Here is a 72,089-nt window from a genome sequence, read left to right as displayed (position 1 = left end):
CAGCATGATGATGAGACAGTATTCAGTCCCTCCCCATAGACAGCATGATGATGAGACAGTATTCAGTCTCTCCCCATAGACAGCATGATGATGAGACCGTATTCTGTCCCTCCCCATAGACAGCATGATGATGAGACAGTATTCAGTCCCTCCCCATAGACAGCATGATGATGAGACAGTATTCAGTCTCTCCCCATAGACAGCATGATGATGAGACAGTATTCTTCTGTCTCTCCCCATAGACAGCATGATGATGAGACAGTATTCTTCTGTCTCTCCCCATAGACAGCATGATGATGAGACAGTATTATTCAGTCTCCCCCCATAGACAGCATGATGATGAGACAGTATTCTGTCTCTCCCCATAGACAGCATGATGATGAGACAGTATTCTGTCCCTCCCCATAGACAGCATGATGATGAGACAGTATTCTGTCTCTCCCCATAGACAGCATGATGATGAGACAGTATTCTGTCTCTCCCCATAGACAGCATGATGATGAGACAGTATTCTGTCCCTCCCCATAGACAGCATGATGATGAGACAGTATTCTTCAGTCTCTCCCCATAGACAGCATGATGATGAGACAGTATTCTTCAGTCTCTCCCCATAGACAGCATGATGATGAGACAGTATTCTTCAGTCTCTCCCCATAGACAGCATGATGATGAGACAGTATTCTTCAGTCTCTCCCCATAGACAGCATGATGATGAGACAGTATTCTGTCCCTCCCCATAGACAGCATGATGATGAGACAGTATTCTTCAGTCCCTCCCCATAGACAGCATGATGATGAGACAGTATTCTTCAGTCTCTCCCCATAGACAGCAGGATGATGAGACAGTATTCTGTCTCTCCCCATAGACAGCATGATGATGAGACAGTATTCTGTCCCTCCCCATAGACAGCATGATGATGAGACAGTATTCTTCAGTCTCTCCCCATAGACAGCATGATGATGAGACAGTATTCTGTCTCTCCCCATAGACAGCATGATGATGAGACAGTATTCTGTCCCTCCCCATAGACAGCATGATGATGAGACAGTATTCTTCAGTCTCTCCCCATAGACAGCATGATGATGAGACAGTATTCTGTCCCTCCCCATAGACAGCATGATGATGAGACAGTATTCTGTCTCTCCCCATAGACAGCATGATGATGAGACAGTATTCTGTCCCTCCCCATAGACAGCATGATGATGAGACAGTATTCTTCAGTCTCTCCCCATAGACAGCATGATGATGAGACAGTATTCTGTCCCTCCCCATAGACAGCATGATGATGAGACAGTATTTTGTCCCTCCCCATAGACAGCATGATGATGAGACAGTATTCTGTCCCTCCCCATAGACAGCATGATGATGAGACAGTATTCTGTCTCTCCCCATAGACAGCATGATGATGAGACAGTATTCTTCAGTCTCTCCCCATAGACAGCATGATGATGAGACAGTATTCTTCAGTCTCTCCCCATAGACAGCATGATGATGAGACAGTATTCTTCAGTCTCTCCCCATAGACAGCATGATGATGAGACAGTATTCTTCAGTCTCTCCCCATAGACAGCATGATGATGAGACAGTATTCTTCAGTCTCTCCCCATAGACAGCATGATGATGAGACAGTATTCTTCATCCGTATCATTCATAATCATTTCCCAGGTCCACTCTTTGTCACCTTAGCTGCTGTAACTCCATGGATCCTGCAAAACTCTCTCAGTCTCTCACACACACACACACACACACACACACACACACACACACACACACACACACACACACACACACACACACACACACACACACACACAGTACAATCAATACATGTGTGTCCCATATACTCCCATTAGAACATGAATAGAAGAACCACTGCAAGATTCTGAGCATAATTGTCTTAATGAAGCTTTCACAACACACGTAATAGCACATAACCTAGCCAGCTGTAGTTCTAATAGCACATAACCTAGACAGCTGTAGTTCTAATAGCACATAACCTAGACAGCTGTAGTTCTAATAGCACATAACCTAGACAGCTGTAGTTCTAATAGCACATAACCTAGACAGCTGTAGTTCTAATAGCACATAACCTAGACAGCTGTAGTTCTAATAGCACATAACCTAGACAGCTGTAGTTCTGATAGCACATAACCTAGACAGCTGTAGTTCTAATAGCACATAACCTAGACAGCTGTAGTTCTAATAGCACATAACCTAGACAGCTGTAGTTCTAATAGCACATAACCTAGACAGCTGTAGTTCTAATAGCACATAACCTAGACAGCTGTAGTTCTAATAGCACATAACTTAGACAGCTGTAGTTCTAATAGCACATAACCTAGACAGCTGTAGTTCTAATAGCACATAACCTAGACAGCTGTAGTTCTAATAGCACATAACCTAGACAGCTGTAGTTCTAATAGCACATAACCTAGACAGCTGTAGTTCTTATCTTAATAGCACATAACCTAGACAGCTGTAGTTCTTATCTTAATAGCACATAACCTAGACAGCTGTAGTTCTTATCTTAATAGCACATAACCTAGACAGCTGTAGTTCTTATCTTAATAGCACATAACCTAGACAGCTGTAGTTCTTATCTTAATAGCACATAACCTAGACAGCTGTAGTTCTTATCTTAATAGCACATAACCTAGACAGCTGTAGTTCTTATCTTAATAGCACATAACCTAGACAGCTGTAGTTCTTATCTTAATAGCACATAACCTAGACAGCTGTAGTTCTTATCTTAATAGCACATAACCTAGACAGCTGTAGTTCTTATCTTAATATTACCAGCATTTTCTATCTGGCATTTTGAAGATCTTGGTATGACATGGTAGCAGGAATGGTCTCTGAATCAACACGTGTTGTCTGAATATAATGCACAGCACAAGCATTAACTTGGTTTGCGCACATGCACACAAACAGATCGAGATAACACCATTTGAACCATACAATATACCTTGCATATTTTACTGTACAGGCTCGGGTCGCTAGTGTACAAAATAACAATAAATAGGAACATGATTTATACACAATAAGGAATGTATAGCCTAACGCAGACGACGGGAAAACGAACCAACTGTGAAACGCAACATACTGTAGCCCAACTTACTACATTACTGGTAACTTGAGCATAAAACATAAAACACGAGATAGAATTAGAACAAATAACCCACTATATGTCAACCCAAAACACCAAATTAAACTTACGGTTACGGTATTCACACACCGACTGGACTGAATGAATGCTACGAGACGAAGCTGTCCGTGCCCGTTTGGATTGTAATAAATAAACTAATTCAACAGTATATAGCAGAGACAATCATAGCGACCAAGTTCTCTGGGGTAAATACTGATCAGATGAGTAAGCCTGGGATCGAGGCTACATACTGATCGGTCACTGATTAATGTTATCTTAATAATTTGCAATGTTCATTCGCTAATAACATTATTAGCCTGCCCAAGGCGTGATTTCTTTCTACGTACGCTTTAAGACATAGACCCGCCCTTGGTGACGCCCCGCACGTCTGATTGGCCAGAGCTCAATGTCAGAAACAGTCAGAGATGGCGGCGCCCTGTGACAGATGATGACAGGCGATAGGCGTAGTATTCTAAAGGCACAGATGACGCTCCAGAATTAAAGGCAAACGAATATTGTTTATGCGGTTTGCTTTGATTGAATGAATTGTGATTCGATCTGGGTGTTCTAATAAATAAAGTGTTTGTGGTGATTAGCGTGTGTCCGTATTTACTAATATTGTTTACGCGGTTTGCTTTGATTGAATTGTGTGTGTGAATTGGGTGTTCTAATAAATACAGTGTGTCCATATTCGGTCTAATACTACAAAGGATAAAGCTGAAGGGAATAGTATAACAAAGTCCCTTTTTACAGTACAATAATGTTTCATGTTTATGTTGACATCTCTAGCGTGCTTTCATATGGATACTGTTATTGACTTTGTCATAAAGACTCATAACATAAGTTCACCGTCATGAATCATGTCATGATTATGGTTGTCATGCGGCCACAATGTAGGGTTTCAGACGCACGGGGCGTCACCAAGGGGCGGGGCGGGGCGTCACCAAGGGGCGGGCCGGGGCGGGGCGGGGCGTCACCAAGGGCGGGTCTATGTCTTAAAGCATACGTAGAAAGAAATCACGCCTTCCCAAGACTCCCAAGTTCCCCAGCTGGTGTTCTAACATTTCACTAACGTTCTAAAGATCGACTATGAATGTTTAAATTAAATGATACTATTAAAAACACGGCTCATTCTCTAGTCTGCATCCATACATTGTATTACATTATAGAATATGTAAAACCGCATCACAAAGAAGGAGACATTACCTCTGTTGTGTTAGCTGCTGTTGTTCTGTTTTCATCAGTCAGGGATTTCCGCATTCCTATCGAAGAACGTGATTGGCCAACTGAATAGTATGGCGAGCTTTGATTGGTTTATATACTTTAGCCTGTTTAAGACTTCTTATATCGATGTAACTTCATATCTTAAAATTATATTACAAATGTGCAACTAGTGCGGCTGGAAACATTAGATGACGTGTTTATAAACAATGAATCTATACAATACTAAAAAATTGCACAGTTCCTTGATGGGGAATATAATACTTCTTAAGCAAGCATTTTAAAAGCCTCCGGACTACGGCCTAAGTTGAACGAAAGTTGCACTTAATATTTTAGAAATAGGTCAACAATACAAATTGTTAGTTTTGTGAATTAATTGACTTGCATGGTAGCCCCAGTGCCCCCCCCATGGTAGCCCCAGTGCCCCCCATGGTAGCCCCAGTGCCCCCCATGGTAGCCCCAGTGCCCCCCCCCCATGGTAGCCCCAGTGCCCCCCACATGGTAGCCCCAGGGCCCCCCATGGTAGCCCCAGTGCCCCCCATGGTAGCCCCAGTGCCCCCCCCATGGTAGCCCCAGTGCCCCCCATGGTAGCCCCAGTGCCCCCCATGGTAGCCCCAGTGCCCCCCACAAAATGACCGGGACTACAGAACTCCCAATACATAACATTTTCATCCTCGTCTTCATATAATTGTTCTGATGCTCGTTACCCTAGTCAAAAAATCCTATAGGATCTTCGAAATGTCCAATAGGATCCTACAGGATTTTGAAATCCTATAGGAATCCTATTGGATTTGTACACATATCCAACACAATCCTATAGGATTGTATCAGCACTTTAGAAAATCCAATTGGATTTTCCAAAGTGCCAATAGGACCTTATTGGGTTATATCCAACTTTGGAAAGTCCAACAGGATTTTTCAAAGTTTCAATAGGATTCTATTGAAACTGCAGAAACTCCAGTAGGATTTTCTGAAGTTCCAATTGAACTTGGAGCCATGTCCAAAGTTCCAACAGAACCCTATAGGATTATATTGGAACTTCAGAAACTCCAGTAGGTTTATCTGAAGTTCCATTTGAACCTGTTCTGTTTCAACAGAACCCTATAGGATTATATTCCAACAGCCAAAGCCTTTAAACAAAATCATTCAAGTCAAGTGTCAATTAGGAACTTATAGGAAGCCTATTGGAAATATAAGTGTGTTTGCTTATAAAACAAATCATCCCCATTCAAATGTAGAACAAATACAACGGTGCTCATGGTAGGCATAGATACATGTATTTATTAACCAAGTGAAATAAATATTCATCTCATCTCCAAACTCATTAAATTTTTGTACGATTTGACACAATTAAAACAATTCATCACATTTAAATAAATAAATACAAAAAATAAATAATCACAGGACAATAGATGGTTTGTCAAATTGGACTGATTGATAGTCTCAAGTCTAGGTCTTAGTCTAGCTCTATGCTATTTGGTTGTAATGACACATAGATGTTTTTGTTACATTGGCCAATATAAACAGCCTTGCGTACAATATCACTGGGTTTTACAACGATTTGTGTGGCACTCAGCAGTGCAGTCTTAAGATGTGTGGCACTCAGCAGTGCAGTCTTAAGATGTGTGGCACTCAGCAGTGCAGTCTTAAGATGTGTGGCACTCAGCAGTGCAGTCTTAAGATGTGTGGCACTCAGCAGTGCAGTCTTAAGATGTGTGGCACTCAGCAGTGCAGTCTTAAGATGTGTGGCACTCAGCAGTGCAGTCTTAAGATGTGTGGCACTCAGCAGTGCAGTCTTAAGCTGTGTGGCACTCAGCAGTGCCGTCTTAAGATGCGATACTGATGCATCAGAAGCAAACTGTGTGGCCACTGTGTCGAAAAGCTGAATCTGAACCAAAGGATTGTCGGTGTGATCTTGTGTGACGTTAACAATCGATTTGATCACTCCAATGCGACCATTCTTTAGCTCCACTGTGTAGCTGTTGTGTTTGTCCTTTCACAATAGCTCTCTCATAGATCTCAGCTGTGTCATTGTCATCTTCAGATGCATTACAAAGATGCTTCAGGAGCACAGGTATAAACTTGAGTGTGCTAAACTGCCGTGCAATTTGTGTTGGAACATAATTAGTCCCATGGCATAACCTTGTCAGTTTACTGTTGTCTCCTTCAAAACAAAATGCAGACGTACACCAAAGAGGCCCATGCATCTTGACAGACAAAGACAAATGAGTTAATTGATGGACATTGAAGAACATGTGGCACAAGGCGTACTTTCCTGGGATCTCTTTCCTGGGAAGCTACATCGCTTCTGCTAAGTCACTCTCGGAAATTGTTTCTTTCAAAAAGCAAAAGATAGCTGCTACCAACAGCAACCAATGCTTTAAGAATTTGGTTGGCAAAATGTTATATAAGACAGGAACACTGAATTTTGTACACGCATGCTTGCTATAGAAAAATCAGGAACTTCAAGCAAAATCTCCATACAATACAATAGTACAATAGCAAGCCAATACATTGCTAAAAATAATCAGTGATCTGCAAAGAATGTATTGAAAGGAAGTAGCTCATAATTTAAAGGAAACTTGGGCTGTCAAGGGTTGGAATTGCAACTCTAGATTCCATATAATCTAAAGCTGTTTATGGCTAGTCAAGGACCCTCAAATGAAGATGTATTTATATCTAAAGCTGTTTATGGCTAGTCAAGGACCCTCAAATGAAGATGTATTTATATCTAAAGCTGTTTATGGCTAGTCAAGGACCCTCAAATGAAGATGTATTTGTCCACCTTGGTGCTCATATAGTATAATACATAATCAACATACCTATGCTGATGGACACATCTCTGAGTCCCTTGATGTCTCTTCGGAAAGGTCTTCAGTGTCAGGAAACTGCTGTTTACGCCACCGACTTGTCCTCGGTAGGGGTTCATGGGAACCTGGATCCAAAAATCTATGGACAAAGGAAAATGTGTATATAATACTTAATACACGGAATGTATTGACAGAAAGTAGCTCATAACATGTCTACAGTGGATTTTTTTCCCCAACAATGTATTTATTGATTTTCCACACATACACACACATACAAATATACAAAAAACAATGAACATTACAAGACATTTACTCATATAAAGAAAGCAAAACAACAATAACCAAAAAAAGAAAAACAACAACAGCACTACTCCTCTTCAGCTTCATCCAAATTACTCAAAGAAAACAAAACAATGACAAAAAAAGAAACGACAACAGCACTACTCCTCTTCAGCTTCATCCATTAAATGTGACAAATTATTGTTCTTAAAGGACCACTTCACCACTTTTCAACATCTCTTCATATAATTTGTCCTCACTAATGTTCATGATAAAACACCACCATTTTTTCCTACTCAGTTTGTCTCATAGGAGGGCTTTGGGCAGTTCGGATACCCGTCCACCAGTGACATCATCATTAGGCAGACTTTCTTTTAAACAAGATTTGTTTTAAAATATATTTAGATTTTTATTATCGTGAGAACGATGGCTTCAACTTTTGCATTGCAACTTTTCAGGAAAAGAAAGCCTGCCGTTTCTATTAGCTTGGATTCACCATCGATGATGTCACTGGTGGACGGGTTTCTGAACTGCCCACAGCCTTCCTATGAGACACAGACTGAGTAGGAAAAAAATGGTGGTATTTTATCATGAACATTAGTTAGGACCAATTATAGGAAGATAAGTTGAAAAGTGGTGAAGTGGTCCTTTAATATATCTTATAAAACGGTCCCACACATCCTGAAACATTTCTTGTTTGTCCTTAAGAATGTATGTAATCTTTTCCAAAGGTAAACATAAAGACAATTCCCTGAACCTCTGTGTAATACTTGGTTTGTCTGCAGGCCTCTTCCAGGTCAATGCTATCACTCTCTTAGCTTGTAAAAGACAAATATCTATAAACATTAGTTCATTACGCAAACTGGTGTGATTTACACTCTCATAAGCCAATTGTATTGTAGAAGTTTTAGACGAGTATTCCCAGTCTGGGATTGAGTCTCTCCTGTGACCTGTACATTGAGTCTCTCCTGTGACCTGTACATTGAGTCTCTCCTGTGACCTGTACATTGAGTCTCTCCTGTGACCTGTAGGCCTACATTGAGTCTCTCCTGTGACCTGTACATTGAGTCTACAGTGGATTAACCCAGTCTGGGATTGAGTTTAATGAAACAGATAGAAAGAGATTAAAGCTCAAGGGTAGGTATTGCAACTCTAGGACACACACACACACACACACACACACACACACACACACACACACACACACACACACACACACACACACACACCCTACTGCACTTAGCCTGCCGAGGGCAGGCTATGTGATCGTGCCAAGATATTTTAAAGTGTTGTGCCACTTGGTTAGCCCTGGTCCAGTGCTTACGCCTACTAGTGTAGCTAATCTAGCTATCCGGTCAAACTGCAACTATCACTCAAAACAAAATAATGTTTTCTACAGTTGCGACAGTGTGGCGGTCCTACGTCACATGCATTAACGTTGGTCGCTGGTCGGACATGGTCCAGCTGATTTATTTTTGTCTAATGCGAAACAGTGTGGCTGTCCATGCAAGGAGGAGGAGAGATGATCTACCGAATCTATCTAGCCCACCAAAACAAACATAAAAGTACTTTTGCGTCGCATTATGGATAGCGACAGAAAGACACCATGGATATAATTAAACAATTGTTCCCCTGTGCACAGCACACACTGTCTCCAGGTAAGAACAAAAAACTGATTTGAAGCACTTGAACACAGCAAGTCAACACTTTGTGTTGACTTACTGCAGAGTCCAGTCCTGCAGCGGTGCAGCCCCACAATGGAGAAATGATCTTATCTGTCACTAACCTCTCTACAATGCCATGTTATTCAATATATTAGTTTAGCACAAAATATAGGCTTTTCTAAACCAAGCCCTTATTCAAAAGTTATGTAGGCTGTCATTGTATTTTATGTGAATTAACTCACAGTTTAACCCAATGATCCTCAGCCATTTAAATTTCAAGGACCCCCAAATTAAATTTATATTAATTAGCCTAGGGTGACAGGGTCCTAGGCCATTTCATTATGATTGATTGATTGATTGATTGAAGAATTTATTAACAGTTTGCAGAATTACAGTACATTTCAAGCACAAACTCAATACAAAGGCTGTTAACTGTGAGTGGACGACCCAATTAAGCATTACACTTGTTTCCAATAGGGTCCACCATGTTCAAATCATCAAAACATTTAGAGACGTACAAATAGACACTTCTATAGACAGAACAGGAATTCATCATAAAGGAGGTAAAAAGGGAAAAGAAACATATACAGTGAGGGAAAAAAAGGGGTGGGCGGTCAGTGGGGGGGATTCACGTTCAGCTCCGTTAATTTGTTTGTTTTCCTTGGAGGAGCTGCGTTGGGTCCCCAAGTCGGCTCCGTGGCCGTACCTTGAGTTGGCTGTGTGGCCGTGACCGTCTCTTGTGTTGTCCTTGCGATGGGTCCCCAAGTCGGCTCAGTGGCCATACCTTGAGTTGGCTGTGTGGCCGCGACCGTCTCTTGTGTTGTCCTTGCGTTCGTGTTTGAGGGATTCCGATTTTACAGGGGCCAGTTTCGAATTGCAGCCGTCCGTAGGTGCCCTTTGAGAGCGGTTTTGAAGGAGTCAAGGGATTCGCATGTCTTAATGACAGTTGGTAGGGTGTTCCACATTTTGGTGGCATAGGAGCGAAAATAATTTAGTCCCTTGTTTGTGCCGAATCTGGGTTGTACATGGTTCGTTGCACTCCCTCTGGTGTTGTGGGTGTGGACTTCGTTAACATTAAGGAAGTATCTAGACAGGTACATGGGTATCTTGGTGGTGTATGGAATCTTGTGGACCAGACCCATTGCAAGATGCTGTACTCTGTCGTCCACCCTAAGCCATTCCAGCCTGTCGAAGTGGGCAGGGGTGAGGTGGGTTCGGGGGGCTAGGTCAAGTAGGAGCCTGACCAGTTTGTTTTGGGAAGTCTGGAGCCTGGTTTTAAGGGCCTTTGAGGTGCTGTGGTACCAGGAGGTGCATGCATAGTCAAAGAAACCCTGTACAAGGGCTCCTGTTAGGGTCTTCAAGGTGTTTTTGTTGACCAGTGAGGAGATCCTGTAAAGGAATCTTGTTCTATGGTTGACCTTTTTGATTACGTTGGTGGCCATTTTATCACCGGAAAGATTAGCCTCCAGGATGGAACCTAGGTAGGTAATTTCATCTTTACGTGTGATAACATTGTCACCCACTCTAACCAAGAAGCCATTTGCCTTGCTGAGATTACTATTAGAGCCAAAGAGAATGGATTCAGTTTTTCCCAGGTGTAAAGATAGTTTGTTATCAGCGAGCCAGGTGCAGATTCTACCGAGTTCAGAGCTGAGGGCCTTTTCAACCTGCAGTTTGTTCCTGTCCGAGACTAGCAGTGCCGAGTCATCTGCGAACAGGAACAAGTTGCAGTCACAAGCTGAAGTCATGTCGTTAACATATATTAGGAACAGTAAAGGTCCTAGTATGCTCCCTTGTGGAACGCCACAGCTCACTGGGAGGGGGGGGGGACAGTATTCCATTCACCTCCACCATCTGTTCTCTCCCCTCCAGGAAGGATTGCATCCAGCTCACTGATGTGCTATCGAAACCAATTGCCTTTAGCTTGTTAACCAGTATGGAGTGGTTCACGGTGTCAAAAGCCTTTTGGAGGTCCAGCATGACCATGCCGCAGTATTTGCCAGCATCCACCTCATGTTTGATGTGGTCGCTCAAATAGAGAAGGCATGTGTCAGTGGAGTGGGACGTTCTGAAGCCAGATTGGAACTCGTACATTAATTGTTTAGTGGCAAGATACTTTTCAACCTGTTCATAGACTATTTTTTCCATCACTTTCGAGATGGAGCTAAGAATAGAAATAGGGCGGTAGTTGCCGGGGTCTAATTTACTCCCTTTCTTGTGCAAGGGGGTTACTTTGGCCAGTTTGAAATCTTGGGGGACCTGTCCCTGTTTGATGGAGAGGTTTACTATGTGGGTGATGATTGGAGCTATAGAGATGGCTGAGTCTCTGAGATTTTCATCTCTGGACTGGGTCCCCAAAACATGTTTACAATATTTTACAACAGTAGCTACTTATATTTTGTTATTTAAAGCTGTGATTATTTATTTAAGAAGCACTGTTCTGAACCAATGTTCATCGGAAAATCTTTTTTTAATTGATGGCCTTCATGCCCTGGCACTTGGCCTTGTGCCCTCAAAAAGTTGACCACACTAAAGGCCAAGTGGCCTTGCCCCTAAAAGGATGAAATTCCAGGCCTTAAGTTACAACTTATAAGAATTGTATCTGCCTACTGTGAAAAAATAATTACTCTGTGGAAAATCCCTGATAATAAATATTTCAATCAATCAATGTTTGAGCTCTGTATCACACGGAACTGTTTTTTGACATTAAACAGGTTTAATGTTTGTCTTTAGTTCAATGTTTGTTTTGTAAACGCCAAAGGGAAAATGTATGTCAATGTGCCTCATTACGTCATATTGTCTATTTATTGTTAATGGCGTTTAATGTTTGTGTTTGCACCGTTTGTTTTACATCACCATTACATCGCCTAATCAACATGAGTTAGACTTTAATATATTAGCGCCCCTCACTTCACGCCCAAAAAGTAGTTCCAGGCGAGGAGCGTTTATCGTAACAGTTTGCAGAATTACAGTACATTTCAAGCACAAACTCAATACAAAGGCTGTTAACTGTGAGTAGACGACCCAATTAAGCATTACACTTGTTTACAATAGGGTCCACCATGTTCAATTCATCAAAACATTTAGAGACGTACAAATAGACACTTCTATATAGACAAAGAACAGAACAGGAATTCATCATAAGAGAACAGAAATTCATCATAAACAGGAATTCATCATTCATCATTAACGAAAGTTACGCTAATATTTTAGAAATAGGTCAACAATACAAATGACGTTAAGGTTTTGTGGATTCATTTGCTTAAACAAAATGACCGGAACTACTTAATATTTCACCAAAACCAGAGCAGAACTCCCACCACGGGACTCGGGCAATAAATGAATACAGTTGCAACCACTATATCAATGGCAAGTATTTCATACAGCTTAAGTTAAAAGATTGTGAACTATCCCTTATAAGGAAATGTGTACAACAATACAAATGCCCTGCAGACGTCCTAATGAGCAGCATGATGGCCACAGGACGGGAGCTGAGGTCTCCACGGAGGGCCACAGGACGGGAGCTGAGGTCTCCATGGAGGGCCACAGGACGGGAGCAGAGGTCTCCATGGAGGGCCACAGGACGGGAGCAGAGGTCTCCATGGAGGGCCACAGGACGGGAGCTGAGGTCTCCATGGAGGGCCACAGGACGGGAGCTGAGGTCTCCATGGAGGGCCACAGGACGGGAGCTGAGGTCTCCACGGAGGGCCACAGGACGGGAGCTGAGGTCTCCATGGAGGGCCACAGGACGGGAGCAGAGGTCTCCACGGAGGGCCACAGGACGGGAGCTGAGGTCTCCACGGAGGGCCACAGGACGGGAGCTGAGGTCTCCATGGAGGGCCACAGGACGGGAGCAGAGGTCTCCACGGAGGGCCACAGGACGGGAGCTGAGGTCTCCATGGAGGGCCACAGGACGGGAGCAGAGGTCTCCACGGAGGGCCACAGGACGGGAGCTGAGGTCTCCACGGAGGGCCACAGGACGGGAGCTGAGGTCTCCACGGAGGGCCACAGGACGGGAGCTGAGGTCTCCACGGAGGGCCACAGGACGGGAGCAGAGGTCTCCACGGAGGGCCACAGGACGGGAGCTGAGGTCTCCATGGAGGGCCAACCGTAAAGAACTAGACACACACTTAATAGCCACTTTAATAGCAGAACAAAATGGATCTACAAGCTCACAACACGTCACACAGCTTTTGTTTTGCTACTTTTTGTCACATGTGTGTAATGTATGTGATTAATACTTTAAGCGGCCAGGCTTATTTAATCCATTACATTCATGCGCCCAGTCGATTTATAAACACGGACCCCTTTTAGCCACACCACTCTAGAGTCGATCGACAACAACGGGAGACAAGAATAAATCTATCGAGACTAGCGACTGGACCGCGGAGCGCCGTCTAACACAGGATCTTTTTTCATAAAAAGACGGGATGATTTAGATCGCGAGTTATGAACGTTTTAAGATTTTCGTTTTCATCAGCTAAACAGGGGAGGGAGTTTTTCGATGACGTCTCACTCTTGCGCGTCACAGAGGAGAGCCCAGCAGGCGCGCCTGGGCTATACAGCCATGTGATCTGTTCTCGTATCAATAAACTTCGTCTTTTGGACAATACTTCGTCCTGGGCGTTCAGGGTGTTAAGGAGCTGTTGCCCCCGCGACCCGACTCCGGATAAGCGGTTGAAGATGGATGAATGAATCTTGGCATTGCAGTGAAGGAGTTAACTTTTGCCCCGCTGCCCCTGCCGGCGGGGGCAGCGGCTGTCCACCTCATGAACAGCTCTCAGCGGGTAAATGGAGACCCAATTGGTCTTGTCATGGTCTGTCTCCCTACAGACCATGTTTCCATGTCAGCCACTCCCACATTCCATTCCATCTCTCAGTCCTTGCCACACACCTGCTCACACTCCCTCATTAACCCAACAGTGCCATGCCCCTTTCACACCTGAGGACATTTCTCCAATCATCCTGCTCCCTATAAGACTGGACTCATTCCACCAGTGCCGGCCCTGAGCAATTTGGTGCCCTAGGCAGGATTTTTCGTGATGTCCCCTTGAAAAATGACCATGGCCCCCTTGTGTTCTAAAGCAGGGATACTCAAATAGCTGAACCTGTGGGCCACATTACAAAAATGGCAAGGGGCCAGAGGCCGGTTGATGAAATGACAACATTAATACTTGATAACTTCTCTATTTTATTTGTTTTATTTGTATTTCATAAAGACAAATGCTTGGCCTTCCATTTCCATTCTGTCACGTGACACAATTTGTAATCAAAGTTGCCTAGAATTCTCTACATTTACTCTCTTTTGAATAATTATGGTAATAAGTTCTTTCTGGCTAATTCTGTCTGTATAGGGGAAAATAAATCGAAATGAAAATCGGCTATTTTAATGGCAGTTTTCAAGATGTTTTGGCTCTCTGGAACGGAAGGTCCAATCTGCTCAGTTTAAAGCGTGTTGGATGCGTGACTTTGAGCACATTGATTGGTGGGTCAGTCAAAATTTCATTGCAGGCCGGAAGTGGTTTGAGTATCACTGTTCTAAAGCACTGTTTTGTTTTTTTTGCTTGGTGGATGCCCCCCCCCCTCCCCTCATGATGCCCTAGGCTAACTGCTAGGGCATCAGTTAACTGCCCTAACTGCCTGTTCTTCCTGATGGGAGGGCCGGCCCTGCATTCCGCATTGAAAGCTTTGCTTTTGGACTTGGTTTTGTGTTTTTGAATGGTTTAATACTTTGCTTTTGAAATGTGTTTCCTTTTTTGGACTTCCTGAGTTTTTGCATTTCTGCAGTTACTACTTTTGTTTGTAAGCTTTACTGACTTAATAAATACTTTTTTGAACTTATCTGCTTGTGGCTCTGCACTTGGGTTCTATCCTCTGCCTACCGTGACAGGTCTCCGGTTCCAACTCTGATGTTTTTGATTTCTTTTCTCCTCTGGACCCCCCTGGGGTTTAAGAGGTTAAGTGCAGCAACGATATGTGACGTTATCTCTCTGATATAAAACAATACATATATGTGGTGATATCAGCTCTTCTCCATTCTCTCTGATATAAACCAATAAATATATGTGGTGATATCAGCTCTTCTCCATTCTCTCTGATATAAACCAATACATATATGTGGTGATATCAGCTCTTCTCCATTCTCTCTGATATAAAACAATACATATATGTGGTGATATCAGCTCTTCTCCATTCTCTCTGATGTAAACCAATACAGTTATGTGGTGTTATCAGCTCTTCTCCATTCTCTCTGATATAAAACAATACATATATGTGGTGTTATCAGCTCTTCTCCATTCTATCTGATATAAACCAATACATATATGTGGTGTTATCAGCTCTTCTCCATTCTCTCTGATATAAACCAATAAAGTTATTGGTTTATAGAATATCTAAACGCGTGAATCTTTTTACAATGACGTTATTTTTCAGAAAGGAAGCCATTGAGGGTTAAAATGTGTCTTAATGCTTCCAACTCGAGTAGAATTATTAATGTTTTGTACAATTGTCCATGACAAAGAAAATATATGATGTGGAGACAATAAAGACTATTATTATCATTATTATTGATGGTGGTAACAGTCCATTTGCTCAGTACAATATTTCGGGGGCATATTTAGAATGTGTGCAGGCTTGAAGGCTAGTTTGCAATTAATGAGGATTTAGTTACACAATGAAATAAAATGGCGATAGTATTCCGTGTGGGGCAGACGGCCTGTCACAGCCAGATTTGGGAGAGCAGCAGCTTTGTTGTTGCGAGGAAAGCGGTAAAATTAGACTTTCGTGGTTGTTTTCGTCTCAGATTTAGTCCGACGGAGCGTCACAGTATAACTCTATGGGGACACAAAAGCGACACAAAAGTAGGACCCGGAAGTATCTCTGAATCACATTCAATCCCATTACAGATATAGGTATACCTATATCTGTAATGGGATCACATCAGAATCAGAATATCTTTATTGTCATTTTACAAGACTAAAAAATCGATTTGCAATCCAGCTCAAGTGCATTTAAAATAAAGAAGACATAATACTCTATATACAAATACATATATTAAGACATATGGCATGAGGTAAGGTAATTTTATTTATAAAGCGCTTTTCAAAACAAGGTGTTGTACAATAAAATAATAGAAGAAAACAAGAACAGCACAGTCAATAAAATAATAGAATACAACAAAGAACTGCAGCCTCACTCCCAACCTTCCGCCGTCGTCTGAAAACACAGACTCCATCATGGCCCGTAGCCCCTCCCCTAGCCCCTTAGATAGCACTTTATGTAGACTTAGATAGCGTTTTATACAGACTTATAGCATGTTACGTATAAGGACTAGAATTGCAATGTATGTAGTCATAGCACTTTATAGTATAATTTGTTGCTGTCGAGAGGAAACTCCATTTTTGAGGTTTTTGATTTTTTTCTTCATAAATGGATGCTACTGAACACCCTTTACGTCTGTGTGTTGTTATGATGCTACTGAACACCCTTTACGTCTGTGTGTTGTTATGATGCTACTGAACACCCTTTACGTCTGTGTGTTGTTATGATGCTACTGAACACCCTTTACGTCTGTGTGTTGTTATGATGCTACTGAACACCCTTTACGTCTGTGTGTTGTTATGATGCTACTGAACACCCTTTACGTCTGTGTGTTGTTATGATGCTACTGAACACCCTTTACGTCTGTGTGTTATGATGCTACTGAACCTCCTTTACGTCTGTGTGTTGTTATGATGCTACTGAACACCCTTTACGTCTGTGTGTTATGATGCTACTGAACCTCCTTTACGTCTGTGTGTTGTTATGATGCTACTGAACACCCTTTATGTCTGTGTGTTGTTATGATGCTACTGAACCTCCTTTACGTCTGTGTGTTGTTATGATGCTACTGAACACCCTTACGTCTGTGTGTTGTTATGATGCTACTGAACCTCCTTTACGTCTGTGTGTTGTTATGATGCTACTGAACACCCTTTACGTCTGTGTGTTGTTATGATGCTACTGAACACCCTTTACGTCTGTGTGTTGTTATGATGCTACTGAACCTCCTTTACGTCTGTGTGTTGTTATGATGCTACTGAACACCCTTTACGTCTGTGTGTTGTTATGATGCTACTGAACACCCTTTACGTCTGTGTGTTGTTATGATGCTACTGAACACCCTTTACGTCTGTGTGTTGTTATGATGCTACTGAACACCCTTTACGTCTGTGTGTTGTTATGATGCTACTGAACACCCTTTACGTCTGTGTGTTGTTATGATGCTACTGAACACCCTTTATGTCTGTGTGTTGTTATGATGCTACTGAACACCCTTTACGTCTGTGTGTTGTTATGATGCTACTGAACACCCTTTACGTCTGTGTGTTGTTATGATGCTACTGAACACCCTTTATGTCTGTGTGTTGTTATGAACATATTGAACCAATGGAAAGTATCAAAAAGCACTTCTGAAAGAACCTCTTACCTGTAACTCCATGTGATCCTCAAACTGTCGGTAGAAACACTTAACTCCACTGCTCCATATTACACCGATTACGGCGGAAGCCATGCAAGGTACCAGCCAGCACATCGGGGGCAATTTGGGGTTCAGTGTCTTGCCCAAGGACACTTCGACGTGTAGCCAGGAGGAGCCGGGATTCGAACCGCCGACCCATGGATCATTGGACGACCTGCTCTACCACTTGAGCCACATGTGGCTCAAGAGGTTTGACACATAGTCAAACAGATTGTAATGCTACATGAACTCATGTTGGCTGCATGGACCCCCAGGAACCCCCTCAAGGACCCCTGGGGGTCCTTTAGGTGGAACCCTGCATCCTCCATCCTGTTACCATCGTGTTACCATCAGACGTGAACCACAGTGTGTGTGTTTGTGTGTGTGTGTGTTATTATTGTATAACATTTTGACATTTAAATGTTTTGATGAATTGATTACAAAGGACCCTAATGGAAGCAAACAATTGTACATTTATATACCACCTTTATTCAAAGCTCTTTACATAAATTGTGCGTTATGATTACATTCACACACCGATGGTGAAGGAAACCATGCAAGGAACCAACCTGCACATCTGGAGCAATCAGGGGTTCAGAGTCTTGCTCAAGGACACTTGGACTAACTCTGGGGGAGCCCACAGGGAAATGGATTCTATTTGATCAACTCACTTCCTTGTTTTCCGACAGTGCTCCCTTAAACTCCCTGTCGGTGAATTATCTCCCGACAACGACCACCTAGCCAGATATTATCCCTTACTTATTCCTCTGATAGACCTTGTATTGAACTGTACTGTCCTCAGTGATTGTCTTTAATAAAGTATTCATGCATTAATATTCAGGTGACTATCAGTACTTATAGGTGTCATAGTGTCGCAGCTCCACCTGCTGGATGGAAAAAAGCCAATGCCAAAATGTAGATCTGATCACAAAGGCTGTGCAGGTTACAACACCAGCGCCCCCTAAAGACCACACTCTGCATGTGTCTCATAACACCAGCGCCCCCTAAAGACCACACTCTGCATGTGTCTCATAGCACCAGCGCCCCCTAAAGACCACACTCTGCATGTGTCTCATAACACCAGCGCCCCCTAAAGACCACACTCTGCATGTGTCTTATAACACCAGCGCCCCCTAAAGACCACACTCTGCATGTGTCTCATAACGCCAGCGCCCCCTAAAGACCACACTCTGCATGTGTCTCATAGCACCAGCGCCCCCTAAAGACCACACTCTGCATGTGTCTTATAACACCAGCTCCCCCTAAAGACCACACTCTGCATGTGTCTCATAGCACCAGCGCCCCCTAAAGGCCACACTCTGCATGTGTCTTATAACATCAGCGCCCCCTAAAGGCCACACTCTGCATGTGTATTATAACGCCAGCGCCTCTATTCTAAAGACCCCTTCTTTTAAAACGTCTTTTAAACTATTTTCAGCAATGGGATAATATGTTTTTTGGTGGGTAGATCTCGTTGAGCTGATCATTTTGAAAGTAGCTCTCAAGTCAAAACATTGTGTAGGCTATAGATAGACCACATATAACTAACATAAACATTGTGTATAGATAGACCACATATAACCCACTCGATTTTTGAGTATAAACACAGTTTATTATTGTCAAAGTGAAAGAGCATTTGTTGGGAGAGTTATCAGTCCAGTAGCCTACTGTAGACATTCTACAGAGAGAGTTATCAGTCCAGTAGCCTACTGTAGACATTCTACAGAGAGAGTTATCAGTCCAGTAGCCTACTGTAGACATTCTACAGAGAGAGTTATCAGTCCAGTAGCCTACTGTAGACATTCTACAGAGAGAGTTATCAGTCCAGTAGCCTACTGTAGACATTCTACAAATAAATGTTTTCAGAAATCTCTAAAATGTGACATTTCACAGTGTCTGTAGAATAGATACATTCACTAGCAATGCAAGCCTTCAGTCCTTCTGATGGTGCAGTAGCACCACCTAGTGGATGAGACAGAGATGTGCCACCAGGGGGCATATCAAACATACACACTGCTCCATTATACAGTGTCACTGTCGCTGTTATTACGTCACGTTGAGATCTAAACCCCTATGCACCGTGTGTGTTTACAGCTGTTAAACACACCACAGTAATATAGTATGTAAACTAGCGGGAACATGAACAGAGGTCAGGGGTCAGGGGTCACCAACATGTCCTTACATGGACAAATGTGTCCGTGGCCATTTTTAGATGTTCTGTTTTACACCATTATAATGTTCCTGTTTTACACACCATTATAATGTTCCTGTTTTACACAGCATTATAATGTTCCTGTTTTACACCATTATAATGTTCCTGTTTTACACCATTATAATGTTCCTGTTTTACACACCATTATAATGTTCCTGTTTTACACACCATTATAATGTTCCTGTTTTACACAGCATTATAATGTTCCTGTTTTACACAGCATTATAATGTTCCTGTTTTACACCATTATAATGTTCCTGTTTTACACACCATTATAATGTTCCTGTTTTACACAGCATTATAATGTTCCTGTTTTACACAGCATTATAATGTTCCTGTTTTACACACCATTATAATGTTCCTGTTTTACACCATTATAATGTTCCTGTTTTACACACCATTATAATGTTCTGTTTTACACACCATTATAATGTTCCTGTTTTACACCATTATAATGTTCCTGTTTTACACCATTATAATGTTCCTGTTTTACACACCATTATAATGTTCCTGTTTTACACCATTATAATGTTCCTGTTTTACACACCATTATAATGTTCCTGTTTTACACACCATTATAATGTTCCTGTTTTACACACCATTATAATGTTCTGTTTTACACACCATTATAATGTTCCTGTTTTACACCATTATAATGTTCCTGTTTTACACCATTATAATGTTCCTGTTTTACACACCATTATAATGTTCCTGTTTTACACCATTATAATGTTCCTGTTTTACACCATTATAATGTTCCTGTTTTACACACCATTATAATGTTCCTGTTTTACACCATTATAATGTTCCTGTTTTACACCATTATAATGTTCCTGTTTTACACACCATTATAATGTTCCTGTTTTACACCATTATAATGTTCCTGTTTTACACCATTATAATGTTCCTGTTTTACACACCATTATAATGTTCCTGTTTTACACCATTATAATGTTCCTGTTTTACACACCATTATAATGTTCCTGTTTTACACACCATTATAATGTTCCTGTTTTACACCATTATAATGTTCCTGTTTTACACCATTATAATGTTCCTGTTTTACACACCATTATAATGTTCCTGTTTTACACACCATTATAATGTTCTGTTTTACACACCATTATAATGTTCCTGTTTTACACACCATTATAATGTTCTGTTTTACACAGCATTATAATGTTCCTGTTTTACACCATTATAATGTTCTGTTTTACACACCATTATAATGTTCCTGTTTTACACACCATTATAATGTTCTGTTTTACACAGCATTATAATGTTCTGTTTTACACACCATTATAATGTTCTGTTTTACACACCATTATAATGTTCTGTTTTACACAGCATTATAATGTTCCTGTTTTACACCATTATAATGTTCTGTTTTACACACCATTATAATGTTCCTGTTTTACACACCATTATAATGTTCTGTTTTACACAGCATTATAATGTTCCTGTTTTACACACCATTATAATGTTCCTGTTTTACACACCATTATAATGTTCTGTTTTACACACCATTATAATGTTCCTGTTTTACACACCATTATAATGTTCCTGTTTTACACCATTATAATGTTCCTGTTTTACACACCATTATAATGTTCCTGTTTTACACACCATTATAATGTTCCTGTTTTACACACCATTATAATGTTCCTGTTTTACACCATTATAATGTTCCTGTTTTACACACCATTATAATGTTCCTGTTTTACACACCATTATAATGTTCCTGTTTTACACAGCATTATAATGTTCCTGTTTTACACACCATTATAATGTTCCTGTTTTACACACCATTATAATGTTCCTGTTTTACACACCATTATAATGTTCCTGTTTTACACACCATTATAATGTTCCTGTTTTACACAGCATTATAATGTTCCTGTTTTACACAGCATTATAATGTTCCTGTTTTACACCATTATAATGTTCCTGTTTTACACACCATTATAATGTTCCTGTTTTACACACCATTATAATGTTCCTGTTTTACACACCATTATAATGTTCCTGTTTTACACACCATTATAATGTTCCTGTTTTACACACCATTATAATGTTCCTGTTTTACACAGCATTATAATGTTCCTGTTTTACACAGCATTATAATGTTCCTGTTTTACACACCATTATAATGTTCCTGTTTTACACAGCATTATAATGTTCCTGTTTTACACACCATTATAATGTTCCTGTTTTACACACCATTATAATGTTCCTGTTTTACACAGCATTATAATGTTCCTGTTTTACACACCATTATAATGTTCCTGTTTTACACACCATTATAATGTTCCTGTTTTACACACCATTATAATGTTCCTGTTTTACACACCATTATAATGTTCCTGTTTTACACACCATTATAATGTTCCTGTTTTACACACCATTATAATGTTCCTGTTTTACACACCATTATAATGTTCCTGTTTTACACACCATTATAATGTTCCTGTTTTACACAGCATTATAATGTTCCTGTTTTACACAGCATTATAATGTTCCTGTTTTACACAGCATTATAATGTTCCTGTTTTACACACCATTATAATGTTCCTGTTTTGATCATGAGACCCAATTACTGAATGTCAGTCTCCAGGTTTTCTCCAGAATATGTATAACAATTATTTGTTATGGCACAATGTATGGCATATTAGGAGTCCAACTAGTACTGGTGGTTCTCAAATGTTTTATTTGAAGAGACCCCCTTGTCCAAGTGTTCCAAATGGACCCTTACAGGTCCATTTGGTTCCATTTGAACACTCTCGGAGTTACAGACCTGTTGTGGTCATTCAGGGCTTTCTATTCATGTGTTTTCTGGTGATATTAGGCCTACTGTCCGTTCATTTCGTAGGTCCGTGGCAAAAACATGGACTGTTGACAAAAATGTCCACGACAAGCCAACACGGCGATGAGCGCTGCGTATGAAGCATCAATGCAAGACTTTTACAGATCATTCATCAAAAAACAAAAAAAACAAACAAACAATACAAAAACATGTTTTCTTTTTAATGTTCTTATTATGTTCATGTAATGTGCAATGTAATCACCAACTGTACTGATAAAACCTATAAGTATTGACACTGCTAATACTGCGTTGATAGACTGGCCAGCCATGTGTTCCTCAGAACAGTCTAGGTATAGGGTGCTGACTGAGTTAATTACTGCAGTAATTACAATAATATTATATATTGCATTAGCATTATCATAGACACTATGGTAGTATTCTAGCCGTGCTTAAACCACGATATGTCAGCGGCTAATCAAAACAAACAATTCAGCCATGGTTTTCTCTCAGAGAGCAGCAGACTGGGTGGCTAGGCTAGAGCTAGTTTCTGTTCTCTCAGAGAGCAGCAGACTGGGTGGCTAGGCTAGAGCTAGTTTCTGTTCTCTCAGAGAGCAGCAGACTGGGTGGCTAGGCTAGAGCTAGTTTCTGTTCTCTCAGAGTGCAGCAGACTGGGTGGCTAGGCTAGAGCTGGTTTCTGTTCTCTCAGAGAGCAGCAGACTGGGTGGCTAGGCTAGAGCTGGTTTCTGTTCTCTCAGAGAGCAGCAGACTGGGTGGCTAGGCTAGAGATAGTTTCTGTTCTCCCAGAGAGCAGCAGACTGGGTGGCTAGGCTAGAGCTAGTTTCTGTTCTCCCAGAGCGCAACAGACTGGGTGGCTAGGCTAGAGCTGGTTTCTTGGGACTAGTCGTAGTGGCTACATCTGTCATTAAAACAATAAGATATTTTTCAGCGATAATCTTAGTTTTAAGGGATTTAAGGGACTGCAATATTACACTGGAGGGTGTTCTTTATCGTCATTAATGCACTTCTTCGATACCTTTCGCTACTCCTAGTTCCTACGGCACCGCAGGCGTGCATTAATGACTATAAAGAACACCCTCTAGTTCCTACGGCACCGCAGGCGTGCATTAATGACTATAAAGAACACCCTCTAGTTCCTACGGCACCGCAGGCGTGCATTAATGACTATAAAGAACACCCTCTAGTTCCTACGGCACCGCAGGCGTGCATTAATGACTATAAAGAACACCCTCTAGTTCCTACGGCACCGCAGGCGTGCATTAATGACTATAAAGAACACCCTCTAGTTCCTACGGCACCGCAGGCATGCATTAATGACTATAAAGAACACCCTCTCGTGTCATATTGCTTAATTAACAGCATATTAGTTTACCATGTGATTCTGGTAGCTATATAGGCTACAGTGGTGGAAACTGGAAAGTATAATGTATGATGTAGACTTGTTTCTTTTGTAGCCTACTTTTACTTCTAGGCCCACTCCACCATATGTCCTTCTAGGCCCACTCCACCATATGTCCTTCTAGGCCCACTCCACCATATCTCCTTCTAGGCCCACTCCACCATATGTCCTTCTAGGCCCACTCCACCATATCTCCTTCTAGGCCCACTCCACCATATGTCCTTCTAGGCCCACTCCACCATATCTCCTTCTAGGCCCACTCCACCATATCTCCTTCTAGGCCCACTCCACCATATCTCCTTCTAGGCCCACTCCACCATATCTCCTTCTAGGCCCACTCCACCATATCTCCTTCTAGGCCCACTCCACCATATCTCCTTCTAGGCCCACTCCACCATATCTCCTTCTAGGCCCACTCCACCATAATGTCCTTCTAGGCCCACTCCACCATATCTCCTTCTAGGCCCACTCCACCATATCTCCTTCTAGGCCCACTCCACCATATCTCCTTCTAGGCCCACTCCACCATATGTCCTTCTAGGCCCACTCCACCATATCTCCTTCTAGGCCCACTCCACCATATGTCCTTCTAGGCCCACTCCACCATATGTCCTTCTAGGCCCACTCCACCATATCTCCTTCTAGGCCCACTCCACCATATGTCCTTCTAGGCCCACTCCACCATATCTCCTTCTAGGCCCACTCCACCATATCTCCTTCTAGGCCCACTCCACCATATGTCCTTCTAGGCCCACTCCACCATATCTCCTTCTAGGCCTACTCCACCATATCTCCTTCTAGGCCCACTCCACCATATGTCCTTCTAGGCCCACTCCACCATATCTCCAGGCGAATGTTGTGCTATTATTATTCCAGAAAAATGTGACATTTGATTCCATGTTTAAACTCTGGGGACCACCACATAATACTATACACTGGAAGAATCCTCACGGTTATTCAATGGGACCCCCCCCCCCCCCCCCCCCCCCTCCCTAAACAAAGACAGACAACGTGTGTTCCACCGTGCAACTCTAATACAGTAGCCTGGCCATTGGAAGGTGTTACACCAAATGTGGTGTCTTCAAACCTCCGACAAACTTGATTTGTATTGCACCCACATGGGTGGTCTCATTGACTTCAATGTTAATGTCATATTAGACCACATGGGTGGTCCACATGGGACCACATGGGTGGTCTCATTGACTTCAATGTTAATGTCATATTAGACCACATGGGTGGTCCACATGGGACCACATGGGTGGTCTCATTGACTTCAATGTTAATGTCATATTAGACCACATGGGTGGTCCACATGGGACCACATGGGTGGTCTCATTGACTTCAATGTTAATGTCATATTAGACCACATGGGTGGTCCACATGGGACCACATGGGTGGTGTCATTGACTTCAATGTTAATGTCATATTAGACCACATGGGACCACATGGGTGGTCTCATTGACTTCAATGTTAATGTCATATTAATGTAACATTTTCTCCTTCCACCTTTTCATGAACATGCAAAGGTGGAACCCCCCCAAAGGACAACTGGGGACCCCCGGACCCCAACATTGAGAATCACTGTTCAAAATCCATTCCTAAAAAGTAGATGGCGATCTAACCAGTAGATCATTGCAGGTAAACCTGAATGCCTCTAAAAATATATATATATATAAAATGAAAATATAAAAGATATTTATAAATAAAATGACAAAACTCCTCCTCTTTCTGCAATCTGCCTTCAGAACTTCTACAGTAGGCAAACCCCCACAATGCAATGCTTTGTTTGTGTTGCGAGCAAACGCCAGTAGCATTACAAAGTTATTTAAAAAAAATCACACCCGTGTGAAGTGAGGGGCGCTCTTATCATCGCACATCATCATCATTTTGCTCAGACACGTGCATTCTCCATTCATTGTAAATTTGTGTTGGACGAAAGTAGCCGATTTGCTCGTCCACATATATGACATAAATTCTCATTTCATTGTCAATGGGAATTTTATGTTTGTGCAAGACGAAAATCTACACTACTAGCTGAAGGTATAGGAGGGGCTAGTGCGCCTCAAAAATGTGTGAGGCAAAGAACCCGAAAATCTACCACCTCCATACAGAATGGGAGTAAAACTTAATTTCCCACTACTGTTACCCATTCCAAGTGCGTTTGTCTTATTATGTATATCCAAAGCCCCGCTCAGGTAAAACATTTCTTTTTTTGGTGGGTAGGTCTTGTTGAGCTGGTCATTTTAAGAAAGTAGCCTAGTTCTCAAGTAAAAAAAAGTGTGGACACCGCCCTGAAAAATAAGAAGTATCAACGTAGTCCTTCACACCAGAAGCTTCTTATACTGGCTCTTCAGGCCTTCAGCAGTGGAGGAGGAGTTGTTGTTATTGTGTTTCTTGGCGCTGGACGACTTGAGGCTGGACTTGAAGAAGGTTCTGGAGCTGGTGCTCCTGGACGACTCGTAGGAGTGGACGCCGCTCTTACCGCCACTGGCGGAGTCCGATGACGCGCGGCACCTGGAATGGAAAAATATGAATTCATGCTTAAAACGTAACCTGACATTCCTTTGTGTTAATGTCCATTCAGGGTGAAGTGTTGAATCAGGCAGAAGAACAACAAACAGATTAGGATGTGACCCAGCTTGACTGAGGGACTGCCATTGGATTAGATTAGCCATGTGACCCAGCTTGACTGAGGGACTGCCATTGGATTGTTTTATTAGCCATGTGACCCAGCTTGACTGAGGGACTGCCATTGGATTGTTTTTTTTGTCATTGTCGTTTTTTTCACGTCATTTGAAAGCAGGGAATCATAGCTTCAAATTGACATATTGGTTGTTCAGTTTGACCCACCAGTTTTGGAGATATGGCTTATAGAGTAATGTCTTGCAGAGAAACAGTGAGTTGAGAAAACAGGCTTGAAAGGTTCACTTCTGTGGTCTCTAACATTACACCTAGCTACATGTTTAAGCATACGACTGCCATAAGGCTTAATTTTGGGTATATTTTTGTTCCTTATTTTGTATATTATTTATTCGCCCCTGAAACTACCTTTACATGTTATTTGAGTTACCTGAAACTACCTTTACATGTTATTTGAGTTACCTGAAACTACCTTTACACGTTATTTGAGTTAAACTAAACTGAAACTACCTTTACATGTTATTTGAGTTACCTGAAACTACCTTTACATGTTATTTGAGTTACCTGAAACTACCTTTACATGTTATTTGAGTTAAACTAAACTGAAACTACCTTTACATGTTATTTGAGTTAAACTAAACTGAAACTACCTTTACATGTTATTTGAGTTACCTGAAACTACCTTTACATGTTATTTGAGTTAAACTAAACTGAAACTACCTTTACATGTTATTTGAGTTACCTGAAACTACCTTTACATGTTATTTGAGTTAAACTAAACTGAAACTACCTTTACATGTTATTTGAGTTACCTGAAACTACCTTTACATGTTATTTGAGTTACCTGAAACTACCTTTACATGTTATTTGAGTTAAACTAAACTGAAACTACCTTTACATGTTATTTGAGTTACCTGAAACTACCTTTACATGTTATTTGAGTTACCTGAAACTACCTTTACATGTTATTTGAGTTACCTGAAACTACCTTTACATGTTATTTGAGTTAAACTAAACTGAAACTACCTTTACATGTTATTTGAGTTACCTGAAACTACCTTTACATGTTATTTGAGTTAAACTAAACTGAAACTACCTTTACATGTTATTTGAGTTACCTGAAACTACCTTTACATGTTATTTGAGTTACCTGAAACTACCTTTACATGTTATTTGAGTTGAACTAAACTGAAACTACCTTTACATGTTATTTGAGTTAAACTAAACTGAAACTACCTTTACATGTTATTTGAGTTACCTGAAACTACCTTTACATGTTATTTGAGTTACCTGAAACTACCTTTACATGTTATTTGAGTTACCTGAAACTACCTTTACATGTTATTTGAGTTAAACTAAACTGAAACTACCTTTACATGTTATTTGAGTTACCTGAAACTACCTTTACATGTTATTTGAGTTAAACTAAACTGAAACTACCTTTACATGTTATTTGAGTTACCTGAAACTACCTTTACATGTTATTTGAGTTACCTGAAACTACCTTTACATGTTATTTGAGTTGAACTAAACTGAAACTACCTTTACATGTTATTTGAGTTAAACTAAACTGAAACTACCTTTACATGTTATTTGAGTTACCTGAAACTACCTTTACATGTTATTTGAGTTACCTGAAACTACCTTTACATGTTATTTGAGTTACCTGAAACTACCTTTACATGTTATTTGAGTTACCTGAAACTACCTTTACATGTTATTTGAGTTAAACTAAACTGAAACTACCTTTACATGTTATTTGAGTTACCTGAAACTACCTTTACATGTTATTTGAGTTACCTGAAACTACCTTTACATGTTATTTGAGTTACCTGAAACTACCTTTACATGTTATTTGAGTTACCTGAAACTACCTTTACATGTTATTTGAGTTACCTGAAACTACCTTTACATGTTATTTGAGTTGAACTAAACTGAAACTACCTTTACATGTTATTTGAGTTAAACTAAACTGAAACTACCTTTACATGTTATTTGAGTTACCTGAAACTACCTTTACATGTTATTTGAGTTACCTGAAACTACCTTTACATGTTATTTGAGTTAAACTAAACTGAAACTACCTTTACATGTTATTTGAGTTACCTGAAACTACCTTTACATGTTATTTGAGTTAAACTAAACTGAAACTACCTTTACATGTTATTTGAGTTACCTGAAACTACCTTTACATGTTATTTGAGTTACCTGAAACTACCTTTACATGTTATTTGAGTTACCTGAAACTACCTTTACATGTTATTTGAGTTAAACTAAACTGAAACTACCTTTACATGTTATTTGAGTTACCTGAAACTACCTTTACATGTTATTTGAGTTACCTGAAACTACCTTTACATGTTATTTGAGTTACCTGAAACTACCTTTACATGTTATTTGAGTTACCTGAAACTACCTTTACATGTTATTTGAGTTAAACTAAACTGAAACTACCTTTACATGTTATTTGAGTTACCTGAAACTACCTTTACATGTTATTTGAGTTGAACTAAACTGAAACTACCTTTACATGTTATTTGAGTTAAACTAAACTGAAACTACCTTTACATGTTATTTGAGTTACCTGAAACTACCTTTACATGTTATTTGAGTTAAACTAAACTGAAACTACCTTTACATGTTATTTGAGTTAAACTAAACTGAAACTACCTTTACATGTTATTTGAGTTACCTGAAACTACCTTTACATGTTATTTGAGTTACCTGAAACTACCTTTACATGTTATTTGAGTTAACTGAAACTACCTTTACATGTTATTTGAGTTACCTGAAACTACCTTTACATGTTATTTGAGTTACCTGAAACTACATTTACATGTTATTTGAGTTAAACTAAACTGAAACTACCTTTACATGTTATTTGAGTTACCTGAAACTACCTTTACATGTTATTTGAGTTAAACTAAACTGAAACTACCTTTACATGTTATTTGAGTTACCTGAAACTACCTTTACATGTTATTTGAGTTAAACTAAACTGAAACTACCTTTACATGTTATTTGAGTTACCTGAAACTACCTTTACATGTTATTTGAGTTACCTGAAACTACCTTTACATGTTATTTGAGTTACCTGAAACTACCTTTACATGTTATTTGAGTTACCTGAAACTACCTTTACATGTTATTTGAGTTACCTGAAACTACCTTTACATGTTATTTGAGTTACCTGAAACTACCTTTACATGTTATTTGAGTTACCTGAAACTACCTTTACATGTTATTTGAGTTAAACTAAACTGAAACTACCTTTACATGTTATTTGAGTTAAACTAAACTGAAACTACCTTTACATGTTATTTGAGTTACCTGAAACTACCTTTACATGTTATTTGAGTTAAACTAAACTGAAACTACCTTTACATGTTATTTGAGTTACCTGAAAGTACCTTTACATGTTATTTGAGTTACCTGAAACTACATTTACATGTTATTTGAGTTACCTGAAACTACCTTTACATGTTATTTGAGTTACCGGAAGTAGTAATTGTGTGATTTGTTCCGGAACCTTTAAATAGTGTAGTTTAACCTTTTTTACAAGTAGGTAACATCAACGCTTCCGCTCGTTCATGAGCGTTTGAACGTGCAGTAAGACAGACATGTATGTTCTTGAAGTGTTTCTGAATCATGGTATCCAAGTCAACATTATACGGCTTGAATAGTGGGTTAATTGTATTGCTTCATTCAGTTTGTGTTGCTGTGAGTCTGTCGTGGGCACTTGGATTCATTCAGTTTGTGTTGCTGTGAGTTTGTCGTGGGCACTTGGCTTCATTCAGTTTGTGTTGCATGAGTCTGTCGTGGGCACTTGGCTTCATTCAGTTTGTGTTGCTGTGAGTCTGTCGTGGGCACTTGGATTCATTCAGTTTGTGTTGCATGAGTCTGTCGTGGGCACTTGGCTTCATTCAGTTTGTGTTGCATGAGTCTGTCGTGGGCACTTGGCTTCATTCAGTTTGTGTTGCATGAGTCTGTCGTGGGCACTTGGCTTCATTCAGTTTGTGTTGCATGAGTCTGTCGTGGGCACTTGGCTTCATTCAGTTTGTGTTGCATGAGTCTGTCGTGGGCACTTGGATTCATTCAGTTTGTGTTGCTGTGAGTCTGTCGTGGGCACTTGGCTTCATTCAGTTTGTGTTGCATGAGTCTGTCGTGGGCACTTGGATTCATTCAGTTTGTGTTGCTGTGAGTCTGTCGTGGGCAATTGGATTCATTCAGTTTGTGTTGCATGAGTCTGTCGTGGGCACTTGGCTTCATTCAGTTTGTGTTGCATGAGTCTGTCGTGGGCACTTGGATTCATTCAGTTTGTGTTGCTGTGAGTCTGTCGTGGGCAATTGGATTCATTCAGTTTGTGTTGCATGAGTCTGTCGTGGGCACTTGGCTTCATTCAGTTTGTTTTGCTTGAGTCTGTCGTGGGCACTTGGCTTCATTCAGTTTGTGTTGCTGTGAGTCTGTCGTGGGCACTTGGCTTCATTCAGTTTGTGTTGCTGTGAGTCTGTCGTGGGCACTTGGATTCATTCAGTTTGTGTTGCTGTGAGTCTGTCGTGGGCACTTGGCTTCATTCAGTTTGTGTTGCATGAGTCTGTCGTGGGCACTTGGCTTCATTCAGTTTGTGTTGCTGTGAGTCTGTCGTGGGCACTTGGATTCATTCAGTTTGTGTTGCATGAGTCTGTCGTGGGCACTTGGCTTCATTCAGTTTGTGTTGCATGAGTCTGTCGTGGGCACTTGGCTTCATTCAGTTTGTGTTGCATGAGTCTGTCGTGGGCACTTGGCTTCATTCAGTTTGTGTTGCATGAGTCTGTCGTGGGCACTTGGCTTCATTCAGTTTGTGTTGCATGAGTCTGTCGTGGGCACTTGGATTCATTCAGTTTGTGTTGCTGTGAGTCTGTCGTGGGCAATTGGATTCATTCAGTTTGTGTTGCATGAGTCTGTCGTGGGCACTTGGCTTCATTCAGTTTGTGTTGCATGAGTCTGTCGTGGGCACTTGGCTTCATTCAGTTTGTGTTGCTGTGAGTCTGTCGTGGGCACTTGGATTCATTCAGTTTGTGTTGCTGTGAGTCTGTCGTGGGCACTTGGATTCATTCAGTTTGTGTTGCTGTGAGTCTGTCGTGGGCACTTGGCTTCATTCAGTTTGTGTTGCTGTGAGTCTGTCGTGGGCACTTGGATTCATTCAGTTTGTGTTGCTGTGAGTCTGTCGTGGGCACTTGGATTCATTCCCCCCCTTGAGTCTATATGCAGCAAGCAAGGTGTGTTATTTGTATTCTCTTTTGTTTCACATTCATTTACTTGTATTGTACAATGTTATGACTTGATTTGATGTTAATACGAGTGTTTGTTTGTTTATGCTTTATTTTATGTAGTTGGACGGTTGGTTTTGAGCTTTGACAAGAGCTTGAATAAATCCATTCAGTATCCAGAACTACTGTGTCGTTTTATGACTATGGCGGGAGTGACAAAGCATTTATTTCATATTTACATGTCTTCTGTGGACTCTAACATTACACTATAGCTACACGTTTAAGCATTTATTTCATATTTACATGTCTTCTGTGGACTCTAACATTACACTATAGCTACATGTTTAAGCATTTATTTCATATTTACATGTCTTCTGTGGACTAACATTACACTATAGCTACATGTTTAAGCATTTATTTCATATTTACATGTCTTCTGTGGACTAACATTACACTATAGCTACATGTTTAAGCATTTATTTCATATTTACATGTCTTCTGTGGTCTCTAACATTACACTATAGCTACACGTTTAAGCATTTATTTCATATTTACATGTCTTCTGTGGACTAACATTACACTATAGCTACACGTTTAAGCATTTATTTCATATTTACATGTCTTCTGTGGACTCTAACATTACACTATAGCTACACGTTTAAGCATTTATTTCATATTTACATGTCTTCTGTGAACTCTAACATTACACTATAGCTACACGTTTAAGCATTTATTTCATATTTACATGTCTTCTGTGGACTAACATTACACTATAGCTACATGTTTAAGCATTTATTTCATATTTACATGTCTTCTGTGGACTAACATTACACTATAGCTACATGTTTAAGCATTTATTTCATATTTACATGTCTTCTGTGGACTCTAACATTACACTATAGCTACACGTTTAAGCATTTATTTCATATTTACATGTCTTCTGTGGACTAACATTACACTATAGCTACATGTTTAAGCATTTATTTCATATTTACATGTTTTCTGTGGACTAACATTACACTATAGCTACATGTTTAAGCATTTATTTCATATTTACATGTCTTCTGTGGTCTCTAACATTACACTATAGCTACACGTTTAAGCATTTATTTCATATTTACATGTCTTCTGTGGACTAACATTACACTATAGCTACATGTTTAAGCATTTATTTCATATTTACATGTCTTCTGTGGACTCTAACATTACACTATAGCTACACGTTTAAGCATTTATTTCATATTTACATGTCTTCTGTGGACTAACATTACACCTAGCTACATGTTTAAGCATTTATTTCATATTTACATGTCTTCTGTGGACTCTAACATTACACCTAGCTACACGTTTAAGTATTTATTTCATATTTACATGTCTTCTGTGGACTCTAACATTACACCTAGCTACATGTTTAAGCATTTATTTCATATTTACATGCCGATTTCAGCTCTGAAGATTCTGCCTGTGCTATTAACTCGTTTTGGATTAAACAGTAATAGTCTTGCCTCTGTATCAAAAAGAGTCACATATATAGTTAGGCGATCTATTTGCCATTCTAAAACCATCTGTTACGCACCCCAGCGCGGCTCCCAGCTGCCTCTGGCACTGCGACGAGCCAAAGTAGTAGACCAGCGGGTCCAGGCAGCAGCTGGCGCTGCCCACGCACATGAAGACCAGGTAGAGGGCGTAGGAGCCGTCGGGGGGCGTGGCGTAGCGCCCGCTCAGCTGCAGGTAGTGGACCAGGAGCAGCACGTTGGACGGCGTGAAGCACGCCACGAACAGCACCAGCACCGTCAGAGCCATCACCACCGCGCGGGCCTTACGGCGGGAACGGCCCGTCACGCCCAGAGGGATCCTGGTGTTGGAGAGGACGAGGAGGAGGAGGAGGAGTTAGAGCACCTTTTCATGTTAAAAGGACCTCCATATTGACACTAGTCAGCCCGCGGACCCCCATTTGAAAATATATGCCAGGGACCCCCATAAGAGTTTTACGGCTCTAGCAGTGATTCTCAATACCATTTACATTTTAAGGACCCTGCAGTTTGACATGCATTAGTCTACGCGGACCCCCATTTAATGGCATTTCTATCTCTGGGACCCCCAATGTATATTGTAAAATCAATGTTAATTTAACTCTGACCGTGTACACACATAACATAAGTCATAAGGTTCATAGTTTCATTGGTTCAATATCTATAATAATCCACAGACGCACTAAAAGACTTTCACTTTCTAAAATGTTTCACAAATAGCAGATCTATACGACGTTATGCTTCTAAAAGCCAGACATGTTTTAAATATTGCCCTTAAAAGGAGCCTGTATTCTAATGTCACATGTTTGTCTGGTACTGTTGCCTCAGTCACTTTACAGAACAGTGACACTGATGCATTTATATTTACACTGAAGATTGTTTTCCACTGAATACTTTGAAGAGAATCTGTCTCGTGTTTGGTCTTTTTCTCATTTAAACCTAAATATCACCCTGCCTCCGTAGCTCAGTGGCCTGGCTAGTGCAGGGACATGCAGAGAGTGCTAGAGGGGCAGGGGCTGACATCTCCTAAGAGGAGCACTTTTGGACAAAAATAGCGTTGTACGCTTTGTCCTCACCTGTTTTTCTGTCGTAGAACAGCGGAGCAGCATATGTATTCACTCCTAAAATGTTTATATAAAACTGTATGTATATGGGCTAAATGTAAAAAAGAAAAAAAAAGTAAAGGAATACATCAACGATGTGTCTTTGTGTCATATGAAATTAGTAGGAGATTTCCAACTTTACAAGCAAGCAATGCATTTAAAAACAATGTTGCAAGTTAGATGCGTAAGCCATTTAAACAGTGTTTTGCATGATGAGCGCATACATGCGAGGATTTGGGCTGTCTGTGCTGAAATATTTCCATGGAGAGTATAGTGCAGCGCTGCAGCTGCGGAGAGTCCCAACTTGGGTAGCCTACTGTAGCCGAATCTACAGCAGGCCGATGTCTTTCTGGAGTTACAGTATGTGCAATCTCCTCCTCGTTTAATAAACCCGACGCGTCGCTCGAATGCCAAATGTGCCGTGCCAGCGCAAGTGGGAACGCATCGGAGATAGTATAGCCTAAGCCAGCCTGCAGCCCACCATACCACCACCACTGTCCAGTGCCACATGAGGCTACGGTTTTGGCTGCAATATTCATATAATTGACAGTTGACAGCGAGGCAATTTAAATAGACTGTCGGACGTGCATGGTCAATTGGTCACGGTGTCACGGACGGACCACAGTGATAGAGAGAGACAGACAGGACAGGAGATGCACCTTGCAAAACAGCAGCGCGTGCGCGCCTATTTGTTATATAATTCATGGTTCACAGGTTCAGGTTTTCGTTCACTAATATATCTTGTTGTATATTAAATGAATAAAGACTTTAATAATTTAATATACAACTAACAACACAGTGACAGTTGCTTGCAAATTGCGATATGTGCGTGCGTGCGTGCGTGCGGGGGGTGAGGCGGGCAGCAATGGAAGCGAAGCGAGAGGAGAAACAGACAGGGTAGTCCTACAGCTTTATTTAATTCATGCAGGTTTATTTATTTAAGATACAACAAGTTGCGTGTGCGTGCGTGCGTCTGTGTGTGTGTGTGTGTATGGGAGGGGGCAGCAGAAACTTTTTTTCCCTGTAACCATGGTTTCCAGGTCGTATTGCAGTTGTTCATGTCGCAAAACCGAGGGCGCGGCTAGATTTTATAGGGCGTGCCAGATTGATTTCAGCCGTCACATTTATCACTGCTAGGAATGAAATTAGGAAGGAACAGCTGTCTGCGATCACTTTGTAAATGCCGACCCGACGCGGGTGTACTACGAATCCTACACTCGAATTTGGGGCAGAATTTCCACTCGATTGATAAATGAGGGCCTATGACTCTGCCTCCAGCGGAAAGCCTTCCTGACCTGCTCAGGGTCCAGATGACGCGCGTGTAGCACACGGCGGTGACCACCAGGGGGAGGAAGAACAGACAGCAGGACAGCACGCAGAAGTAGATCATGTAGAAGTTCCTCAGATCGCCTTCGTCGTACTGGACGTCGTGGCAGGTGGTGATGTCCATTTCCTGTTAGACACACAGACAGACAGACAGACAGACAGCTTTTTCATATCAAGGGACATTATTTATTCAGCATTTTCATGAGCCACGGACCACCATGTGAGGACATTTAGCCTCTCAGACCCATGTGATGACATTTAGCCTCTCAGACCCATTTGAGCCACGGACCACCATCTGATGACATTTAGCCTCTCAGACCCATGTGATGACATTTAGCCTCTCAGACCCATCTGAGCCACGGACCACCGTTTGATGACATTTAGCCTCTCAGACCCATCTGAGCCACGGACCACCGTTTGATGACATTTAGCCTCTCAGACCCATTTGAGCCACGGACCACCATGTGATGACATTTAGCCTCTCAGACCCATTTGAGCCACGGACCACCATCTGATGACATTTAGCCTCTCAGACCCATGTGATGACATTTAGCCTCTCAGACCCATGTGATGACATTTAGCCTCTCAGACCCATTTGATGACATTTAGCCTCTCAGACCCATCTGAGCCACGGACCACCGTTTGATGACATTTAGCCTCTCAGACCCATTTGAGCCACGGACCACCGTTTGATGAAATTTAGCCTCTCAGACCCATCTGAGCCACGGACCACCATCTGATGACATTTAGCCTCTCAGACCCATTTGAGCCACGGACCACCATCTGATGACATTTAGCCTCTCAGACGCAAACAAGACTTAGAACGTTGAATGTTGTCGTTGGATATACGATTTTGTCCACAATTCCATGCATTAGGAGAGATAACATGATGTTGGTACCATTAGGAGAGATAACATGGTGTTGGTACCATTAGGAGAGATAACATGGTGTTGGTACCATTAGGAGAGATAACATGGTGTTGGTACCATTAGGAGAGATAACATGATGTTGGTACCATTAGGAGAGATAACATGATGTTGGTACCATTAGGAGAGATAACATGGTGTTGGTACCATTAGGAGAGATAACATGGTGTTGGTACCATTAGGAGAGATAACATGATGTTGGTACCATTAGGAGAGATAACATGGTGTTGGTACCATTAGGAGAGATAACATGGTGTTGGTACCATTAGGAGAGATAACATGATGTTGGTACCATTAGGAGAGATAACATGATGTTGGTACCATTAGGAGAGATAACATGATGTTGGTACCATTAGGAGAGATAACATGGTGTTGGTACCATTAGGAGAGATAACATGATGTTGGTACCATTAGGAGAGATAACATGATGTCGGTACCATTAGGAGAGATAACATGATGTTGGTACCATTAGGAGAGATAACATGATGTTGGTACCATTAGGAGAGATAACATGATGTTGGTACCATTAGGAGAGATAACATGATGTTGGTACCATTAGGAGAGATAACATGATGTTGTTACCATTAGGAGAGATAACATGATGTTGGTACCATTAGGAGAGATAACATGATGTTGGTACCATTAGGAGAGATAACATGATGTTGTTACCATTAGGAGAGATAACATGATGTTGGTACCATTAGGAGAGATAACATGATGTTGTTACCATTAGGAGAGATAACATGATGTTGGTACCATTAGGAGAGATAACATGATGTTGGTACCATTAGGAGAGATAACATGATGTTGGTACCATTAGGAGAGATAACATGATGTTGTTACCATTAGGAGAGATAACATGATGTTGGTACCATTAGGAGAGATAACATGATGTTGGTACCATTAGGAGAGATAACATGATGTTGGTACCATTAGGAGAGATAACATGGTGTTGGTACTTGGTACCATTAGGAGAGATAACATGATGTTGGTACCATTAGGAGAGATAACATGGTGTTGGTACCATTAGGAGAGATAACATGGTGTTGGTACCATTAGGAGAGATAACATGGTGTTGGTACCATTAGGAGAGATAACATGATGTTGGTACCATTAGGAGAGATAACATGATGTTGGTACCATTAGGAGAGATAACATGATGTTGGTACCATTAGGAGAGATAACATGATGTTGGTACCATTAGGAGAGAGAACATGATGTTGGTACCATTAGGAGAGATAACATGGTGTTGGTACCATTAGGAGAGACAACATGATGTTGGTACCATTAGGAGAGATAACATGGTGTTGGTACCATTAGGAGAGACAACATGATGTTGGTACCATTAGGAGAGATAACATGATGTTGGTACCATTAGGAGAGATAACATGGTGTTGGTACCATTAGGAGAGATAACATGGTGTTGGTACCATTAGGAGAGATAACATGATGTTGGTACCATTAGGAGAGATAACATGATGTCGGTACCATTAGGAGAGATAACATGGTGTTGGTACCATTAGGAGAGATAACATGGTGTTACCATTAGGAGAGATAACATGATGTTGGTACCATTAGGAGAGATAACATGGTGTCGGTACCATTAGGAGAGATAACATGGTGTCGGTACCATTAGGAGAGATAACATGATGTTGGTACCATTAGGAGAGATAACATGGTGTTGGTACCATTAGGAGAGATAACATGATGTTGGTACCATTAGGAGAGATAACATGATGTTGGTACCATTAGGAGAGATAACATGGTGTCGGTACCATTAGGAGAGATAACTAATAATGTAATATAATGTGTACACATATAATTGTGTAGACATCTGGTAAATTAACTAATGCACTCTTGAGAGTGTCAAATGCATTTCATTTTACGCTTTCATTTATGACCCTCAAAATGGTAAATGGTGCATTTATATAGCGCCTTTATCCAGGGCGCTTTACATACACACCCATTCACACACATTCACACACCTTTACATAGATTGTGCATTACATTCACCCATTCACACACCTTTACATAGATTGTGCATTACATTCACCCATTCACACACACATTCACACACCTTTACATAGATTGTGCATTACATTCACCCATTCACGCACACATTCACACACCTTTACATAGATTGTGCATTACATTCACCCATTCACACACACATTCACACACCTTTACATAGATTGTGCATTACATTCACCCATTCACACACACATTCACACACCTTTACATAGATGGTGCATTACATTCACCCATTCACACACACATTCACACCTTTACATAGATTGTGCATTACATTCACCCATTCACACACCTTTACATAGATTGTGCATTACATTCACCCATTCACACACACATTCACACACCTTTACATAGATTGTGCAATACATTCACCCATTCACACACACATTCACACACCTTTACATAGATTGTGCATTACATTCACCCATTCACACACACATTCACACACCTTTACATAGATTGTGCATTACATTCACCCATTCACACACACATTCACACACCTTTACATAGATGGTGCATTACATTCACCCATTCACACACACACACATTCACACACCTTTACATAGATTGTGCATTACATTCACCTATTCACACACACATTCATACACCTTTACATAGATTGTACATTACATTCACCCATTCACACACACATTCACACACCTTTACATAGATTGTGCATCACATACACCCATTCACACACATTCATACACCGATTGCGGCGGAAGCCATGCAAGGTACCAACCAGCACATTGGGAGCAATTGGGGGTTCAGTGTCTTGCCCATGAAGGACACTTCGACATGTAGACAGGAGGAGCCGGGATTCGAACCGCCGACCCATGGATCATTGGATGACCTGCTCTACCTTTTGAGCCACAGTCGCCCTCAAAAAATGTGCATGCGCACGCACACACACGCACGCACGCACGCACGCACGCACGCACACACACACACACACACACACACACACACACACACACACACACACACACACACACACACACACACACACACACACACCCCTACCTACCTCCAGGTACATGGTCTGCTGGTTCAGTACCAGGGGCACGGACCCCCCCAGCGCCACCATCCACGCCGTGGCGCAGGCTGCCACGGCGTTCTGGGACTTCCTCCACACCAGGGAGTCGATGGGGTAGACCACGGCCAGCAGGCGGTCCACCGCGATGCACGTGATGAGCAGCACCGAGCAGTACCTGAGGAGAGAGAGAGAGAGGCAGTTAAGACCTATAGTCTGAGGACACACAGACTCTCCACAAGGTGGGGTGAGTGCATTATGGTCATTGTCGTATAAGTAAGTGTTTCTTGTCTCCCAAACATCATTAAAACAAGATCTGGTTGCAAAAGGGGTGAAGTGGCCCTTTAAGTCCTAGCCTGAGGACACAGAGATGCAATTGCAACACACACACTCTCACGCCCGTATGGTGACCTCTGACCTCTTGGGACAGATGTGACCAAACCTCAAACGTTTCCAGTCAAACATTTGACTTGTTGGTCCGGACCGTCCCAGCAAGTCAACTACAGTACGACATTAAAACCAGTCAACTACAGTACGACATTAAAACCAGTCAACTACAGTACGACATTAAAACCAGTCAACTACAGTACGACATTAAAACCAGTCAACTACAGTACGACATTAAAACCAGTCAACTACAGTACGACATTAAAACCAGTCAACTACAGTACGACATTAAAACCAGTCAACTACAGTACGACATTAAAACCAGTCAACTACAGTACGACATTAAAACCAGTCAACTACAGTACGACATTAAAACCAGTCAACTACAGTACGACATTAAAACCAGTCAACTACAGTATGACATTAAAACCAGTCAACTACAGTACGACATTAAAACAAGTCAACTACAGTACGACATTAAAACCAGTCAACTACAGTACGACATTAAAACCAGTCAACTACAGTACGACATTAAAACAAGTCAACTACAGTACGACATTAAAACCAGTCAACTACAGTACGACATTAAAACCAGTCAACTACAGTATGACATTAAAACCAGTCAACTACAGTACGACATTAAAACAAGTCAACTACAGTACGACATTAAAACCAGTCAACTACAGTACGACATTAAAACCAGTCAACTACAGTACGACATTAAAACCAGTCAAATACAGTACGACATTAAAACCAGTCAACTACAGTACGACATTAAAACCAGTCAACTACAGTACGACTTTAAAACCAGTCAACTACAGTACGACATTAAAACCAGTCAACTACAGTACGACATTAAAACCAGTCAACTACAGTACGACATTAAAACCAGTCAACTACAGTACGACATTAAGTCAACTACAGTACGACATTAAAACCAGTCAACTACAGTACGACATTAAAACCAGTCAACTACAGTACGACATTAAAACCAGTCAACTACAGTAACGACATTAAAACCAGTCAACTACAGTACGACATTAAAACCAGTCAACTACAGTACGACATTAAAACCAGTCAACTACAGTACGACATTAAAACCAGTCAACTACAGTACGACATTAAAACCAGTCAACTACAGTACGACATTAAAACCAGTCAACTACAGTACGACATTAAAACCAGTCAACTACAGTACGACATTAAAACCAGTCAACTACAGTACGACATTAAAACCAGTCAACTACAGTACGACATTAAAACCAGTCAACTACAGTACGACATTAAAACCAGTCAACTACAGTACGACATTAAAACCAGTCAACTACAGTACGACATTAAAACCAGTCAACTACAGTACGACATTAAAACCAGTCAACTACAGTACGACATTAAAACCAGTCAACTACAGTACGACATTAAAACCAGTCAACTACAGTACGACATTAAAACCAGTCAACTACAGTACGACATTAAAACCAGTCAACTACAGTACGACATTAAAACCAGTCAACTACAGTACGACATTAAAACCAGTCAACTACAGTACGACATTAAAACCAGTCAACTACAGTACGACATTAAAACCAGTCAACTACAGTACGACATTAAAACCAGTCAACTACAGTACGACATTAAAACCAGTCAACTACAGTACGACATTAAAACCAGTCAACTACAGTACGACATTAAACCAGTCAACTACAGTACGACATTAAAACCAGTCAACTACAGTATGACATTAAAACCAGTCAACTACAGTACGACATTAAAACCAGTCAACTACAGTACGACATTAAAACCAGTCAACTACAGTAACGACATTAAAACCAGTCAACTACAGTACGACATTAAAACCAGTCAACTACAGTACGACATTAAAACCAGTCAACTACAGTATGACATTAAAACCAGTCAACTACAGTATGACATTAAAACCAGTCAACTACAGTACGACATTAAAACCAGTCAACTACAGTACCGACATTAAAACCAGTCAACTACAGTACGACATTAAAACCAGTCAACTACAGTACGACATTAAAACCAGTCAACTACAGTACGACATTAAAACCAGTCAACTACAGTATGACATTAAAACCAGTCAACTACAGTACGACATTAAAACCAGTCAACTACAGTACGACATTAAAACCAGTCAACTACAGGGTACGACATTAAAACCAGTCAACTACAGTACGACATTAAAACCAGTCAACTACAGTACGACATTAAAACCAGTCAACTACAGTATGACATTAAAACCAGTCAACTACAGTATGACATTAAAACCAGTCAACTACAGTACGACATTAAAACCAGTCAACTACAGTACGACATTAAAACCAGTCAACTACAGTACGACATTAAAACCAGTCAACTACAGTACGACATTAAAACCAGTCAACTACAGTACGACATTAAAACCAGTCAACTACAGTATGACATTAAAACCAGTCAACTACAGTACGACATTAAAACCAGTCAACTACAGTACGACATTAAAACCAGTCAACTACAGTACGACATTAAAACCAGTCAACTACAGTACGACATTAAAACCAGTCAACTACAGTACTGACATTAAAACCAGTCAACTACAGTATGACATTAAAACCAGTCAACTACAGTACGACATTAAAACCAGTCAACTACAGTATGACATTAAAACCAGTCAACTACAGTACGACATTAAAACCAGTCAACTACAGTACTGACATTAAAACCAGTCAACTACAGTACGACATTAAAACCAGTCAACTACAGTACGACATTAAAACCAGTCAACTACAGTACGACATTAAAACCAGTCAACTACAGTATGACATTAAAACCAGTCAACTACAGTATGACATTAAAACCAGTCAACTACAGTACGACATTAAAACCAGTCAACTACAGTACGACATTAAACCAGTCAACTACAGTACGACATTAAAACCAGTCAACTACAGTACGACATTAAAACCAGTCAACTACAGTACGACATTAAAACCAGTCAACTACAGTATGACATTAAAACCAGTCAACTACAGTATGACATTAAAACCAGTCAACTACAGTACGACATTAAAACCAGTCAACTACAGTAGGCCTACGACATTAAAACCAGTCAACTACAGTATGACATTAAAACCAGTCAACTACAGTACGACATTAAAACCAGTCAACTACAGTATGACATTAAAACCAGTCAACTACAGTATGACATTAAAACCAGTCAACTACAGTACGACATTAAAACCAGTCAACTACAGTACGACATTAAAACCAGTCAACTACAGTACGACATTAAAACCAGTCAACCACAGTACGACATTAAAACCAGTCAACTACAGTACGACATTAAAACCAGTCAACTACAGTATGACATTAAAACCAGTCAACTACAGTACGACATTAAAACCAGTCAACTACAGTACGACATTAAAACCAGTCAACTACAGTACGACATTAAAACCAGTCAACTACAGTATGACATTAAAACCAGTCAACTACAGTATGACATTAAAACCAGTCAACTACAGTATGACATTAAAACCAGTCAACTACAGCACGACATTAAAACCAGTCAACTACAGTATGACATTAAAACCAGTCAACTACAGTACGACATTAAAACCAGTCAACTACAGTACGACATTAAAACCAGTCAACTACAGTATGACATTAAAACCAGTCAACTACAGTACTGACATTAAAACCAGTCAACTACAGTACGACATTAAAACCAGTCAACTACAGTACGACATTAAAACCAGTCAACTACAGTACGACATTAAAACCAGTCAACTACAGTACGACATTAAAACCAGTCAACTACAGTACGACATTAAAACCAGTCAACTACAGTACGACATTAAAACCAGTCAACTACAGTACGACATTAAAACCAGTCAACTACAGTACGACATTAAAACCAGTCAACTACAGTACGACATTAAAACCAGTCAACTACAGTACGACATTAAAACCAGTCAACTACAGTATGACATTAAAACCAGTCAACTACAGTACGACATTAAAACCAGTCAACTACAGTACGACATTAAAACCAGTCAACTACAGTACGACATTAAAACCAGTCAACTACAGTACGACATTAAAACCAGTCAACTACAGTACGACATTAAAACCAGTCAACTACAGTACGACATTAAAACCAGTCAACTACAGTACGACATTAAAACCAGTCAACTACAGTATGACATTAAAACCAGTCAACTACAGTACGACATTAAAACCAGTCAACTACAGTACGACATTAAAAACCAGTCAACTACAGTACGACATTAAAACCAGTCAACTACAGTACGACATTAAAACCAGTCAACTACAGTACGACATTAAAACCAGTCAACTACAGTACGACATTAAAACCAGTCAACTACAGTATGACATTAAAACCAGTCAACTACAGTATGACATTAAAACAAGTCAACTACAGTACGACATTAAAACCAGTCAACTACAGTACGACATTAAAACCAGTCAACTACAGTACGACATTAAAACCAGTCAACTACAGTACGACATTAAAACCAGTCAACTACAGTATGACATTAAAACCAGTCAACTACAGTATGACATTAAAACCAGTCAACTACAGTACGACATTAAAACCAGTCAACTACAGTACGACATTAAAACAAGTCAACTACAGTACGACATTAAAACCAGTCAACTACAGTACGACATTAAAACCAGTCAACTACAGTACGACATTAAAACCAGTCAACTACAGTACGACATTAAAACCAGTCAACTACAGTACGACATTAAAACCAGTCAACTACAGTATGACATTAAAACCAGTCAACTACAGTACGACATTAAAACCAGTCAACTACAGTACGACATTAAAACCAGTCAACTACAGTACGACATTAAAACCAGTCAACTACAGTACGACATTAAAACAAGTCAACTACAGTACGACATTAAAACCAGTCAACTACAGTACGACATTAAAACCAGTCAACTACAGTACGACATTAAAACCAGTCAACTACAGTACGACATTAAAACCAGTCAACTACAGTACGACATTAAAACCAGTCAACTACAGTACGACATTAAAACCAGTCAACTACAGTACGACATTAAAACCAGTCAACTACAGTACGACATTAAAACAAGTCAACTACAGTACGACATTAAAACCAGTCAACTACAGTACGACATTAAAACCAGTCAACTACAGTACGACATTAAAACCAGTCAACTACAGTACGACATTAAAACCAGTCAACTACAGTACGACATTAAAACCAGTCAACTACAGTACGACATTAAAACAAGTCAACTACAGTACGACATTAAAACAAGTCAACTACAGTACGACATTAAAACAAGTCAACTACAGTACGACATTAAAACAAGTCAACTACAGTACCACATTAAAACCAGTCAACTACAGTACGACATTAAAACCAGTCAACTACAGTACGACATTAAAACCAGTCAACTACAGTACCACATTAAAACCAGTCAACTACAGTACGACATTAAAACCAGTCAACTACAGTACCACATTAAAACCAGTCAACTACAGTACGACATTAAAACCAGTCAACTACAGTACCACATTAAAACCAGTCAACTACAGTATGACATTAAAACCAGTCAACTACAGTACGACATTAAAACCAGTCAACTACAGTACCACATTAAAACCAGTCAACTACAGTACGACATTAAAACCAGTCAACTACAGTACCACATTAAAACCAGTCAACTACAGTATGACATTAAAACCAGTCAACTACAGTACGACATTAAAACCAGTCAACTACAGTACGACATTAAAACCAGTCAACTACAGTACGACATTAAAACCAGTCAACTACAGTATGACATTAAAACCAGTCAACTACAGTATGACATTAAAACCAGTCAACTACAGTACGACATTAAAACCAGTCAACTACAGTACGACATTAAAACCAGTCAACTACAGTACGACTTTAAAACCAGTCAACTACAGTACGACATTAAAACCAGTCAACTACAGTATGACATTAAAACCAGTCAACTACAGTACGACATTAAAACCAGTCAACTACAGTACGACATTAAAACCAGTCAACTACAGTATGACATTAAAACCAGTCAACTACAGTACGACATTAAAACCAGTCAACTACAGTACGACATTAAAACCAGTCAACTACAGTAACGACATTAAAACCAGTCAACTACAGTACGACATTAAAACCAGTCAACTACAGTACGACATTAAAACCAGTCAACTACAATACGACATTAAAACCAGTCAACTACAGTACGACATTAAAACCAGTCAACTACAGTACGACATTAAAACCAGTCAACTACAGTACGACATTAAAACCAGTCAACTACAGTACGACATTAAAACCAGTCAACTACAGTACCACATTAAAACCAGTCAACTACAATACGACATTAAAACCAGTCAACTACAGTACCACATTACAACCAGTCAACTACAGTACGACATTAAAACCAGTCAACTACAGTATGACATTAAAACCAGTCAACTACAGTATGACATTAAAACCAGTCAACTACAGTATGACATTAAAACCAGTCAACTACAGTATGACATTAAAACCAGTCAACTACAGTACGACATTAAAACCAGTCAACTACAGTACGACATTAAAACCAGTCAACTACAGTACGACATTAAAACCAGTCAACTACAGTACGACATTAAAACCAGTCAACTACAGTACGACATTAAAACCAGTCAACTACAGTATGACATTAAAACCAGTCAACTACAATACGACATTAAAACCAGTCAACTACAGTACGACATTAAAACCAGTCAACTACAGTACGACATTAAAACCAGTCAACTACAGTACGACATTAAAACCAGTCAACTACAGTATGACATTAAAACCAGTCAACTACAGTATGACATTAAAACCAGTCAACTACAGTACGACATTAAAACCAGTCAACTACAGTACGACATTAAAACAAGTCAACTACAGTACGACTTTAAAACCAGTCAACTACAGTACGACATTAAAACAAGTCAACTACAGTACGACTTTAAAACATTACATTACATTACAGTCATTTAGCAGACGCTTTTATCCAAAGCGACTTACAATAAGTGTATTCAACATAGGTAGGGAACAAAAACTACTAATCACCAGAAGTCTTTAGTGCATTTTCTGCAAAAACAAGCAACCAAGAGTATACCTAGCGCTAAGGTAAAAGTGCAATATATCAGCTACCTATTTCCTTAACCGGATGAGACAAAATAGCTAAATCAAATGAGCATGAGCTAAAACAATTAAGTGTATCGACTAAACAAGATCCAATAAACAATACAACAATAGAAAACAAACGTTCGTACAACTAGTTAACAACAAGTAGGTCAGGCAGAGAGGAAGGGTAGTGTTTCCTGAAGAGGTGGGTTTTCAACCTGCGGCGAAATATGGGCAGTGACTCTGCTGTCCTAACATCAGTGGGGAGTTCATTCCACCACTGTGGGGCCAGAACAGAAAAGAGTCGTGACCGTGTGGATCGGCCAGAAGGACCCTTGAGTGACGAGGCAATCAGTCGCCCCGAGGTGGCAGACCGAAGTGGTCGGGCAGGGGTGTAGGCATCGACCATAGCCCGGAGATAGGAAGGAGCTGTTCCTTTCACTGCCCTATAGGCTAACACCAGGGTTTTGAACTGGATGCGGGCCGCTACGGGGAGCCAGTGTAGAGAACGGAGAAGGATGGTTGTGTGGGAGAACTTGGGGCGGTTGAACACCAGACGAGCCGCAGCTTTCTGAACAAGCTCCAGAGGTCTGATGGCAGATGCCGGAGCACCAGCAAGGAGGGAGTTGCAGTAGTCCAGGCGGGAGATGACGAGAGCCTGGATGAGCACCTGGGCTGCCTTCTCCGTGAGGAAGGGGCGAATCCTCCTGATGTTGTAGAGGAGGAATCTGCAGGACCTTGTCACTGATGCGATGTTTGCCGAGAACGTCAGTTGATCGTCCAGGGTCACACCCAGATTTTTCGCAGTCCGAGTTGAGGTCACCACAGCATTATCAATGGTGATGGCCATGTCTCGGTGCGGACAGCCCTTCCCCGGGAGGAACATCAGCTCGGTCTTGTCCAGGTTGAGCTTCAGGTGGTTTGTCGACATCCACGCCGAGATGTCAGCCAGACAAGCAGCAATGCGTGCCTCCACTTGGGTATCAGGGGGGGGGAATGAGAGGATCAGCTGGGTGTCATCGGCATAGCAGTGGTAGGAAAAGCCATGGGAGTGGATGACAGCACCCAGAGATGTAGTGTAGAGAGAGAAAAGAAGAGGACCCAGAACCGAGCCTTGGGGAACCCCAGTTGTGAGCCTGTGTGGTTCTGACACAGACCCTCTCAGCATCACCTGGTAGGAGCGACCCGTCAGGTAGGATGCAAACAGGGAGAGTGCAGAGCCTGAGACACCCATCCCCTCGAGGGTGGAGAGGAGGATCTGATGGTTCACCGTGTCGAACGCTGCAGACAGGTCCAGGAGTATCAGGACGGAGGAGAGAGAGTTCGCTCTAGCGGCATGGAGCGACTCCGTCACTGCCAGCAGGGCAGTCTCTGTCGAGTGACCCACTTTGAAACCAGACTGGTTGGAGTCCAGGAGGTTGTTCTGGTGGAGATAGGAGGACAGTTGTTTAAAGACAGCACGTTCGAGAGTTTTAGATAGGAAGGATAGAAGGGAAACCGGTCTGTAGTTCTTGATCTCAGAGGGGTCAAGTGTCGGTTTCTTCAGGAGGGGGGTGACTCTGGCAGTCTTGAAAGTAGAGGGAAAGTAGCCAGATGTCAGAGAGGTGTTAATAAGGTGGGTTAAGAAGGGAAGAAGTTCAGGTGCAATAGACTGCAACAGAGTGGATGGGACCGGGTCCAGAGAGCATGAGGTGGGGCGACTAGAGGTAACAAGGAGAAGGACCTCGTTAGGGGAGAGGGGAGAGAAGTGGGATAGAGAGGGGATGGGGGGGGGAAGAGGAGTAGATGAAGGTAGAGAGGGGGGGGTGGCAGGCAGACGGGTGTGGGCAGTGCGCAGGGCACCAGCCGGGGGAGGAGGGAAGGAGGATCGGATATCGTTCACCTTCTTGTCAAAGAAGTTGGCGAAATCGTCAGGGAGGAGGGACGAGGAGGGAGGAGGGGGTGGTGGTTGTAGGAGAGAGGAGAAAGTTTCAAAGAGTTTTTTAGGGTTGGAAGCAGAAGCCTGAATTTTAGTGCAGAAAAAAGCAGCTTTAGCAGCTGATAGAGAGGAGGAAAAAGTAGAAATGAGAGATTGGAAGGTGAGAAGGTCCTCCGGGAGGTTGCCCTTTCTCCATTTGCGCTCAGCCGCTCTCAGGCTCCGTCTCTCAGTCCGCACTGAGTCCGACAACCAGGGGGCAGGTGGAGTTTGGCGTGCAGGCCTGGTGGTGAGGGGACAGAGATGGTCGAGAGAAGAGGATAGAGTAGAGAAGAGAAGATCTGTGGCGGTATCAGGGGATAGAAGAGCAAAGGATTCAGGGGCAGGGAGAGCAGAGAGAACAGAAGAGGAAAGATCAGTGGAGGAAAGTGAGCGAAGATTGTGACGTGAGGAAATCATGTGGGTAGGGAGGGGCTGTGAGGGGGGAGAGGAGAGAGAGAGAGAGTAGGACATGAAGTAGTGATCAGAGAGTTTCTTACCCTTTTCACTGGAAAGAGGAGTGACAGACAGGTTAGCAATAGAGCAGCCTCTGGTGAAGATCAGGTCCAGTTGGTTGCCCGCCTCATGGGTAGGAGGAGATGGGGAAAGAACTAGGTCAAAGGCGGCGAGAAACGGAAGTAGTGGGTCTAGCTGCTTCTCAGTCGGGAGGTTGAAGTCACCCAGAAGGATGAATCCAGAGCCATCGACAGGGAAGTGGGAGACTAGATGGTCCAGCTCCTCCAGGAAGCCACCAGCAGGGCCCGGTGGGCGATAAACAGCTGCAATGGTGAGCTTGACTGGATGAGAAACAGTGACCACATGAAATTCAAATGAGGTAGGAGAGAATAGTGACAGTGAAACAGGAGAGTATTTCCATTTTCTGGAAATGAGCAGACCAACCCCACCACCTGTCCGCACGGCTCTGGGAGTGTGAGAGAAAGAGTACACATCTGACAGAGCCGCGGGCGTAGCAGTGTTTTCTGGTCTGATCCAGGTCTCAGTCAGAGCAAGGAAGTTAAGGGAGAGCAAGGAGGCGTAGGCTGAGATGAAAGCAGATTTGCCTTCCACCACAGCCGAGTGGCAATTCCAAAGCCCTCCCGTTACCACTTGCTCGACGTGAGTTGAAAGAGTAGGATAGATGAGATTAGTTGTGTCGCGACATCTGGGTGTAACCCAGTGTTTGTGCGACCGCCAGGAAGAAGAGAGGACAGGAATAGGAAGGAAACACATTGTAGATCACTAAACATATACTACAATACACTACTATATATGTCACTAATCAATGCTACAGCTTATCGTTCAGTGACGAAGTCGGACTTTGACAAAGTCGCCTGTCGCCTTGTCGCCTTTGTTCGTGACAAAGTCGCCTGTCGCCTTGTCGCCTTTGTTCGCCTGGCCTTCGTTTGCTGGCCGCCGCTTAACAGCTGACGCTTTCACCTGGTGGTATAAGGCCAATCCAACTGATTGCTAATCGTCTGCCAGGAGTGCTGGCTAAACCACTCACTTCACACTTCACAAGGAAATCAAGTGGCCTATACTACTTATCAAGTGGCCTATTACAGGGTGAAACTAATTAAACTAGTCTACTAGCCTACTGTTTGAACACAAACAATACAACTATAAACTACTGACTACCACACAAGCTAATAATATAATACTAATACAAAAGTACTTAGAGTAACACTAACAGCAGTTTGCTAAAATACAGAATAATGCTACTTACTCAACTAGACAGGTCAGGAGCTCTGTTCACTTCAAATGTTGGTTATACACATTGAGCTACTTGCGGTTTACCTTCGGTTTCTCTTTCACATTGACATGGAACTAGTTACACAATGTCCAGGGCCTCAGCCTGGTGCTCAGAGAAGGTCAGAGAAGGTCAACTTGATGCATTTATTTTCTTAAGCGCAAAAGACATGTGCCACTGATTTCAGTCATTTGGATTGCATATTTGAAGCCAGCATATCTTCTTTGGAAGCATGTTGCACAGCGAAAATAGACGATCTACAACAGCTTGTAGATCGGCTGGCTACTTACGGTAATTATTTTAAGATTAGAGCATTTGAAGTGGTCAAACTAAGAAGGAATAAGTCCTTATGCACACAGCACACCTATGAGGAACAGGTGCGTCCGGGAAAAAACCAGTCAACTACAGTACGACATTAAAACCAGTCAACTACAGTACGACTTTAAAACCAGTCAACTACAGTACGACATTAAAACCAGTCAACTACAGTACCACATTAAAACCAGTCAACTACAGTACGACATTAAAACCAGTCAACTACAGTACGACATTAAAACCAGTCAACTACAGTACGACATTAAAACCAGTCAACTACAGTACCACATTAAAACCAGTCAACTACAGTACGACATTAAAACCAGTCAACTACAGTACGACATTAAAACCAGTCAACTACAGTACGACATTAAAACCAGTCAACTACAGTACGACATTAAAACCAGTCAACTACAGTACGACATTAAAACCAGTCAACTACAGTACGACATTAAAACCAGTCAACTACAGTATGACATTAAAACCAGTCAACTACAGTACGACATTAAAACCAGTCAACTACAGTACGACATTAAAACCAGTCAACTACAGTACGACATTAAAACCAGTCAACTACAGTACGACATTAAAACCAGTCAACTACAGTACGACATTAAAACCAGTCAACTACAGTACGACATTAAAACCAGTCAACTACAGTACGACATTAAAACCAGTCAACTACAGTACGACATTAAAACCAGTCAACTACAATACGACATTAAAACCAGTCAACTACAATACGACATTAAAACCAGTCAACTACAGTACGACATTAAAACCAGTCAACTACAATATGACATTAAAACCAGTCAACTACAGTACGACATTAAAACCAGTCAACTACAGTACCACATTAAAACCAGTCAACTACAGTATGACATTAAAACCAGTCAACTACAGTACCACATTAAAACCAGTCAACTACAGTATGACATTAAAACCAGTCAACTACAGTACGACATTAAAACCAGTCAACTACAGTACCACATTAAAACCAGTCAACTACAGTACGACATTAAAACCAGTCAACTACAGTACGACATTAAAACCAGTCAACTACAGTACCACATTAAAACCAGTCAACTACAGTACGACATTAAAACCAGTCAACTACAGTACGACATTAAAACCAGTCAACTACAGTACGACATTAAAACCAGTCAACTACAGTACGACATTAAAACCAGTCAACTACAGTATGACATTAAAACCAGTCAACTACAGTATGACATTAAAACCAGTCAACTACAGTACGACATTAAAACCAGTCAACTACAGTATGACATTAAAACCAGTCAACTACAGTACGACATTAAAACCAGTCAACTACAATACGACATTAAAACCAGTCAACTACAGTATGACATTAAAACCAGTCAACTACAGTACGACATTAAAACCAGTCAACTACAGTACGACATTAAAACCAGTCAACTACAGTACGACATTAAAACCAGTCAACTACAATACGACATTAAAACCAGTCAACTACAATACGACATTAAAACCAGTCAACTACAATACGACATTAAAACCAGTCAACTACAGTACGACATTAAAACCAGTCAACTACAGTACGACATTAAAACCAGTCAACTACAGTACGACAATAAAACCAGTCAACTACAGTACGACATTAAAACCAGTCAACTACAGTACGACATTAAAACCAGTCAACTACAGTACGACATTAAAACCAGTCAACTACAGTACGACATTAAAACCAGTCAACTACAGTATGACATTAAAACCAGTCAACTACAGTACGACATTAAAACCAGTCAACTACAATACGACATTAAAACCAGTCAACTACAATACGACATTAAAACCAGTCAACTACAATACGACATTAAAACCAGTCAACTACAGTACGACATTAAAACCAGTCAACTACAGTACGACATTAAAACCAGTCAACTACAGTACGACATTAAAACCAGTCAACTACAGTACGACATTAAAACCAGTCAACTACAGTACGACATTAAAACCAGTCAACTACAGTACGACATTAAAACCAGTCAACTACAGTACGACATTAAAACCAGTCAACTACAGTATGACATTAAAACCAGTCAACTACAGTACGACATTAAAACCAGTCAACTACAGTACCACATTAAAACCAGTCAACTACAGTACGACATTAAAACCAGTCAACTACAGTACGACATTAAAACCAGTCAACTACAGTACCACATTAAAACCAGTCAACTACAGTACGACATTAAAACCAGTCAACTACAGTACCACATTAAGACCAGTCAACTACAGTATGACATTAAAACCAGTCAACTACAGTACCACATTAAAACCAGTCAACTACAGTATGACATTAAAACCAGTCAACTACAGTACGACATTAAAACCAGTCAACTACAGTACCACATTAAAACCAGTCAACTACAGTACGACATTAAAACCAGTCAACTACAGTACGACATTAAAACCAGTCAACTACAGTACGACATTAAAACCAGTCAACTACAGTATGACATTAAAACCAGTCAACTACAGTATGACATTAAAACCAGTCAACTACAGTACGACATTAAAACCAGTCAACTACAGTATGACATTAAAACCAGTCAACTACAGTACGACATTAAAACCAGTCAACTACAATACGACATTAAAACCAGTCAACTACAGTATGACATTAAAACCAGTCAACTACAGTACGACATTAAAACCAGTCAACTACAGTACGACATTAAAACCAGTCAACTACAGTACGACATTAAAACCAGTCAACTACAATACGACATTAAAACCAGTCAACTACAATACGACATTAAAACCAGTCAACTACAATACGACATTAAAACCAGACAACTACAGTACGACATTAAAACCAGTCAACTACAGTACGACATTAAAACCAGTCAACTACAGTACGACATTAAAACCAGTCAACTACAGTACGACATTAAAACCAGTCAACTACAGTACGACATTAAAACCAGTCAACTACAGTACGACATTAAAACCAGTCAACTACAGTACGACATTAAAACCAGTCAACTACAGTACGACATTAAAACCAGTCAACTACAGTATGACATTAAAACCAGTCAACTACAGTACGACATTAAAACCAGTCAACTACAATACGACATTAAAACCAGTCAACTACAGTATGACATTAAAACCAGTCAACTACAGTAGCCTACGACATTAAAACCAGTCAACTACAGTACGACTTTAAAACCAGTCAACTACAGTACGACATTAAAACCAGTCAACTACAGTACGACATTAAAACCAGTCAACTACAGTATGACATTAAAACCAGTCAACTACAGTATGACATTAAAACCAGTCAACTACAGTACGACATTAAAACCAGTCAACTACAGTACGACATTAAAACCAGTCAACTACAGTATGACATTAAAACCAGTCAACTACAGTACGACATTAAAACCAGTCAACTACAGTACGACATTAAAACCAGTCAACTACAGTACGACATTAAAACCAGTCAACTACAGTACGACATTAAAACCAGTCAACTACAGTACGACATTAAAACCAGTCAACTACAGTATGACATTAAAACCAGTCAACTACAGTATGACATTAAAACCAGTCAACTACAGTACGACATTAAAACCAGTCAACTACAGTACGACATTAAAACCAGTCAACTACAGTACGACATTAAAACCAGTCAACTACAGTATGACATTAAAACCAGTCAACTACAGTACGACTTTAAAACCAGTCAACTACAGTACGACATTAAACCAGTCAACTACAGTACGACATTAAAACCAGTCAACTACAGTACGACATTAAAACCAGTCAACTACAGTACGACATTAAAACCAGTCAAATGAAATAATAATACAACAACGTTACATGTTGCAGTAGAAGGCGGCGGTGACCACGCGGCACATGGCCGGTCCGAAGGGCCAGTCGTTGCCGTTGAAGTGGTACGCCATCCTGAAGGGCAGCAGGACGGCCAGCAGGAGGTCGGCCAGGGCCAGGTTCACCATGTAGACCACGGCCGGCTTCATGGGACGCCCCCCGCCCCTCCCCCCCCTCCGGGAGAACGCCACCACCGCCACCCCGTTGAGCGGCACGCTGACCAGGCAGACCAGCGCGTAGAAGCAGGGCATGAGCACGGTGGACAGAGGACCGCTGAGGAACCGCCGGGCCTCGTCGGACATGAGATGGTCGTCCTCGTCCTGGTGGTCAGAGGCGTTGGAGGCGGTCAGACCCAGCCCTGCAACCACAGGTTCACAATGTAGGTGTTTATTTATTTTTATCCCACGATTTTGTAACCCATTTGTCACCCCCGTATCAATTATCTAATGTGATCCTGGGCTCTGCACACCCTCCGCCAACCTAGTCCCCATATATGGGGGACATGGGGAGAACAACGGACTTGAACTCATGCTTGGAGTGTCCAAGTTGCTCCTTTACACCTGACAGGGGGGAGTTTCCCTGGTTGGACGTAGCGCGTGGAAGGAACACGTTATTCCAACCAGTTCCTTTCCCCTCCATCAGGCGCCCCGGCTGGCCAGGGGGAGGCAGTTTAGAGACCAGGATTACTGCATGTTTTTTGTGAGGTTACCTACCCTAGGGGACATGCGGAGAACATGTGAGGGTACCTACCCTAGGGGACATGGGGAGTACATGTGAGGGTACCTACCCTAGGGGACACGGGGAGAACATGTGAGGGGACCTACCCTAGGGGACACGGGGAGAACATGTGAGGGTACCTACCCTAGGGGACACGGGGAGAACATGTGAGGGGAGAACATGTGAGGGTACCTACCCTAGGGGACACGGGGAGAACATGTGAGGGGAGAACATGTGAGGGTACCTACCCTAGGGGACATGGGGAGAACATGTGAGGGGAGAACATGTGAGGGTACCTACCCTAGGGGACATGGGGAGAACATGTGAGGGGAGAACATGTGAGGGTACCTACCCTAGGGGACACGGGGAGAACATGTGAGGGGAGAACATGTGAGGGTACCTACCCTAGGGGACACGGGGAGAACATGTGAGGGGAGAACATGTGAGGGTACCTACCCTAGGGGACACGGGGAGAACATGTGAGGGGAGAACATGTGAGGGTACCTACCCTAGGGGACACGGGGAGAACATGTGAGGGGAGAACATGTGAGGGTACCTACCCTAGGGGACATGGGGAGAACATGTGAGGGGAGAACATGTGAGGGTACCTACCCTAGGGGACATGGGGAGAACATGTGAGGGGAGAACATGTGAGGGTACCTACCCTAGGGGACACGGGGAGAACATGTTTGAAAATAAGACGATCTACATTAAGGTCACAATGCGCCGCGATGATAGTCTGCTGAAAGTCTTTTCCAAAGATTTAGTCGACTAAAATCAACTAAAACGTACTAGACTAAAACTAACTAAGTCCAAATATGACAAAAACTAAACGGAATGCTATTTAAAAGACTGACTAAAACTTAAAGTTTTGCTGTCAACATCAACATTAGGCTGTACCTGCGGCCCTGCTCGTGTCTTTAGAGGCATCAACATCAACATTAGGCTGTACCTGCGGCCCTGTCAACATCAACATTAGGCTGTACCTGCGGCCCTGTCAACATCAACATTAGGCTGTACCTGCGGCCCTGCTCATCAACATTAGGCTGTACCTGCGGCCCTGTCAACATCAACATTAGGCTGTACCTGCGGCCCTGTCAACATCAACATTAGGCTGTACCTGCGGCCCTGCTCATCAACATTAGGCTGTACCTGCGGCCCTGCTCATCAACATTAGGCTGTACCTGCGGCCCTGCTCATCAACATTAGGCTGTACCTGCGGCCCTGCTCGTGTCTTTAGAGGCATCAACATCAACATTAGGCTGTACCTGCGGCCCTGCATCAACATTAGGCTGTACCTGCGGCCCTGCTCATCAACATTAGGCTGTACCTGCGGCCCTGCTCATCAACATTAGGCTGTACCTGCGGCCCTGCTCATCAACATTAGGCTGTACCTGCGGCCCTGCTCATCAACATTAGGCTGTACCTGCGGCCCTGCTCATCAACATTAGGCTGTACCTGCGGCCCTGCTCATCAACATTAGGCTGTACCTGCGGCCCTGTCAACATCAACATTAGGCTGTACCTGCGGCCCTGTCAACATCAACATTAGGCTGTACCTGCGGCCCTGTACCTGCGGCCCTGCATCAACATTAGGCTGTACCTGCGGCCCTGTCAACATCAACATTAGGCTGTACCTGCGGCCCTGCCCGTGTCTTTAGAGGCGTGTCTGTACCTGCGGCCCTGCTCGTGTCTTTAGAGGCGTTGTTGGTGGTCCGCGGGGGCTCGGCCGCCGCAGAGCTCACCATGACGTCTCTGTACAGGACGGGTTGGTCCACATCGGGTTGGTCCGGGTCTGGGAACGGTTCCTCGGGTTCCTCCTGAGGAGGATCGACCGCCGGGACCACCTGCTTCCTCCTGAGGAACGTCCGACCCGGAGGTCCTGTGACCGGAGCCTCTACGGTGAGTCAAAGCATTAAAAACATGAATTAATGTAAGGTCTGGTGACGGAGCCTCTACGATGAGTCAAAGCATTTAAAACATGAATTAATGTAAGGTCTGGTGACGGAGCCTCTATGGTGAGTCAAAGAAAGCATTATTTAAAACATAAACACATGTTCATGTTCATTCCTTTTCATTAGATGAACGCCCATTTTCAACCTACAGCAATGACATCCCTAAAACTGCAGTGCAAATTACTTAGCTGGAATGTATAGTTGCTGTCCTACTGCCACCTACTGTCCATTTATTATATTACACAGTGGGTGAAAAAAACACACCCCTTAAGGCTAAACCCCACCCACAGAGGTGTGGCTACCAGAGGTATTTTTTGGGCTGACTGACATTGATAGGTACCTACACATGTCAGCCCGGCAAAAACGAATGGTACTCCACTGTATACGTCATATAATTGGTCCTCACAGATGCTCGTTACAACGTTTACATTTTGCCAAAGCAAGTGTCAAAGTATACTAATATATTAAAGTCTAACTCGTGTTGATTAGGTGATGTAATGGTGACAAAACACACATAAAATTCTCTTCATTGTTGATGGCATTTAATGTTTACATTAGAGACAAGATGACGTACATTTAATGTTTGCGTTAGAGACAAGATGACGTACATTTAATGTTTGCGTTAGAGACAAGATGACGTACATTTAGAGACAAGATGACGTACATTTAGATGACGTACATTTAATGTTCGCGTTAGAGACAAGATGACGTACATTTAATGTTTGCGTTAGAGACAAGATGACGTACATTTAATGTTTGCGTTAGAGACAAGATGACGTACATTTAGAGACAAGATGACGTACATTTAGATGACGTACATTTAATGTGTGCGTTAGAGACAAGATGACGTACATTTAATGTTCGCGTTAGAGACAAGATGACGTACATTTAGAGACAAGATGGCGTACATTTAGATGACGTACATTTAATGTTTGCGTTAGAGACAAGATGACGTACATTTAATGTTTGCGGTAGAGACAAGATGACGTACATTTAATGTTTGCGTTAGAGACAAGATGACGTACATGCAGAGACAAGATGACGTACATTTAGATGACGTACATTTAATGTTTGTGTTAGAGACAAGATGACGTACATTTAATGTTTGCGTTAGAGACAAGATGACGTACATTTAATGTTTGCGTTAGAGACAAGATGACGTACATTTAGAGACAAGATGACGTACATTTAGATGACGTACATTTAATGTTTGCGTTAGAGACAAGATGACGTACATTTAATGTTTGCGTTAGAGACAAGATGACGTACATTTAGAGACAAGATGACGTACATTTAGATGACGTACATTTAATGTTTGCGTTAGAGACAAGATGGCGTACATTTAGTGTTTGTGTTAGAGACAAGATGACGTACATTTAATGTTTGCGTTAGAGACAAGATGACGTACATTCAGAGACAAGATGACGTACATTTAGATGACGTACATTCAATGTTTGCGTTAGAGACAAGATGACGTACATTTAATGTTTGCGTTAGAGACAAGATGACGAACAGTTAATGTTTGCGTTAGAGACAAGATGACGTACATTTAGAGACAAGATGACGTACATTTAGATGACGTACATTTAATGTTTGCGTTAGAGACAAGATGACGTACATTTAATGTTTGCGTTAGAGACAAGATGACGTACATTTAAGGTTTGCGTTAGAGACAAGATGACGTACATTTAATGTTTGCGTTAGAGACAAGATGACGTACATTTAATGTCTGCGTCAGAGACAAGATGACGTACATTTAATGTCTGCGTTAGAGACAAGATGACGTACATTTAATGTCTGCGTTAGAGACAAGATGACGTACATTTAATGTCTGCGTTAGAGACAAGATGACGCACATTTAATGTTTGCGTTAGAGACAAGATGACGTACATTTAATGTTTGCGTTAGAGACAAGATGACGTACATTTAATGTTTGCGTTAGAGACAAGATGACGTACATTTAGAGACAAGATGACGTACATTTAATGTTTGCGTTAGAGACAAGATGACGTACATTTAGAGACAAGATGACGTACATTTAATGTTTGCGTTAGAGACAAGATGACGTACATTTAATGTTTGCGTTAGAGACAAGATGACGTACATTTAATGTTTGCGTTAGAGACAAGATGACGTACATTTAATGTTTGCGTTAGAGACAAGATGACGTACATTTAATGTTTGCGTTAGAGACAAGATGACGTACATTTTCCCTTCATTGTCAATGGCGTTTTTAAAACAAACATTGAACTAAAAACAAACATTAAACCTCAATAACAGTTGAAAATGGGGAAAGTATGTCCAGTTGGATTAGCCTTGGCTAATAAGCCAGACCGAATCAGCCGTTGGCAAAAAAATAATTGCCTGCCGGCGGATTACGGTCTGGAGAGGCTCAATTGTACGCCCATTTCCTACACCAGAGAACTGGTGTGGCCAATCGGGACACAGTATGCAATATGGGCGGGATTTGGTACAGTGACATTCAATGCTTGAGACCTTTGACTGACAGTAGCTCTGACCAATTGCGTCAAAGAGAAAATGTTTGAACCCGCCCCCCGGGAAACAAGATCCATACACAGCATCTCCAGACTCAAATACCACACGACAGTGTGATTTGAGTCTGGCTTATTAGCCAGGCTACAGTTGGATGGCCTCAGCATTGTGTAAACAGAGCTATGTCACATTGCATCATAGCATAGATGGTACATACAAATACAGGGTATGAAGCTGTTTTGAAACAAATAGCAGTAAATCTTTTAAAGTCACTTTGGGACAAACATCAGCATTCTTTCCTCAAAACTAAATTGGTATGCAAAAAAAAAATCACACCCGTGTGAAGTGAGGGGCGCTCTAATCATCGTATCCACACTATAGCTGTTTATAGGAGGGGTTAGCGCCCCTCAGAAACCCCTCAGGGGGCCGGACGCCTGCCGTACCCGTCCGGGCGCCTGCCGTACCCGTCCGGGCACCGGCTATAGGCTGGGAAATAAGATAGCGTGTCGCAGGTTCGAGTCCCGATCCCGACGACCTTTGCTGCGTGTCACTCATGACAAAAAAATATATCAAAAAGAGGAAAAAAAAGCCTCAGATATAAAATGAGTTTAAAGTTAGCAGGTCTAGAGGTCTACTCGGTACAGTAATCCATCCAATAATTAGTTATTATACAGTAGATTTACATTACATTATTATATCCGGTATAATATTCCGATTTCCGAATAGATAAAACAACAGCTATAATAGTCTAGAACAGTTGGTTCCCAAACGTTTCCGTCCGTGAACCCAAAACAGAAATTAGATATTCGCCCGCGACCCGAACTAGTGAAAAATAGCAGATCTACAAGCTCACAATAGTGTTGATCGCTTCACGACGCACATGTAACACATCATCATAACACAATCATAACACAACGGTTCCTATACAGTCCATACTGTACTCTTACCGTTACGTAGGGCAGCCCAGGCAGCCTGCGCACACAGCACGACCAACAGCACGTTCACAGCAGGCATTGTTCTGTTCACAGCAGGCATTGTAGTAAATCCTGACGAAATTAATCCCAGACAAGAGAGAGAAAAATAAAAAAGAAATGTATTATTTAATCTAATAAGAATAAAGTATGTGTCCTTGCTTTCCTATATGCGGTTAGCAGCCTGTAGTCTACTCCTCTTCAACACAACAGAGTGGTGACTCCCGCCCAGCTCAGCTCAGCTCAGCCCAGCCTCCAAGCGAGCGGAAAAGTGTCTGGGAAAAACGGGAAGCCCCCCTTCTCTGGGCCACACACACACACACACACACACACACACACACACACACACACACACACACACACACACACACACACACACACACACACACACACACACACACAGGCACACAGTTGGAGCGCATTCCTCTCCTGTGATGTCATTCCTCTGATGGGCCATCCGTCCAATCAAACAAAGTGCTGAGATGCTATCTATACAGTAATATCTATCTATATCTATCTATACAGTACATATCTATACAGTACAGATACCATCCAGTCCGTCAACATGTATGACGTCATGTTTATGAGTCTAAAGAAATGATATAACAATAGAAAACATAGAGCATGAGGTCATAGTTAACAACGTACTGCCCAGATATACGTCTGTATGGAATATCATTATTATTATGTTCAAATTCCACTTCATAGTTTCAAATGCCTTCCTCCAGAATGGAATGTTGCTGAGGTTGCATAGTAGGGTGAGCATATTCACACCCTGTCCCAGTGGGACAGCTGGCACTCACACAAGTGAGGGGCGCTAATATATTAAAGTCTAACTCATGTTCTGTCCTTTGTCTATAGAAGTGTCTATTTGTACGTCTCTAAATGTTTTTGATGATTTGAACATGGTGGACCCTATTGGAAACAAGTGTAATGCTTAATTGGGTCGTCCACTCACAGTTAACAGCCTTTGTATTGAGTTTGTGCTTGAAATGTACTGTAATTCTGCAAACTGTTAATACATTTTTCAATCAATCAATCAATGTTGATTAGGTGATGTAATGGTGATGTAACACAAACGGTGCAAACACAAACATTAAACGCCATTAACAATAAAAGAGACAATATGACGTAATGAGGGACAACATGTTCCCTTTATTGTCAATGGAGTTTTTAAGAACAAACATTGAACTGAAAACAAACATTGAACCTGTATATAGGAGGGCCCTCACAAAATACAACATTTGAAATAAATAAACCGGGACCCATAGCCTACCGCAAGGGTAAGCATGCCTTAGGCATGGCACAGTGAAGGGTGATCACTGGCACACTGGCATTAGTGTCAAAGTCATATGATTTGTCACACACGTTACCGCAGTGAAATTTGTTCTCCGCATTTGACCCATCTCTTGGAGCGGTGAGCCGCAGCCAAGGAGCGGTGAGCTGCAGCCGTGCCGCGCTCGGGAATCATTGGATTAGTAGATTTGACCCCCCAATCCAACCCTTTGATGCTGAGTGCCAAGCAGGGAGGCATTGGGTCCCATTTTTACAGTCTTTGGTATGACCCGGCCGGGGATCGAACCCCAACCTCCCAGTTTCAGGGCGGACACTCTAACCACAAGGCCACTGTCTGGTATGGTGTGAGAGAGAGGATTTGTCTTTTTAAAATAACATTCAATTAAGCTCTCTCAAATGCATGCAAATCCTGCACATGATTCTATATTAATTCAACTGGGGAGGGAGTCTGGAAGATAGGTGCATTATTTCTGGGGAGGGAGTCTGGAAGATAGGTGCATTATTTCTGGGGAGGGAGTCTGGAAGATAGGTGCATTATTTCTGGGGAGGGAGTCTGGAAGATAGGTGCATTATTTCTGGGGAGGGAGTCTGGAAGATAGGTGCATTATTTCTGGGGAGGGAGTCTGGAAGATAGGTGCATTATTTCTAATGATCATGGAGGGAGTCTGGAAGATAGGTGCATTATTTCTAATGATCATGGAGGGAGTCTGGAAGATAGGTGCATTATTTCTGGGGAGGGAGTCTGGAAGATAGGTGCATTATTTATGGGGAGGGAGTCTGGAAGATAGGTGCATTATTTATGGGGAGGGAGTCTGGAAGATAGGTGCATTATTTCTGGGGAGGGAGTCTGGAAGATAGGTGCATTATTTCTGGGGAGGGAGTCTGGAAGATGGGTGCATTATTTCTAATGATCATGGAGGGAGTCTGGAAGATAGGTGCATTATTTATGGGGAGGGAGTCTGGAAGATAGGTGCATTATTTATGGGGAGGGAGTCTGGAAGATAGGTGCATTATTTCTGGGGAGGGAGTCTGGAAGATAGGTGCATTATTTCTAATGATCATGGAGGGAGTCTGGAAGATAGGTGCATTATTTATGGGGAGGGAGTCTGGAAGATAGGTGCATTATTTATGGGGAGGGAGTCTGGAAGATAGGTGCATTATTTATGGGGAGGGAGTCTGGAAGATAGGTGCATTATTTATGGGGAGGGAGTCTGGAAGATAGGTGCATTATTTCTAATGATCATGGAGGGAGTCTGGAAGATAGGTGCATTATTTATGGGGAGGGAGTCTGGAAGATAGGTGCATTATTTATGGGGAGGGAGTCTGGAAGATAGGTGCATTATTTCTAATGATCATGGAGGGAGTCTGGAAGATAGGTGCATTATTTATGGGGAGGGAGTCTGGAAGATAGGTGCATTATTTCTGGGGAGGGAGTCTGGAAGATAGGTGCATTATTTATGGGGAGGGAGTCTGGAAGATAGGTGCATTATTTATGGGGAGGGAGTCTGGAAGATAGGTGCATTATTTATGGGGAGGGAGTCTGGAAGATAGGTGCATTATTTCTGGGGAGGGAGTCTGGAAGATAGGTGCATTATTTCTGGGGAGGGAGTCTGGAAGATAGGTGCATTATTTATGGGGAGGGAGTCTGGAAGATAGGTGCATTATTTCTGGGGAGGGAGTCTGGAAGATAGGTGCATTATTTCTGGGGAGGGAGTCTGGAAGATAGGTGCATTATTTCTGGGGAGGGAGTCTGGAAGATAGGTGCATTATTTCTGGGGAGGGAGTCTGGAAGATAGGTGCATTATTTCTGGGGAGGGAGTCTGGAAGATAGGTGCATTATTTCTGGGGAGGGAGTCTGGAAGATAGGTGCATTATTTCTGGGGAGGGAGTCTGGAAGATAGGTGCATTATTTCTGGGGAGGGAGTCTGGAAGATAGGTGCATTATTTCTGGGGAGGGAGTCTGGAAGATGGGTGCATTATTTCTGGGGAGGGAGTCTGGAAGATAGGTGCATTATTTCTGGGGAGGGAGTCTGGAAGATAGGTGCATTATTTCTAATGATCATGGAGGGAGTCTGGAAGATAGGTGCATTATTTCTGGGGAGGGAGTCTGGAAGATAGGTGCATTATTTCTGGGGAGGGAGTCTGGAAGATAGGTGCATTATTTATGGGGAGGGAGTCTGGAAGATAGGTGCATTATTTCTGGGGAGGGAGTCTGGAAGATAGGTGCATTATTTATGGGGAGGGAGTCTGGAAGATAGGTGCATTATTTATGGGGAGGGAGTCTGGAAGATAGGTGCATTATTTCTGGGGAGGGAGTCTGGAAGATAGGTGCATTATTTCTGGGGAGGGAGTCTGGAAGATAGGTGCATTATTTATGGGGAGGGAGTCTGGAAGATAGGTGCATTATTTCTGGGGAGGGAGTCTGGAAGATAGGTGCATTATTTCTAATGATCATGGAGGGAGTCTGGAAGATAGGTGCATTATTTCTAATGATCATGGAGGGAGTCTGGAAGATAGGTGCATTATTTCTGGGGAGGGAGTCTGGAAGATGGGTGCATTATTTCTAATGATCATGGAGGGAGTCTGGAAGATAGGTGCATTATTTCTGGGGAGGGAGTCTGGAAGATAGGTGCATTATTTCTGGGGAGGGAGTCTGGAAGATAGGTGCATTATTTCTGGGGAGGGAGTCTGGAAGATAGGTGCATTATTTCTAATGATCATGGAGGGAGTCTGGAAGAGAGGTGCATTATTTCTAATGATCATGGAGGGAGTCTGGAAGAGAGGTGCATTATTTCTAATGATCATGGAGGGAGTCTGGAAGAGAGGTGCATTATTTCTAATGATCATGGAGGGAGTCTGGAAGAGAGGTGCATTATTTCTGGGGAGGGAGTCTGGAAGATAGGTGCATTATTTCTAATGATCATGGAGGGAGTCTGGAAGAGAGGTGCATTATTTCTAATGATCATTACAATGTCCTGATGTGAAAGAAAATAGTCCAGAAGATTTATGGACAATCAACATCTGTCGGAATTGTTTTTATTTGTATGTGGTGTTGACACAGCACACTGACTATAAAGAGAATAAGAACACGGCACTTCAAAAAGGTTGCCGACCCCTACCGACCCCTACCGACCCCTACCGTACCCCTACCCCTATTGACCCCTACCGTATTGTCCCCTACCGTATTGACCCGGATATAAGACCCCTACCGACCCCTACCGTATTGTAAAGGTTGCCGACCCCTACCGTATTGACCCGGATATAAGACCCCTACCGACCCCTACCGTATTGTAAAGGTTGCCGACCCCTACCGTATTGACCCGGATATAAGACCCCTACCGACCCCTACCGTATTGTAAAGGTTGCCGACCCCTACCGTATTGACCCGGATATAAGACCCCTACCGACCCCTACCGTATTGTAAAGGTTGCCGACCCCTACCGTATTGTAAAGGTTGCCGACCCCTACCGTATTGTCCCGGATATAAGACCCCTACCGACCCCTACCGTATTGTAAAGGTTGCCGACCCCTACCGTATTGTAAAGGTTGCCGACCCCTACCGTATTGTCCCGGATATAAGACCCCTACCGACCCCTACCGTATTGTAAAGGTTGCCGACCCCTACCGTATTGTAAAGGTTGCCGACCCCTACCGTATTGTCCCGGATATAAAAGGTTGCCGACCCCTACCGTATTGTAAAGGTTGCCGACCCCTACCGTATTGTCCCGGATATAAAAGGTTGCCGACCCCTACCGTATTGTAAAGGTTGCCGACCCCTACCGTATTGTCCCGGATATAAAAGGTTGCCGACCCCTACCGTATTGTCCCGGATATAAAAGGTTGCCGACCCCTACCGTATTGTAAAGGTTGCCGACCCCTACCGTATTGTCCCGGATATAAAAGGTTGCCGACCCCTACCGTATTGTCCCGGATATAAAAGGTTGCCGACCCCTACCGTATTGTCCCGGATATAAGACATTGATTATAACAATGGTTCCCAAAGTGGGGTCCGGGGACCCCCAGGGGTACTTGAGGGAGTTCCAGGGGTGAATCCTCCCTTATCGGGATCACTGGCATATGTTTTCAAATGGTGTCAATTATCTAATGTGATCCTGGGCTCTACACACCCTTCGCCAACCTGGGGAGAGCAACAGACTTGAACTCGTGCTTCCTTCATGCATGAGGAGTCCAAGTTGCTCCTTTACACCTGACAGGGGGGAGTTTCCCTGGTTGGACGTAGCGCGTGGAAGGAACACGTTATTCCAACCAGTTCCTTTCCCCTCCATCAGGCGCCCCGGCTGGCCAGGGGGAGGCAGTATAGAGACCAGGATTACTGCATGTTTTTTGTGAGGTTACCTACCCTAGGGGACACGGGGAGAACATGTGAGGGTACCTACCCTAGGGGACACGGGGAGAACATGTGAGGGTACCTACCCTAGGGGACACGGGGAGAACATGTGAGGGTACCTACCCTAGGGGACACGGGGAGAACATGTGAGGGTACCTACCCTAGGGGACACGGGGAGAACATGTGAGGGTACCTACCCTAGGGGACACGGGGAGAACATGTGAGGGTACCTACCCTAGGGGACACGGGGAGAACACGTGATGGTACCTACCCTAGGGGACACGGGGAGAACATGTGAGGGTACGTACCCTAGGGGACACGGGGAGAACATGTGAGGGTACGTACCCTAGGGGACACGGGGAGTACATGTGAGGGTACCTACCCTAGGGGACACGGGGAGTACATGTGAGGGTACCTACCCTAGGGGACACGGGGAGAACATGTGATGGTACCTACCCTAGGGGACATGGGGAGAACATGCAAACTCCACACAGAAAGGCCCTTTCGCCGACCCCGCACCCTGCAATACTAGTTTAAATAACGTAATAACATGTGAGGGTACCTACCCTATAGGGGACACGGGGAGAACATGTGAGGGTACCTACCCTAGGGGACACGGGGAGAACACGTGAGGGTACCTACCCTAGGGGACATGGGGAGAACACGTGAGGGTACCTACCCTAGGGGACACGGGGAGAACACGTGAGGGTACCTACCCTAGGGGACACGGGGAGAACACGTGAGGTTACCTACCCTAGGGGACACAGGGAGAACACGTGAGGGTACCTACCCTAGGGGACACGGGGAGAACATGTGAGGGTACCTACCCTAGGGGACACGGGGAGAACATGTGAGGGTACCTACCCTAGGGGACACGGGGAGAACACGTGAGGGTACCTACCCTAGGGGACACGGGGAGAACATGTGAGGGTACCTACCCTAGGGGACACGGGGAGAACATGTGAGGGTACCTACCCTAGGGGACACGGGGAGAACATGTGAGGGTACCTACCCTAGGGGACACGGGGAGAACATGTGAGGGTACCTACCCTAGGGGACACGGGGAGAACATGTGAGGGTACCTACCCTAGGGGACACGGGGAGAACATGTGATGGTACCTACCCTAGGGGACACGGGGAGAACATGTGAGGGTACGTACCCTAGGGGACACGGGGAGAACATGTGAGGGTACGTACCCTAGGGGACACGGGGAGTACATGTGAGGGTACCTACCCTAGGGGACACGGGGAGAACATGTGATGGTACCTACCCTAGGAGACACAGGGAGAACATGTGATGGTACCTACCCTAGGGGACATGGGGAGAACATGCAAACTCCACACAGAAAGGCCCTTTCGCCGACCCCGCACCCTGCAATACTAGTTTAAATAACGTTTACACCGGGAGGAGGGGCTTATTGCACCGGGAGGAGGGGCTTATTGCACCGGGAGGAGGGGCTTATTGCAGATGGACAGTATGTCCAGTTCAGGGTCAAGTTGCTCACCGAGGCGTTCCTTAAAAAACAACAGATTCCTGCTGGCAGGGGGGGGGGGGGGGAGGGGGGGGGAGGTTGGAGGGCGGACCGGACAGCTCTGTGAAAGATTAAACACAGCTGTATGAATCACCGAGGACGTTTTTCTTCGATTGTCTCCGTCTCAGCCTTTCTTCTGCGTTCCTAATGTGTCCTTGGGGCCTGTGTGTGTGTGTGTGTGTGTGTGTGTGTGTGTGTGTGTGTGTGTGTGTGTGTGTGTGTGTGTGTGTGTGTGTGTGTGTGTGTGTGTGTGCGCGCGCGCGTGCGTGAAATGACTCACGCGCGTGAGTCATTTCCTTCCATGTCCTTCAGCTATTGGATTTGTTTCACTTCTAGTCAAAATAAAGCGTGTTTTATTGCAACCGTGTTGCGTTCGGTTCAGTTCTGGCACCGTGACTCCTGTCTGTGATTGGATAACCTATGTGTGACACACAATCTGATCACCCGGCGGACATCTTTGGGGATACAGTACAGTATGTTCAATGGCAGCTCAAACAAAAACATAACTCGCTCAAATCTTGACGGATTTACAAATGGGTTGGTTTATTACAAACGTTGTCAACGTGGCTATGATTCAGGACGCTTATCTGCTTAATTTTGTTTTTTTATATGAACGTCGTATAAAAGCATATACGTATGCGGACGTCTCTGACGTTTATAACAAACCAAACGGTTGTGGTTATTTAAGAGTACATGCCCCATAGACACAAATGTTATGCTGCCCCGAGGTAAGATGGCCGCCACGTAGCAACGTCGCTCTCCATTGGCCAGAGCGCGGGTGAGCCATCTAGCTTTCTTATATATATCTATGGTAGGAACACTTCATGACCATATATAGAGTAGGAACACTTCATGACCATATATAGAGTAGGAACACTTCATGACCATATATAGAGTAGGAACACTTCATGACCATATATAGAGTAGGAACACTGCATGACCATATAAGGTGAGAGTAGGAACACTTCATGACCATATATAGAGTAGGAACACTTCATGATCATATATAGAGTAGGAACACTTCATGACCATATATAGAGTAGGAACACTGCATGACCATATAAGGTGAGAGTAGGAACACTTCATGACCATATATAGAGTAGGAACACTTCATGATCATATATAGAGTAGGAACACTTCATGACCATATATAGAGTAGGAACACTTCATGACCATATATAGAGTAGGAACACTTCATGACCATATATAGAGTAGGAACACTTCATGACCATATATAGAGTAGGAACACTTCATGACCATATAAGGTGAGAGTAGGAGGGAAGATCTCTCGGTAGACAGAGAGCTTTGCCTTCTGGCTCAGCTCTCTTTTCGTCACAACAGTGAGCAGTACAGCGACTGCAACACGCAACATCCCCCCCCCCCCCCCCCCCCCCCCCAATGTAAACATGGTAACGACCCCAGAGGAAACGCATGATGTATCTTAGTTCCAGGAATAGAACATTAGTGTATTTATACAATCAGCGTACAGGAAGTTTACAGTATGGAAAAAAACACACACATGTTAAATTATAGCACTTCTACATGATGTGTTGTTATTGTGGTGTTTATCTGTGATGTGTTGTTATTGTGGTGTTTATCTGTGATGTGTTGTTATTGTGGTGTTTATCTGTTATTGTGGTGTTTATCTGTTATTGTGGTGTTATTGTGGTGTTTATCTGTGATGTGTTGTTATTGTGGTGTTTATCTGTGATGTGTTGTTATTGTGGTGTTTATCTGTTATTGTGGTGTTTATCTGTTATTGTGGTGTTTATCTGTTATTGTGGTGTTTATCTGTGATGTGTTGTTATTGTGGTGTTTATCTGTTATTGTGGTGTTTATCTGTTATTGTGGTGTTTATTGTGGTGTTTATCTGTTATTGTGGTGTTTATCTGTTATTGTGGTGTTTATCTGTGATGTGTTGTTATTGTGGTGTTTATCTGTTATTGTGGTGTTTATCTGTTATTGTGGTGTTTATCTGTGATGTGTTGTTATTGTGGTGTTTATCTGTTATTGTGGTGTTTATCTGTTATTGTGGTGTTTATCTGTTATTGTGGTGTTTATCTGTGATGTGTTGTTATTGTGGTGTTTATCTGTTATTGTGGTGTTTATCTGTTATTGTGGTGTTTATCTGTGATGTGTTGTTATTGTGGTGTTTATCTGTGGTGTGTTGTTATTGTGGTGTTTATCTGTTATTGTGTGTTTATCTGTGATGTGTTGTTATTGTGTGTTTATCTGTGGTGTGTTGTTATTGTGGTGTTTATCTGTGGTGTGTTGTTATTGTGGTGTTTATCTGTGATGTGTTGTTATTGTGGTGTTTATCTGTGATGTGTTGTTATTGTGGTGTTTATCTGTGATGTCGGGACGATATTCCCAGAGACCTGATGACACAGTTAGCAGCGTATTAACTGACCTGATAACACAGTTAGCAGCGTATTAACTGACCTGATGACACAGTTAGCAGCGTATTAACTGACCTGATGACACAGTTAGCAGCGTATTAACTGACCTGATGACACAGTTAGCAGCGTATTAACTGACCTGATGACACAGTTAGCAGCGTATTAACTGACCTGAGGACACAGTTAGCAGCGTATTAACTGACCTGATGACACAGTTAGCAGCGTATTAACTGACCTGATGACACAGTTAGCAGCGTATTAACTGACCTGATGACACAGTTAGCAGCGTATTAACTGACCTGATGACACAGTTAGCAGCGTATTAACTGACCTGAGGACACAGTTAGCAGCGTATTAACTGACCTGATAACACAGTTAGCAGCGTATTAACTGACCTGATGACACAGTTAGCAGCGTATTAACTGACCTGATAACACAGTTAGCAGCGTATTAACTGACCTGATAACACAGTTAGCAGCGTATTAACTGACCTGATGACACAGTTAGCAGCGTATTAACTGACCTGAGGACACAGTTAGCAGCGTATTAACTGACCTGATGACACAGTTAGCAGCGTATTAACTGACCTGATGACACAGTTAGCAGCGTATTAACTGACCTGATGACACAGTTAGCAGCGTATTAACTGACCTGATGACACAGTTAGCAGCGTATTAACTGACCTGATGACACAGTTAGCAGCGTATTAACTGACCTGATGACACAGTTAGCAGCGTATTAACTGACCTGATGACACAGTTAGCAGCGTATTAACTGACCTGATGACACAGTTAGCAGCGTATTAACTGACCTGATGACACAGTTAGCAGCGTATTAACTGACCTGATGACACAGTTAGCAGCGTATTAACTGACCTGATGACACAGTTAGCAGCGTATTAACTGACCTGATGACACAGTTAGCAGCGTATTAACTGACCTGATGACAATTTACAATTACAATTTAGGCATTTAGCAGACGCTCTTCATCCAGAGCGACT

At 42.2% G+C, this 72,089-nt stretch overlaps 1 protein-coding gene across 1 annotated transcript; it reads right to left on the bottom strand.

The window, feature by feature from the left end:
* Positions 1–26,334: 26,334 nt before the first annotated feature.
* LOC306919098 (proteinase-activated receptor 1-like) lies at positions 26,335–61,585 on the bottom strand. Its single transcript, XM_079531932.1, has 7 exons — positions 61,491–61,585; positions 57,771–57,992; positions 55,371–55,737; positions 39,884–40,067; positions 35,869–36,026; positions 33,515–33,793; positions 26,335–26,563 (listed from the first exon to the last, which is right to left on the bottom strand). The coding sequence occupies exons 1-7, from the start codon at positions 61,576–61,578 to the stop codon at positions 26,371–26,373; spliced, it is 1,491 nt and encodes a 496-aa protein (XP_079388058.1). The 5' UTR covers positions 61,579–61,585; the 3' UTR covers positions 26,335–26,370.
* Positions 61,586–72,089: the final 10,504 nt, after the last annotated feature.

The sequence above is a fragment of the Electrona antarctica genome (genome assembly GCF_951216825.1).
Source record: "Electrona antarctica genome assembly, contig: scaffold_199, whole genome shotgun sequence".
NCBI classification, from domain to species: domain Eukaryota; kingdom Metazoa; phylum Chordata; class Actinopteri; order Myctophiformes; family Myctophidae; genus Electrona; species Electrona antarctica.
The sequence above is the reverse complement of the archived record's forward strand: the minus strand, read 5'-3'. Positions and strand labels throughout refer to the sequence as shown.

What these genes read in the sequence shown, in the direction of transcription:
- LOC306919098 (XM_079531932.1), bottom strand. Translation starts at nt 61,578, where the DNA reads ATGCCTGCTGTGAACAGAACAATGCCTGCTGTGAACGTGCTGTTGGTC. An exon ending in CTGGGCTGCCCTACGTAACG is followed by an intron (nt 57,993 to 61,490) that starts GTAAGAGTACAG and finishes GACTCACCGTAG; the next exon opens with AGGCTCCGGTCACAGGACCT. An exon ending in CAGCTGGGAGCCGCGCTGGG is followed by an intron (nt 26,564 to 33,514) that starts GTGCGTAACAGA and finishes TTTCCATTCCAG; the next exon opens with GTGCCGCGCGTCATCGGACT.